Genomic DNA, 72,089 nt, shown 5'->3' with positions numbered 1-72,089 from the left:
ATGATGCTTTAAAATGACTGGGTCAGAACCCTTGCATTAGACAATGAAATGCCAAAATACATTTGATAATATAAATAAAAAATTAACATTAGTGTTTGCCTTGGGGCTCCCTGACCCCCAAAGCCCTTTCCCCTGTAAGTACATTAAAAAAGAGAATTGGACTAGGAGTTCTGACCCAGAAACTTGGGGAAAAACTGTAACCTATTGTATATTTTTTGAAACAGAATAAACAGCCAAAGGATGGCCTCCCTGCCAGAGGGCAGTAGCTGCCACATGTGACTTATTACAAGAAACCAACAAATGTACTCTACGACAACCCATAACTGTGTATGTTCCCCATCAAGTGTTAACCCTATTTAAAAAAAGGAGATAACTGCTGGGCGTATGGGCAAATGTCAGGCCATTTTTCTTGATAATCCTAATACCACCCTCCAAACCACTGCAACCCTAATCCCCACAACACTGCTCCTTGGCAGTTCAGTGCAAGACATAGAGCCTAAGCATAACAGTTTATAAATAAGTCAAGTCGTTTATTCCAGCCACCTAGACTTGTGTGATCAGCTGATAACAACTCCAGACTAGAAATTGTTCACCGATGACAGCAGTTTCATGAAAAATAGACACCATTGAGCAGGGTATACACTGACCACTCTGGAACAGATAATCAAAGCCCCTGCACTTCCCCCTGGTACATCAGCCCAAAAAGTAGAATGAATAACCCTTACCAGAGCCTTAACTTTATCCCAAGGGAAAGAGGAGAGCTGCACAGACTCTAGATATGCCTTCATGGTAATACAAGCACATGGGGCAATATAGAAAAAAAGAGATTTGCTAACCTCTAATAACAAAAATATTAAATATCCTAATAAAATAATGAATGCTAAAGGTGGTGCTGCTACCATCTAACATGGCGGTTACATATTGCTTAAGTTAAACTATCTTAATCTTTGCCAATAATACATAAAAAACTGATTGTTAGATTTGCCATTCCAACCATTACTCAGTATATGACATGTGGGACCATTTAGTATGTCGTGTATACCATAAAAAACCAAGAGTTACATATATTGTCAGAATCACTCATTTCACCTCTGAAAAGACACAATCCCCCATGCCTTTCTAGGTGGGTAAAAACTAATGCCAATTAAACAAGCTACACATTGACTCCAACACCAGGGAAGACTCTCCCCCTCTACAACCAAGAACCTGTAATCATATCCATAACAGATGATTTAATAGATTTCCCTGGAAATACTTGGGGAAAATAATACAGCCATTTAGATTAGTAAAACAAATGAGTATATGTTTTGCCCCCTGGAAGATATATATTAATATAACTTCCTAATTGAGTACCATGGGCATATCATTGCTTGTAAAATGACACACATTCAGGATAATGCCTAATAGACATGTTAATAACTCCTTTCACCCTTCACGCTCCTAAAAAAATAAAAAAACACAATAAAGACGTTGGACAAGCCCTCTCAAGACTTGAAAGACTTTCTTTCTGACCATATACCCATATACCCTCAGAACCCATGTACTTCTTTGGGTACTCTTTTCTGCCTTCATGGGGGAATGGCTTTATATTATCATGAACTGATAAATCTACCCAGGACTTTAATCGTAATTGCTACTGAAGCCACTAAGTCTCTTGCAAACTTACAAAACTTAGTAGATCCATTAATACAAGTAGTGCTAAATAACAGAATAGTCCTAGACTATATTTTAACAGAATGAGATGGTGTTTGTGTTGTTACTAATTCCTCCTGTTGCATATATATCAGTACTTCCTCTCAAGTAGAAACAAACATTTAAAAAGTTAGAGAGCAAGTGATCTGATTACAACAAACTCTAAACCATTATATCTCCTTGTTTGGAGGAGGCTGGGATTTGTTTTTTAGCCTATTCTCTGAACAAAATATCAGCATGATACTATCTGCTGAACTAAAATCAGCATGACAGAAAATTTTTAAATTAAAATGAACAATTCTGCTAATAACTACTGATATATTCTTAAGATTTAAATTGGTAATGTTATGCTTTATCAAAAAGGTCAACAATGCCATTAATGAAAAGTGAACTCTGATTTCTCACCTACCACAGAAAAGAACAAAAACTCTGTATGACACCATGTCAAAACCTTCCAACTAAAATACCCACTATGTCCCAGCTCAGCAGAAGTAGTTACAGAAGATGAGACCTTCGCCCATTTTCCATAGATATGGAAAGATACATTGGCAGTGGGGAGTTTGTAACAACACTGACTCCATTTTGAACGTCCACCATGTTAAAGAAAAAATTTTGCTTATTTGAGTTTTAATTACTGCTTTGCCTAAGTCTGTAGATTATTCACTAAGAACAGAACAATCTCAGAAAAACGGGACCTTTGACAGAGATTAAGAGAAATACGCTGACCAGCAATTTCGGGGGCAGACTGGCCAGCAGTCTAGGCTGCTACTAGGTAAGAAGAGCCTAACGCCAGCAAAAGGTCACAAGACTCTGACCAAGACAGAGAAGATTCACTGCCTGCCTGAGATTGCACACGTAGCTCCTGCCACAAGAAGACTTTAATCACCACTTGCTCTTCCCCTGATTTCCCTGATAAACTCTGATATGGAGCCACCATTTGAAGAGGTAGCCTTTGCATGTGAGTTCACTATCTTCCCAGGTTGCTGGCTTCCCTAATAAAGGTAACTTTTCTTCTTGCCAACACTTGTTTCTTGAGCATTGATTTTCCAAGCAGCAAGAGGCTGAAAATGAAGTTCAGTTACCTTATCAATAATGCAGGCAGATATCATAATTTTCCACATGATTTATTTATTTTTTTAAATACTTCAGTTGATTCTAGTTCTAAACTTTAATCTCGTATGCAATTTAAATATAATCTCTTCTCCACAGCATTGAGAATTGAGATGTGTGCAGAGTGTGGTCTTTTATTTATTCTCTTTTTTCTGCAGCCTTTAGAGGAGGGTACATTGTCTGTACCTGGAACATTCCTTTCCCCTTCATTCTCTAGGTCAATGGAGTTCAGACACAGAAGGGAGGAAAAAAAAAAAAAAGGAGATGCCTTTTGATTACCTAAACTTTTTCTGTCCTTTCTATGTTAATTGTAAACATTTCTGGCTCTATTTCCTTTGTGCAGAAGACAAGAAATGCTGATTATCTTGAGAGAAGGGTGTGAATGATTTTGGAGTCTCCTAATAAGGCCTTCAAAGTCATGTTTTCTTGATTTGCAGATTCTGATGTATTTTATCTCTCCACTTACCTCAACTTCCACCCTCACATCTCATATCCCACCTAGACACTTACTATTCTCTTTGATAGCATACCAGTAAGATATCAAATGGGTACAACATTAGGAAAACTCTGAAGATTAAATAATGTAATTGAGAAAGAAACCCAGAACACAAAAAAACTGTCCCTATAAATTAGTTTATTTCAAAAAGTTTAAAACCAGGTTTTTCAGTAATTGTTGAAGCTAAACACAAATTATTTTAGTGTCTCAAAACTAAAGCAACTTTACTGAATATGAAAAAAATAGTCTCCACAAGAAGAGCTTTGTACTCTTTTAGACTTTTTAATCAAATTGTCATTGAAAATAACTTTTCTTCATAACTTATGTTCACTCATTTAACATGATCATGATCATCATAACAAATTATCTCTCATATTTGTTGAAAGGTTTCATGGAAACTAAATGAACTGGACTTCTTGTGTAAACATAGTCTCTATGTGGCCTGTAGTCTCCACCCATTAAAAGGATAAGGAAAGGAGGGGATGTCCCTGACCACTCAGAACGTATTTCTTTTTCTCTACATTGTGATAGTTAAATGTATTATTACTGTCAAATTTTAGTGACTGGATAGTATATTTCTTCACTTTTCCTCATATCTGAAACAGTATGGAGGAAACTGTGGATCTCTATTAATTATTTGTTAATTTGAAGTTAATCTTGAAATGGAAATCATCTTGTGATTTTACACTGTTTTTTGATCATAGGGAAGAATTATATATGTTATCTATCTATCCATATATATAGATCAAATTGATATTAAAGATAATAGAAATGAGGTAGTTTGGTTTTAAAGAGCAAGGTTATGTCCATCAGAAGATCTAGATAAACTATCTTCAGTTAGTCACTACACACTTATTTTCTAAGTTAACTATCCTTTAGAAAATCTCCTGGCTTTTGTCATATCTATATTATATCAATTTGTATCTATGTATCTAGCTAGTTAGCTATCTTCCTATCTCTATCCCTCTACCTATCTGTGTATCTTTCATTGATATTGTAAAAGTAGATATTCCTCTGGTGGTATGATTGTTTAATTCTAGGGGAAAAAAAATCCCCCAGTATATTCTTTCTTCTTTGCCACAATCAAGATAACCAGTGGAAAATGCCAAACTATGAATTTAGCATTAGATTAAGCGAGGAACTAAGCTGAGGTGTTAGTAATAAAGAAGAAAACCTAAATAACACTGAAGGATGAAGCAGCCAATGTACTATAACAACCAGTGAATGCTAAGTATCTATTCTTTGGCTCTTTCTTGCCAGAGAACCTTAGCTTTTGGATATTTACAAAGCTTCTGAATAAATGCAAACCAATAGTGCACATATGAAATGAGAAAATGATTCACTTCTTTCCATATAAACTATTAATTAACTTGGATAATGAGAACTCAGAGCTGGGATTTTTACCATTTTTTTTTTCAATTTGAATGTCGAAGACACTTTTTTCTCTTCTTAAAATGCTTTAAACTGTATTTATAAAAAAAATGTCGGCCGGGCGCGGTGGCTCACGCCTGTAATCCCAGCACTTTGGGAGGCCGAGGCGGGCGGGTCACAAGGTCAGGAGATCGAGACCATCCTGGCTAACACGGTGAAACCCCGTATCTACTAAAAAAAATAGGAAAAATTAGCCGGGCGTGGTGGCGGGCTCCTGTAGTCCCAGCTACTCGGGAGGCTGAGGCAGGAGAATGGCGTGAACCCGAGTAAAACTCCATCTCAAAAAAAAAAAAAGTCTTATTTTTATTATTTAAAAAAGGAACTTTAGGATTTTTTTCTTAACTCTGTGAATAATGATTTGGTAGTTTGACAGGAATTGTTTTCAATCTGTATATTGCTTTGGGCAGTATGGTCATTTTAATGATATTGATTCTTCCAATCCATAAGCATGTGGTGTTTTTCTATTCGTTTATGACATCTATTTCTTTCTTTCGTGTTTTGTAGTTCTCCTCATAGAGATCCTTCACCTCTTTGATTAGCTGTATTCCTAGGTATTTTATTTTTGTGTGTGTGGCTACTATGAATGGATTGAGTTCTTGATTTTGTTCTCGGCTTGAACATATTATGTTGCATAAGAATAGTAAGTGTGGACATTCTTGTCTTGTTCCAGTTCTTAGGAGGAATGTTTTCAACTTTTCCCTGTTCAGTACGATGTTGACTGAGTTTGTTGTATATGGTGTTATTATTCTGAGGTATATTCCTTCGATACCTAATTTGTTGAGGGTTTTTATCATGAAAGGATGTTCGATTTTGTCGAATACATTTTCTGCATCTATTGAGATAATCGTATGATTTTTGTTTTTAACTCTGTTTATGTGGTGAGTTACATTTATTCATTTGTGAATGTTGAAACATATTGTATCCCTGGAATAAAACCCATTTGATTCTAATAAATTATCCTTCTGATTTGCAACTGGATTTGGTTTGCTACTATTTTGCTGAGGATGGTAAGCATCTATTGCCATCAAAGATACTGGCTTGTAGTTTATTTTGTTGTTGTTGTGTCCTTACCTGATTTTTATATCAGAGTGATACTGGTTTCATAGAATGTGGTATGGAAAACAGTAAGGAAATTTCTCAAATAAGTAAATATAGAACTGTCATTTGATCCAGCAATCCCATTGGTAGGTATTTACCCAAAGGAAAAGAAACCATTATATAAAACAGCACCTGCACTCACATTTATCACAGCACTATTCACAATAGCAAAGTCATGGAATCAACCTAAGTTTCTATCAATGGTTGATTGGATAAAGAAAATGTAGTATATCTACACCATGGAATACTATGCAGCCATAAAAAATTAAATCATATCCTTAGTAGCAACATGGATGGAGCTGGAGGCCATTATATCACATAAGTGAAATAACTCAGAAACAGAAAATCAAATACTTTATGTTCTCACGTATAAGTAGAAGCTAAACAATGGGTACACATAGACATAAAGATGAAAACAGTAGACATGGGATTCCAAAAGCAGGGATGTTGACAGAGGGTGAGGGATGAAGAACTATCTACTGGGTTAAATGGTCACTATTTGGGTGATGGGTACACTAGAATCCCAAACCCCACCATTACACAATATATCCATGTAACACATTTGCACATGTACATGCTGAATCTAAAATAAAATATTTTTAAAGATAATTTCCTTATTTTAAGGATTAAAAAAGTGTTTTTCTATTATCCAAATACATGTAATATGCAAAGTATTCAGAGACCCTGCTAGCAGTACGGATTACCATAAATTAGGCAAATGAGAAAGAAGAAACACACTGATTTGATGCTTGGAAAAATGCAATAGATTTATAAGAGCTGAATAATTTGATACTCATGCTTATAAGTTCTCTGTACCTTGCAATTTTAAACAGATACTCTGTTAGTGTCACCTAGCAAGAATACATAATTATCATTTCTATTGTGATGATTTTTAACATTTCAATAGTGTTAAAATGCTGAATATATATTTCTCCTGATTTTATGGTAATAGCAAAATAACTACCAACACAAATATGAAAGAATATTCTAATTACCTGAGTTGTGTGATGAATCATAAGCCAAACTGGTTTTCTTTTCTCTGATAACTACATGAGAATGTATAAGGCAGGAATGCCTAAAATCAGTGATAGATTGAAAGTTTATGAGCAGGAAAATGTGGAAACTAGAAAAGGTAAATCATGTTTTCTCAAATTCAGTTTATTCAGCTGTAAAATGATACCTTCAGGTTGAATGAAATGAACTTGCATGGTCTTTTTAGAGATAATGTGTAAAAGATAATTATTTCATAAGTATAGATCATAAGTCCTATACTTCTGACACAGAACACAACCAAACCCTTACCTTCACTTCTCTTAATTTTTCCATCCTTCTATATTGTATGTCTATTCTTCCTTTTTCTCCTACTATTATGTATATATAAATGAAAATTTACTTATAAACCCCAAAGAGGAACAATTTGTTCTTATGTTTTCTCAGCTTAAAAGCACTTGTTGAGCAGAATTTTGTTGATTTTTTCTGCATGATAGCTTTAGTTTTAAAGATTCATTGTAAATTTTAATTTCAATGTAAGTGCAGATATTAAAGAATAATATATTAAAACGAAATATTTTTTATTTTTTCCTGGATCTGGTTATGTATTGAAGCTCATTGTTTTCACCTCGGGAATTATTTATATATATTCTATATTCCTACTATTTAAAAAAATAGCAGTGAATGATTTATTGCAAAGCATTTGTATGTTAGCAAGATATCTTGAAGTGTCCAACTCTGCACAGTGGAAGTGCTATTTGGACAAATCTGGAGGATTATGAGACATGAGTGAGAACTACAATCATTAACCATTAAAGACAGTAAGTTATACAGTATAATTAGAATAGGAGTTTTAAAAAAGAGCATATAATTAATTACAGGAATTGTAATGAAATAAGTTTACTGCTTTATTGCCTTTCATAGGTTCTATGTTTACCAGGAACCAAAACACACTTAAAACTTTCATTCCTGTTACAAAACCACTTTAAATACATGACAGTCTTTTTAGACCAGAAATCACTTCACTTATTTGGAAAGAGAAACAAAGTTATGAACAATCTTAGGAAAATAAATGTTTATTTTGTCCAGATTAAAAGAACCTTTATCATTGTGAGCCAACCACTTCCCATTGTCCTTTCTTCTAATACTAAAAACCTAAGTTTCTTCTGGAAAACCATCTCGTGCCCTATTCTCAGTCTGCTGTTAGTGAAGATTGAGGTTGAATCTGTCATCCCAGGAGTAAGCACTTGAATCAAATCTGACCAAGCGGCATCTCACAATTCCTTGGCCTCAACGAGGGGCTCAGATAAAAGAGCAATCTACTTAATTATTCTATATATTGATAATGCTGTACTTCATAAAATTTACCATAAAGGTGAAATTGATCTCTCAGTCAACCAACTATGTGGGTGATCTTACTTCCTTACCCAACCTGTCTAATTCCAGAGGAATCTGAGGAATGCATTATGGATACTCTGCACTCACATTCAAGGCATAATTGCAAGTTTTCTTGGATATCTTTTCTTCTGTCTGGACCATTGACACTACATTTTAAAGTAACAGCTGCGATATGGACATGAAATACTTTTCAAACTGGATATGAATATCTTGATGTTTCACTTCTTCCAGGAAAATGTTTGTCAGATTTATAATATATTGGTAACGCACATTACTTTTTGAAGATATCATGAGGTTTTGCTTTTTAAATTTTTCTTATTTCATGAAGCTATTTCTGGAAATCTAGAAAAAGATGGTCAAATCATACTCTTCCAGATGATCTGGGATTCTTTTTTACTTTTTTAGCTTAGTAGAAATCTGGAGTTTTATCATATTATTTTTAAAAATTAGCATAGTAATTTTATAGAATTGTCATTTCATTGTATCTGTTCTGTATTTATGGTTGTAGTTCCATCCTCAAACCTTTTTTTTTAGTTATTATTATATGACAGAAATATAATTCTACTTATAGGAGTTTTACAGGTTTTAGAGTGATTTTTAATTTTTTTTTCTATTCTATGTTCTGGTATTTCCTACCTTTTATATTATTATTTTGTCTTGCTATTATTTTCTATTTTGCATTATATTCTGCTTTTGAAAGTGTAAGAAATAAAATACATGTATTTGTGGTAAAAATAAAGTTACCAATATCATTTTATACATTTATTTATTATTATTATTATTTTTTTTGAGATGGAGTCTCGCTCTGTCACCCAGGCTGGAGTACAGTGGTGCAATCTCGGCTCACTGCAACCTCTCCCTCCTGGATTCAAGTGATTCTCCTGCCTCGGCCTCCTGAGTAGCTGGGATTACAGGTGCGCGCCACCATGCCCGGCTAATTTTTGTATTTTTAATAGAGATGGGTTTTCACCATGTTGGTCAGGCTGGTCTCAAACTCCTGACCTCGTGATCCACCTGCCTCGGCCTCCCAAAGTGCTGGGATTACAGGCATGAGCCACCGTGCCCAGCCTATACATTTATTTATTAAGTGAAAAAGAGTACAGTGTCCTTTACTCCACCCTTTGTTCATTGGCTGCTGGACACATTCTCTTACAAGATATAACATTGGGAGTCAAGTTTTTTGATGCCTTTTGTTCCTAAGTCAGTTCCCAGTGTCTAATGTAATAGTGTAGATTGGCCCAAGATGGGGTCCATTCATTTTCTGACTACCTGAGTTATGTAAACCCTAAATGTATTATGTAAATGAAAAGCTTCAACATAAAATTTACCCTGTAAATATAACTCCTTCTGTCTCTATAAATGATCTACATAGCAACTATATAGCTTGAAACAGAAATTTGTGCTTTTATCACATGGCAATTTGGAATACGTAGAAAATATAATGGATAATTGGGGAAATATTCGAGATGTATTAGATCAGATAATTCAAACAGAGAAGAAACATAATAACAGTTGTTATTTCACTACTGACTTTAAAGCTCTTAGTTGTTGATGTAATGTGGACTAAGATTTAATATTAGTATTTACTAACTACCCTGCTTATTGTGGCAGAGCAGACAGTATATACCAATCCACATGATTGATTATTGTAAGCAATAAAAATTATTCCAGATATTGGCAATAAGTTGATTATTAGACTTCATTTACAGTGGTGTTATGTGAATTCACCTGTTTTTTGTTTGTTTGTTTGTTTCCTGAATGTGTAGTTCAGTCACAATTTAGAAGAGACTTGTATCAGGAACATGATCCAGGTAATATTTTAAACCTGAAATCTCACTGATTAAAACCACCATGTCACCCGTTTACCTATATAACAAACCTGCACATCCTGCACATGTACCCCACAACTTAAAACAAATAAACAAATAAAATAAGCAAAACAAAACTGCTGGTTCAAAGTAATTCAGTTCAACTAAGTTCATCTTCACCAACAGCAGACTGAAAATAGGGCATGAGATGGTTTTCCAGAAGAGACTTAGGTTTTTCTGACTAGAAGAAAGGACAATGGGAAGTGGTTGGCTCACAATGATAAATGTTCTTTGAATCTGTACAAAATAAACATTTATTTTCCTAAGATTGTTATAACTTTGTTTCTGTTTCCAATTAAGAAATTTGATTATCTGATCTAATTAGACTACTTTATATTTAAAGTGGTATTGTAACAGGAAACTTCTTTGTTGTAATGAAAGTTTTATATGTTTGTTGTAGCAGAGTGCAATTAGCAGAGTATCTTTATTCTTATCTTGTTTGCATAACTGTCCACATTTGGAGCTTACCTCTGAAATGGTCTTGCTTTTCTTAGCATGAATTTCCTGCCATTCGATTTGAAGATAAACATTTGTTTATGTCCAACCCATTTATAAAATAGTGATATATTTTCATTCTCCATTGATAAGTCACCTGGTTATTTTTTAATATCTGTAATGAGGTTTCCTATATAACTGTGGTTAATGTACTTTTAAAAGTTAAGAGTGATAAAATAATTTGAAAATAATATGCCTAATGTAACTGAAATATATTTTGTCTCCAATAATTATCATATTAGCGTTCTCTAGAGGGACAGAATTAATGGAATATGTATATGTATATATGTGTGTGTGTATATATGGAATATGTATATGTATATATGTGTGTGTGTATATATGGAATATGTATATGTATATATGTATGTATAGGTATGTATTCATATATATGGGAGTTTACTAAGTATTAACTCACACTATCACAAGGTCCGACAATAGGCCGTCTTCAGGCTGGGAGCAAGGAGAGCCAGTCTGAGTTCCAAAACTGAAGCACTTGGAGTCCGATGTTCCCAAGCAGGAAGCATCCATCACGGGAGAAAGATGTAAGCTGGGAGGCCAGGCCAGTCTCTCTTTTCACATTTTTCTGCCTCCTTATATTCTAGCCGCACTCTGGCTGCTGGTTAGATTGTCCCCACCCAGATTAAGAGTGGGTGTGCCTTTCCCAGCCCCCGACTCAAATGTTAATTTCCTTTGGCAATATAAGCAAGCAGAAAAATTTGAAAAGAGAGACTGGCCTAGCCTCCCTCACTAAATCTTTCTCCCGTGTTGGATGCTTCCTGCCCTCGAACATCAACTACAACTTCTTCAGTTTTGGAACTCTGACTGACTCTCCTTGCTCCTCAACCTGCAGACAGCCTAATTTGGGACCCTGTGATGGTGTAAGGTGTAATTTAATACTTAATAAACATATATATATGTTTATTATGTATATACTATATATTATAATATATTATATATAATAATATAATATAATATTATATATAATATATATAATATTATATATTATATATAATATTATATATATTATATATAATATATTATATAATATAATATTATATATAATATTATAATATTATATAATATAATATTATAAAATATATAATAATATTATAATATTATGTATGTTATTATTATATATAATAATATATATAATATGTATAATATATATTATACATATAATAAAAATATATATGTATATATTCCATTAGTTCTGTCCCTCTAGAGAACCCTGACTAATACATGAACACACTTTGGTAATATTAAAACTTTCAAACCAAATAGGGTAAACAGGCGCTCACAGAAACTGATGTCCTAGAATGACTGTTTCCCATCTCTAATTTACCTATTCATTTTACTTAGTGGTTTGTAGATGCCAATAACGGAATCTACTCTAGAGGGTTGGTGCAAAAAGCAATCTAATACACGATTTTAGGTTCATACAAGCTCATTGGTAGAGGTGGAGAAACCTCCAACTTGAACTTTCTGGAAAATTCCTGTATTCACAAGCATGTTGCCCCCATAGGTGAAAAATCCTAATCTCACTGCAAAATTGTTACTACAACAAATGTTCACAGAAACACATTACCATTGCTGCTGTAAAGTGCTAGATCAAAGCAGAAGCCCTGCACCTAGCTCCTCTAGCCACACAATTCAGTCTCAAATCAAAGTCTCTTGCAAGTACAATCAATAAGTAAAAAGAAATTATTCCAAACTATAGCTTTAACAGAGTCTAAATTGTAATATTTTAAGCATTCTAATCACTGTATGCAAAAAGGAAATTGAAATGGATGTTGGAAAAGCCACTCCATGTTATCTACTAGATTCCTTATTTTAAATGCATTTGTTTCACTGTCTGATTCATATGTGCTTCCATACTAGAAAAAAGGCTCCCAGAATTCAGGAGCTTTCTGTTTTTGTCATTACCTAATGCAACACCTTTCACATATGTGGTTCTCAAAAAATATGCATAGAAAAATCAAATAGCTTAATGCCAAAAATGTGGTAAAAGTTCTCGTTTTTTCCTGAATTAGTCAAGAATGATAAGAGAGAGATCCCTTATTGAAATACTAAAGAAAATTTTCCTTCCCTGGACAAAATATTTCTAAAGTGAGTTTAGTAGAATAAACATATCCTTAAGCTAAGAATACAGGGTAATGGAGACATAGCTTACCAAATTCAAACTTCGTATTTCAAATTGGATACTTCCCTGTATTGCTATTATACATTAAAATAAAGTCCAAAAAGCTCTCACCTTTCTCCCTGACAAACTCAACTTGCTCCCTTTTTGTACCTTTTTAAAATAACAGACATTTTGATCATTTGTAAATATAAGCTAGATGATAGTAAATGCTACAAATATTTGAAAATCTTTCATTAGTCAAGCAACAATACAAAATCCTTAATTTGGCCAATAAGAATCTCTATCAGGAAGTCTGCACACACTTCCATAAACTCATCCTGTTCCTTTATTCCATACGTTATCCTGTTCCTTTATTCCATTGCATTCAATGATGTCTTAAATTCTTGAATGCAAAATAATTTTTCCTAACTTGCAAGTTTCCTCATAACCTAGGATGAGAACTTGCAAGGACAGATTGCAAGTTCGAATTTCTTGGTCACACCACTCCAACAGTAGTTTATGTTTATTTGTTTTTGTTTAAATTCATGGAGTTTAGCTCTCAATTTGGTTAACCCACTGAAATTAAGAAAGGCTGAAATTATCAGTCTAGTCAATAAGTAATTGTAATATACTATTTGTGATGCTAAATTGATACCCATTTCCAACTAAGATTGAGATAGGAGGAAGATAAATTATTTTCTTCATTTACTATTTATTTTTGACAATGGCTGGATAAAAGTTGATGTTTTATTTAAAATTGTTTATTTGATTCCAAGTTTTTCTGCTTGCAAACAACCTCTTTCTCTGGTCATAAAATTAACATTCTGTTTATAATTCATTCACAAGACTTAAAATATCAAAATAGGATATTTTCTTTAAAGCATTATGACTTACATAATAAGAAAAAGTTAAATATAATTTGTAAAAGTTACATGTTTACAGTACCTGTACCAGTACAGAAAATAGCAAATAGCATTATAATGATAATATATTTAATCTCTTATATTCTACCTCATATAATATTATAACACAAATATTATTTGGTGACTACCAAAGAGAGTACATGGTTTCTTAACATTTTAATCTAAAATAAAATTCCCCAAATTTTATTGCAACAAATGTCTAATTTTCAGAAAAGTTGAAAAAAAATTATATTGACCAACACAATTTGTCACCTTGACTCAAAATTAGTTAAGTTTTGCCACACATGCCAAAAATATAGATATTAAAATTTTGTTGCAGACAGTATGATGCTTTTCCATAGAATAGCTTAGAAAAGATCTCCTTAAAACAAGAACAGTCTCCTACATAAACATAGTAGGATATGATCAATCAGAATATCTCATCTATTTTTATCTAGAAAAATCTCCTGCCCATTTTGTAAAAATGACATTAATATGTTAAATAGATTGGAAAAATTTTGCAATTTTATCTCACATTCTAGTGATTTTCTCATTCTATCATTCTTTTATTAGCTGGAATTGTTTTATAAAGGAGAACTCTTCTTCCTAACTTGGATGACATATATATATATATGAAATATGTATATATATATATATATCTTTTCTTGTAAAGGCTTGTTAAATGCTTAGTTTTTTTTATTTTTAACTATCAATTTTCAGAGCAAGAGGATGGTGTAATAATCAACTTCATTCTCATTCTCTCTTCCTATCTCTTCACTCTTGACTTAAAGGTTTTTATTTTAGATAGTTTTAAAATCATTTACAGTTAGTATATTTTTATGTTCCAATCTGACCATAAGGAAAACCTTCACACTGGTTCCTTGATCTTTCTAACACGGCCATTACCCCTTCCACCACCTTGTTAGTAGAAAGTTTTGTTGCTTTCAAGGATAGTCAGTGTTCTAACACTTGTCGTAAGTTCCCTGCGACATACCCAAAATCAACCCTTTCTTTATTAGTTTATTTTGGTAAGAAATTCTATTCAGACAGGAAAATACAGATCACAGAATCTTTCATTGTTGCTGGGTTTGCATGCTTTCTAGGTCCGTTTTTGTGATGAAGGCCAGAAAATATATGTACTTGAAAAAAAGAAACTTAAATGAGTCCATACTAGCATTTTTCAGTATGAAATTATTATAGGAAATTTACTTAATTTCCACAATTATGTAATTTTAGGGTTTTTTTGTATTTGAAAATCTTTGTTCTTGATACAATAAATAAATATGTACCTGCTGTATTAATCAACTTTTTTTCAAAATAGCATTACAAATACCATAATTGATAATATGTCTTTTAAGACTTTTTCAATCCTGCTAAGGTTTTACCAGAAGAGTTCTGTGATATTCAATTGGTTGAAATTGCTATTTTTTTCTTTGTGAACTTAAGTAGGTTCATGTGTTTCTGTTTATTTTCTACTTAGAGAAATTGCTTTTTCTTTCCAAAATTTGATGTAATTTAGTTCTTTGAATACATAAAATATTTACAAACTTGCAATCTGTCTATTAGTTGGTACAGAGGTAATGGCAAAAACCATGATTACTTTTGCACCAACCTAATGCTACTCTATAACATATGTCCAGAACAGTGAACTATTCTGCTTCCTCTGGTATTTGAGAAAGCAGGGTATAGGGGTTGGCTACAACTGGATATAGAGGAAATACTGCCTCATTGATGAGTCTAAGATTTTGCACTAGTCTCCACTGATCATTCGGTTTTTGTACTCCTAGAATTGGGGTGTTGCAGGGACTGCTGCATTTTCTTACTAAGCCTTGAACATTTAAATGTCTAACAATATCCTGTAATTCTTTATGAGCTTCAGGCCTTAAGGGATGTTGCCTTTGATAAGGAAAAGTGGTGGCGTCTTTTAGCCTGATTTGGACTGGGTGGGCATTTTTTGCCCTTCCAAATTGTTCTTCCAATGCTCAGACTTCAGGGTTGATTTCCTCCTCAAGTAGGGGACAATAAATGGGTAACTTGTTCCCCATATTCATGTAGATAATAGCTCCAGCTTTGGCTAATATGTCCCTCCCTAATAAGGGTGTGGGACTTTCAGGTGTAACAAGAAAGGCATGTGAAAAGAGCAAAGTCTCCCAATTACAACTGAGGAGGTGGGAGAAATACCTGGTTACAGGCTGTCCCAGGATTCCTTGGATGGTAATGGACCTTGAGGACAGCCATCCAGGGCAGGAGATTAACGCTGAGAAGGCTGTGCCAGTGTCCAGGAGGAAGTCAATTTCCTGGCTCTCACTGGTTAAACATACACAGGGCTCAGTGAGGGTGATGACATGAGCTGGCGCTTGCCCCAGACACCCTCAGTTCTCTTGTTGGATCATCTGGTTGGGAGCTTCTGGCCCAGAGACCCTTTGTTCTCTGGGGCAGTGTGCCTTCCAGTGATTGTCTTGGCATAGTGGACATGGGCGAAGGGGCAGCTTGTTTCTCGTTGGACAATCTTTTTTAAAGTGTCCTTGCAAGCCACACTGATAACAAACCTTATCAGGTGATTGGCCTGCTCCATTTTCTGTCCTCTCTGAACCACCAAGGTTTGTTCGTCTGAGGGCCATGACTAAGGCTGCGGCCTTTCTCTTATCTCGCTTTTCCTTTTCGGCCTGTTCTTCTTGGTCCCTATTATAGAACACTGAGGTTGCCAGGCTTAATAATGCCTCCAGATTTTGTTCAAGCCCAGGGCTCACTTTGGGAACTTTCTCCTGATATCTGTGGCTGATTGGGTAATAAACTTATCTTTTAGGATCAAACAAGGGAGTATATTTTCTTAAGGCCTCCTGTAGCTGCTAGAGTAAGGCGGTAGGATTTTCCTTTCCCTGAGTTATGGTGGACATCATTGAATAATTCATGGGGTTTTTTCTAATTCTCCTTAGTCCTTCTAGAACACAGGTCAACAGATGTTTGCGACTCCAGTCCCCATGATCTGAGTCTAGGTCCCACTGGAGATCCATACTGAGGATGGCTTGCTGAACAGTAGGGAATTTGTCCCTTTATTCGGCTGTCATTCTATCATTTGCTTGACTAAGATACCAGGTTATCTCCAAACTCTCAGGCTGTAGCTAAAGCCACATTCTTTTCATTAAAGGCCAGGGTTTGACCTAACAATAGCATGACACCTCTCCAAGTGAGGTCAAAAGTTTGCCATAGACCCTGTAGGACATCTATATACCTATCAGGATCATCTGTAAACTTCCCCAGGTCTACCTTGATCTGCTTTAAATCAGAGAGGGAGAAGGGGACATGTATCTGGGTTGGGCCAAATTCCCCTCCCCCTACAGCTTGAAGGGGACATAAACGATAGCCCGGGGGGTTTTGTGGTCCCTTGGAGATTTCCTTGCTTGCTTCCTTCTGGGTGAGGGAGATTAGAGGAGGCTTATCATTAATAGGAAGGGAAGCTGTAAGGAGGCTAGGATATGGAGGTAAGTTGAGAAGTCCTCCTGTGGGATGTAAAATGCAAGTTTTGCATAGTTGTGGATTATCCTTCAATAAAAAGAAAGCTTGGACATAGGTATTTCACTCCATTTGCCTTCCCTCTTACAGAAAAGGTCAAGTTGCAGGATAGTATTATAATTTATACTTCCTTCAGGTGGCCATTTTTTCCCATCAGAGAGGGAATACTGGGGCCAGGCCATAATGCAGAAAAAAATGAGCCACTTACCTATTTTTCAGGATTTGCAGGTCAAATTGGTCCCAATGGCTTAGGATGCATTTCAAGGGTGAGCCTGTTGATGCCTGAGTGTTTCCCATCTGAAAGAAAAAACTTCCTGCAGTTTTTTTTTTTTCCCCTGCCCGATAATCTGCAACAGTCCCTGGACCCTGCTGTTCAGAATAGTTGGCACTCACCAAAGCAGCAGCAGAAACACTAGTTTTCATCCTAGACTACAAAGAGGACTGAGAAAAATCGGATTTAGTGGCCCTTACTGATGCATTCTCAAAAACCAATTACAGTCCTAAGCATTTTCTCCTTTTAGTATTGGGACCTTACCCTTATCCCATAAAGATGATATGCCTCAAAATGGAGTGGAGGGCCATAACTTGAGGGAGGGAAGGGATCTCCAGGGTTGGAAGAGTGACACCTTTTGTCCTCACTTCTCATCATATGAATAGGAAGGATAGCCCCCCCAATTTTGGAGTCTGTAATTTCTGAGGCTCCCCGTGTCCTAGCTTCAGGAATAGCCTTTGTTAGGCAGGCTAGTCTGAGGAGGGATTCTGAAAGTCTGGATGGTAACCCCCCAATGGGGCTTTGAGAAAAAACTATGTCTTTCTGATTGGTGAGCCTGGGTGCCTAAAGAAGGGAACAGAGCCCTGAAGTTTATACTAAAAATCTTTATAGGAGAAACTAGAAAAGCACCAGAGACAGGGAGTGGTTTTTAGAAGCAGGACTAGCCTCGGAGAAGAGAGGCAAGAGAAAGTTTGTCTGATAGGTGTTAGGACCCAGGAGGCAAGGGTCAGGATAGATAGGATAGATGGGTAAATCTCACTTGGGCAAAGTAACTTTGAGAGTTCCGCTCATGGCTGCAGGGTCAACCAACTTTTTGTTGGGACCCTGGAGCTGAATGGCTTTTCTGTCTGTTGACCCTTGGCTCAGCCCAAAGTACAGGAAAAGTGGAAGCTGGTTCCCAGAAAACCGACGCTCCCAACTCCAAAGTGTCAGGGTTTGTTAGAGAGCCATTTCCCAGAAAGACTGATACCCATGTCTTTAGTGTTGTAGCTGCACTAGTCGCTTTTAACTGGGTGACAGGTGCCTGGTGTTTAGCCCCCAAATTCTAAGGAAAAATAGGACAGAATGGCAAGCAAAAGGGGTCCGATGGTACTCACCACATGACAATATCCCAGAGGAGCTCCCAAGATGTGTCCAGAGTTGGTTCCTGCCAGTGGGTTTGTGGTTTTGCTGATTTCAAGAATGGAGCCACGGACCTTCGCAGTGAGTGTTACAGCTTTTAAAGATGGCACAGACCCAAAGAGTGAGCAGCAGCAAGATTTATTGTGAAGAGTGAAAGAACAAAGCTTCCACAGTGTGTAAGGAGACCCGAGTGAGTTGCTGCTGCTGGCTGGGGTGGCCAGCATTTATTCCCTTATTTGTCCCCTCCCATGTTCTGTTTTTGTCCTATCAGAGTGCTCCTTTATCAATCCTCCCTGTGATTGGCTAGTTTTAGGATCCTGCTGTTTGGTGCATTTTACAGAGTGCTGATTGTTGCATTTTCAGGGTACTGATTGGTGCATTTTACAATCCCCTTGCTAGCTACAGAGTGCTGATTGGTGCGTTTTTACAGAGCACTAATTGGTGCATTTTATAATCCTCTTGTAAGACAGAAAAGTTCTCCAAGTCCCCACTCGACCCAGCAAGTCCAGCTGGCTTCACATCTCAACGTGACTTGGCTGCCGTTAAAGGCATTCAGTTTTATAAAGGAAGCAGGGCATACAAGTTTGGAAAATTTGCAGCCTGATTATGTGATAGAAAAGAAAATCCCATTTTCTGTGGAGAAATTCAAGCTGGCTACAGAAATTTGTATAAGTAGCAAGGAGCCTAATGTTAATCCCCGAGACCATGGGCAAAATGTCTCCAGGCCACGTTAGAGACCTTCATGCCATCCCCTCCCATCATATGCTTGGAGATCCAGGAGGAAAAAGTGGTTTTGTGGTCTCGGCCCAGCGTCCATGTGCTGTATGCAGCCTAGAGACGTAGTGCTCTGTGTGCCAGCTGCTCCAGCCATGGCTCAAAAGGGCCAATATACAGCTTGAGCTTTGGCTTCAGAGGCTGGAAACCCCAAGCCTTGGCAGTTTCCACGTGGTGTTAAGCCTGCAGTTGCCCAGAAGTCAAGAATTGAGGTTTTGGAACCTCTGTCTAGATTTCAGAAGATGTTGGAAATGCCTGGATGCCTAGTAAAAAGTTTGCTACAGGGTCAGGGCCCTCATGGAGAATCTCTGCTAAGGCAGTGCAGAAGGAAAATGTGGAGTCGGAGAACCCCCAAAGAGTCTCTATGGGGCCCTGCTTAGTGGAGCTGTGAGAAGAGGGCCACTGTCCTCCACACCCCAGAAGGGTAGGTCCACCGACAGTTGGACAGATCTACCCACACTTGCACTGTGCACCTGAAAAAGCCACAGACACTCAACTTCAACCCATGAAAACAACCAGGAGGGAGGCTGTACCCTGCAAACCACAGGGTCAGAGCTATCAAAGACCATGGGAACCCACCCCTTGCATCAGCATAACCTGGATGTTAGACCTGGAGTCAAAGGAGATCATTTTGGAATTTTGAAATTTGACTGCCCCGTTGTATTTTGGACTTGCATGGGCCCTGTAACCCCTTTGTTTTGGCCAATTTCTCCCAAGTGGAATGACTGTATTTACTCGATACCCATACCCCCATTGTATCTACAAAATAACTAGCTTGCTTTTGATTTTACAAGCTCATAGGTGGAAGACACTTGCCTCGTCGCAGATGAGACTTTGGACTGTGGACTTTTGGGTTAATGTTGAAATGAGTTAAGACTTTTGGGGACTGTTGGGAAGACATGATTGATTTTGAAATATGAGGACATGATATTTGGAGGGGCCACAGGCAAAATGATATGATTTGGCTGTGTCCCTACCCAAATCTCAACTTGAATTGTGTCTCCCAGAATTCCCACATGTTGTGGGAGGGACCCAGGGAGAGGTAATTGAATCATGGGTGTTAGTGTTTCCTGTGCTATTCTCGTGATAGTGAATAAGTTTCATGAGATGTGATGGGTTTATCAGGGTTTTCCGCTTTTGCTTTTCCCTCATTTTCTCTTGCCGCCATCATGTAAGAAATGTCTTTTGCCTCCTGCTGTGATTCTGAGACCTCCCTGGCCATGCGGAACTGTAAGTCTAATTATACATCTTTTTCTTCCCAGTCTTGGGTATGTTTTTATCAGTAGCATGAAAGCGAACAAATACAAGCATGTTATTGTACTGAATACTGTAGGGAATTGTAACATGATGTTAGTATTTTTGTAGCTACCCATAAAAAAGGTACAGTAAAAATACAATATTGTAATTTTAGAGAATCAACATTGTATATGTGATCTGTCCTTGACCAAAATATCATTATGTGGCATATAACTGTATGTGGTGTGTTTGTATATATACACAACATCCATATACTGTATATATAAACCATATATATATAATCATATATAAAACCATACGAACACACACATACTCCCCCTACACACAGAGAATATATGATTCCATGCTTCCAAATGTTAAAATTTGGTGAATGTCTTTGATAAGTATGTGGAAAATCCTTATACTATGCTTACAATTTTTCTGTAACTTTAAAATTGTTTAAAATAAAAAATGTTAAAAGCAATCCTCTTATGTTTACAATTACCTGTTTATCTGAATGAAATTCTCTATCACTATTTTTTAAGGAAACAATTTTCAAGGAAGAGTTCTATGAAATAGGATAGTGTTTTGTGGGCCAAAGAATGCAGGATAATTTGGAGTTTCTGTCAGTCCAGTGGGAGAGACCAAATGCAAGACAGGATTCTTACCAACAAGGCCTTTGGACACTGCCAGTCTGTCAGCATTGTTTTGCTCTGGCGCAGCTCTCCAGGACTTATGCAAAGGTTGGGTAACAGCAGGTCCTGACCTGTAGGACTGGCTGGCAGAAACTGAAGCATGCAATCTCAGACTGTGTGATCCACATGGAAACTCCTGTGAAACAGCACAAGCCAGCTGAACAGGATGGTGAATGACAGTCTGAGAGTGGGTGACTGGGTTTGAGCAAGACAAAGACATCAGGAAACCTCAACGTTACAAGAGAACAACAGAAATTTTTATACTTTCTACATTGACCTATGGATGAACAAATGACAGAATACAAATTAAACAACGTAGTCTACCTATTTTAATAACCTAAGTGCATCATCACCAGAATATTGTTGAACCAGAGACAGAAAATATGAATGTATAGCTGTAAACATATAATTTAGTAGATAAATCTTACATTGCATTGAAGCCAGATTCTTTGAGACTAAATATAATATATTGAACATCAGAATGAAAAACTATACATAATAATCTAAGCAAAGCTAATATAAAAATATGTTCTTATATACAAGGTACACATTTAACATATATTTGCTCATATAGTGATAAAATGAACACCACTATATTTGGTTTCAGTGTTTTTTAACAATGAAAGGAAAATTAGGAAATAAGTTTCTTTTGAGACATTTTTGTGCTATATAGAGTACATGATGTATCATGAAGATAGGAATGGTTAAAAGCAGATATAGTCATAATTACAAATTAAATTCAATTCAGTTTGTACATTTCCTTGAATATGGTACTCCAAAAGTACTTAGAAAAGTATGAGCAATGGACCAGCTTTGAGAAACAGTGTTTTTATAATATTTTTATGTAAAAAGAAATATGGAAGATGTATATATGCCAAAAAATATCAAAGGCATATGGAGGATGGTAGTAAGTAAAATACAGAAAGCCTCAGAAGTAATTACTAAAATCTTATGAGCATATTGATTCCAAGAACAAATTTGCTTGATTTTTTTTTTCTGATGAGTGAGAGAATTTTTCTGTCTTCATTTACGATATAGCATATTGGTGGGATTTGTGTAAAATCAATCATCAAGTATGTATCACTTATCCTAAGAAAAATGCCCAACTGCGTACACTATCACTCTTCATGCTGATTATATAATAATAATGAGATATTAGTTGAAATGACTCTTTCAAGCTTACAAATTTATTACTTCTTTCCTAATGAAGGACCAGAATATATATATATATACACACACACACACACACACACACAAACCTATGTGTATATATATATGTAATGTAAATATTCTGATTTTAAAGAGATAACAGTCAGGTTGAGAGGATAAACATGATATAAATAATTACTAAGAGCATTTGGTAATATTATTGGATGAGGATTATAAAAGAGTTGCCACATTTTGTGATGAAAACATAGGCAAATGTAAGTTTATTTCTGGTTATGGAAGAAAACAATGAAGATATCACAGAAAAGGTGTTAGTAATTAGATTCTAAAATATTCATGGGCAATCTCATTAGTCACTAAAATAAGAAAGTGCATTCTAGGAAGAGAATAAGGTGTGTTTAGGAAATTACAGTCATGACAGATCAAGGTGAAACTATACAGTATCTCCTAGTTCAGTGAGCTTGTGACAAAAAAACAAAAACAAACAAAAAAACTAACAAGACTGAAGGGGAGTGATAGGAATCACTTCCATAAAGATCATGGAAGGCTTCTATACTAAAAAATAAAATGTCAGATTGTGGCAAGTGATATACTATAGACGGATAGAAGAAAAATAAGAAGGTTTTGAAGATAATTTGAGGCAGCATGGAGACTATCATAAAATAATATCTATCATAAGAATATCTAATACTAGAAAGAGTTCAGTTCCTTTCAGTGACTCATCTGATTGGTTTAGGGTTAGTCCAGACAATAGCCCTTTTGAAATTTGGCTGATTTAGGACCTTAACTGCATCTGCAAAATCCCTTCACAGCAGCATCTATGTTAGTGTTTCATTGAGTAACTGGGAGAACATGTGTGCACATTAAAGAATGGGATCTTGGGGCCATTATGTGTTGAATTGTGTTCCCCTAACATTGATATGTTGAAGTCTTAATCTCCAGTATCTCAGAACGTGATCTTATGTGAAAATGTGGTCTTTGCCTGTGTAATGAGTAATGATGAAGTCATACTATAGTAGAATGGATCGCTAATTCACTATGAGAGATGGTTTTATGAAACGGAGAAATTTGGAAACAACCATGTCTTTAGGGATCATGCCATTGCAGACAAATTCTCTGAGTTAGCAATTCAATTATTTCCCTCTATCATCTGTAGTTCTCAGGAATAAAAAAAAAATAGGATGTACTGAGGATGCAACATTCTGAGATAAAGAATAACTGGCTGAAAGAGCATAAGCTATGTTCTTGTTCTTCCTAGAAACAAAATGTCCTATAATGCTTTTACCCAGTAAAGTATGAAGCTCTGGAGTATAAAACCCAGGCTGGGCTGCCTTCGGGGGTCCCACAGGTGTGTTGCAAGTGAAGATACACAGACAAGACTCTCTCTGCCCCAGGCAGCTTCCCTAGTCTCAAGGGATCTGCTCACTATGAAAGCTGGGTTTCAGTCTTCCCTTGGTGGCTATCTGTAAGTAATAAACCTGATTTATGTAACTTATTTTGTATGTGACTGTTTTGTTTTACCAGACTCAGACAAGTAGTAAAAGTAAAGCCCAGTATGCAGTGGGCTGAAGTGTTAACCAGTGCACAGTCAACCTGCTCCACAGGCATATAAATAAGAAAATAGCTACCTACAAGACAAGGAGAAAGACCTGGAATACATCCCTTCCTCAGACCCCTCAGAAGGAATCAATGCTGCCAACACCTTGATTTCACACTCTTAACCTCCAGAACTGCTGAGAAAATAAACCTCTGCTGTTTAAGTCACCAAGTCTGTGGCACTTTGTTATAGCAACCTTAGCAAACTAGTACAGGAGCCCTTTTGAATTCTGCCTATTTAAAATGTTTTTCTGGTAGTCAGAATTCAATATTATCATCTTGTATCCACCGCAGCATATTGGTGTGTTTCCTATGCCTGCACTACTCTTCCCACAACCATGGTCCACTTGACCTCATGAAATTAATTTATCAGAAAAGCTTTTCTTGATCTGCTTCAGGCTGGGTCAAGTCTCCTTATTACATATGCTCATAAATTCAAGTACCTTTACTTCATGGTAATAAACAGGGTTGAAATTTTACATGTACTTGTATGAATATTTTAATAGCTTTCTACTTCAGTACAATATATTTTTCATGAAGGTAATGTCAGCATTTGTTTTATTAGACTACACACACACACACACACACATTCAGATTCTAATAGGGCCTGCTACTCAGAAATGCTTAATAAATATTTGGTAATTCCTTAATTTATCAGCAATTAACCTAGTAAATAAAGGAAATAATATGGATTGACCAGATAGACCATCGAGGAGGAAGAAGGTTTAGATTAATCAGACGTTTACTCTCATTTTTCACATCTTAATTTAAAGTACTTATGAGACATGTATCTATAGTTATAAATTAAGGAGTTAAAAAGACACAGCCTGTCTAAAAATTAGGATGGAATTCAGATCAATAATTTGAAGATAAAGTGTATTTCTTTCTTTTAAACACAATAATGTGTAAATTTTTCAGAAAGACAAAATGTGAAAGTACTATTATTATTATTTTTAAGTTCCGTGGTTTACATGTAGGATGTGCAGTTTTGTTACGTAAAGATGTGCCATGGTGGTTCGCTGCACCTATCAGCCCATCACCTAGGTATTTAACGCAGCAGGCATTAGCTTTTTTCCTAATGTTCTCCCTCCCCACCACCACCCCTATTAGGACCCAATGTGTCGTGTTCCTTTCCCTGTGACTATGTGTTCTCATTGTTTAGCTCCCACTTATAAGTGAGAACATGCTGTGTTTGGTTTCCTGTTCCTGCATTAGTTTGCTGAGGATAATGGCTTCCAGCTCCTTCCAGGTTCCTGCAAGGGACATGATCTCATTTTTCATGGCTGCATAGTATTCCATGGTCTGTAAGTACATTTTCTTTATCTAGTCTATCACTGATGGGCATTTGGGTTGATTCCATGGCTTTGCTATTGTGAATGGTGCTGCAATGAACATACATGTGCATGTTATAATAGAACGATTTATTTTCTTTGGGAATATACCCAGTAATAGTATTCTTGGGTCATATGGTATTTCTGGTTCTAGATCTTTGAGGAATCCCCACATTGTCTTCCACGATGGTCGAACTAATTTACATTCCCACCAACAGTGTAAAAGTGTTCCTATTTCTCTGCAACCTTGCCAGCATGTTGTTTCTTGACTTTTTAATAATTGTCATTCAGACTGGTGTGAGATGGTATCTCACTGTGGTTTTGATTTGCATTTCTCTAATGATCAGTGATGTTGAGCTTTTTTTCATGTTTGTTAGTCACACGAATGTCTTTTATTGAGAAGTGTCTATGTCCTTTGCCTACTTTTTAGTGGGGTTTTTTTTTCTTGTAAATTTGTTTCAGTTCCTTGTAGATTCTGGATATTAGACCTTTGTCACATGGACAGATTGCAAACTTTTCTCCCACTTTGAACGTTGCCTGTTTGCTCTGATGATAGTTTCTGTTGCTGTGAAGAAGCTCTTTAGTTTAATTATATCCCATTTGTCAATGTTTGCTTTTGTTGTAATTGCTTTAGGCCATTTCATCATGAACTCTTTTCCTGTACCTATGTCCTGAATGGTATTGTCTAGATTTTCTTTTAGGGTATGTATAGTTTTGGGTTTTGCAAAAAAAAAAAAAAAAGAAAAAAAAGAAAAGAAAAAGAAAAGAAAAAAGAAAAAATTGAAAAAAAGTGTGCTGAGTATTTCTCTTACATTTGACAATTAGCAGATTGTTGAGAATTTAATAAATAATTTACAGGAGTAGTAGGGAGAGAGGAAAAAGTCAATCTGAAATTTTAAAAAAATCCAAATCTGTCCATTAATTTTTCAATGCAAACAAACAACTATGGCTCTGTGGTCTATGTGAATTTTTTCAATGGTTACATACTACATCCAGGAGAAAAACAGCTCACTGAATATCCTGCTGTCTAATAAATCAGTTTAGTTTACTCCCCATGCAAGCTAAGAAGACTGAGGGAAGGCCTGTTATAATTATTGTGGCGCCATTATCTCCATATGTTAAACATTCTACTTCCTTAAAGAGGAAGACATTTTTATAGTTGTCGTCCACTGGAAGTAGCACAACCTCTGGGAGGAGGAGAAGGGATAAATAAGAGGGAATATTATGTTAAACACAGAAAGTTTTAACGTAATTTATTTAGTTACCAAGTTTTTGTTGTTCTCTTCTATAGAATGATCTGCCTGAAACATTCCATAGTCTGCTCCTCTCTTTCATTTCATCATTCAATTTTTTTTTTTTTTTTTTGAGACGGAGTCTCGCTCTGTCGCCCAGGCTGGAGTGCAGTGGCGCGATCTCGGCTCACTGCAAGCTCCGCCTCCCGGGTTCACGCCATTCTCCTGCCTCAGCCTCCCGAGTAGCTGGGACTACAGGCGCCCGCTACCACGCCCGGCTAATTTTTTGTATTTTTTTAGTAGAGACGGGGTTTCACCGTGTTAGCCAGGATGGTCTCGATCTCCTGACCTCGTGATCCGCCTGCCTCGGCCTCCCAAAGTGCTGGGATTACAGGCGTGAGCCACCGCGCCCGGCCTCATCATTCAATTTTTTTAAACCAACAAACCTGCCTATGTACCCCTGAACTTAGAATAAAAGTTGAAAAAAGAAATGTGTATATCTCAACCTCTCCAATCTCACTATGGTGTTATGTCCTCGTGTTGGAGTTAAGATGACACTGACTAAAAATTGTTTGTTTTGCATGGCAAATATTTTATATATTTACTTTAAAAATGAATGAATACTCAACTTGCCATTCTAGCATACAATTTGAAAATAATTAAAAAATAGAATGGAATTGCTAAAACAATGCCCATCTCTCCTTATGTAAAAACATTTTCTCAAAAGTTAATCCATAAGATTAAAATAATATATGTTGGAATTCTCTTTTAAAAGTGCCTCTAAAACCTCAATGTACACATGTATCATTGCAGACGCTGATTCAGCCAGTCTAGGGTGGAGCTTGAGATTCTTCAGGTCTTACATGCACTCAGGTAGTGCCAGTACCAAAATTCAAGATTTCAGGATCTAGAAAAATGATTAATAAATTTGCTTAAAAAAGTCTCTCTCTCTCCCTCTCTCTCTCTCTATATATATATATATGTACACACACACACACACATATTTTGGTGTTAATGTTAAACTGTTTCTTCTAAACTAGAAAACAGTATTTCTTTCAGAGAAATTATTTTCTCTTTTTGAAACTGTTACCAGCTATATCTACTCTATTCTCATTTGGTACCATAGTATGCAAAGCCCTATCTCATAAAACTCATGAATTTATATATATATATGTTGAAGGAGATATAGAACCACAAAGCAACTGCATTTCAATTGTAAACACTTTTAGGATCTATGTGCTGTTAGTATTTAAGTACTGTACATGTTAACATTTCAAACCAATTCTCCTGTAGGTAGTTCAATTTGTAATGATAGTCTTTTAATAGAAAACCCAATACCTTCTTCACTACAAAAACATTAATTTCATTGCATTTTCCTTGCAATTTAGCTATTTTCATGCCTACAATGTTTAGCTTCCATTGTCTTATACGTAATTATAACTCTTTCACTGAAAGCGATAAATTTTTATTACATATTATCTTTGTCTGAGTCAAGGTAAATGTTCAGATGGGTCTGTTTTATTTTATTGACATGTTTCCCTTGGTTCATTGTAAATAAATGTAACTGTTATTCATCAATGTTGCCTATATGAACCATGAAAAAAGAAATAAAAACTTTCACTGATATTTTTCCTCTTAATCTAAGGTCATAGAGATTAACTGTTTATTGACTCAAACTAAAAATTAACCCTGTAAATGTTAAAAATGAAAATAGACTTCACATGTAGTAAAACTCTATGAACTGTATATCAAAGTATATTACGATTAGCTTAAATCATTTTCTATTAAATAATACATGCTAAAATCATGTATCTGTTTATAAAAAGTTACAGTGTATTGTTCCTAAAAAGGAATTTAACCTGTCAACAAGTTTACAAGTTTATGCAGTATCTTAAATGTAGTCTCTAAGACTCCTTAGGAAAAAGGACCATTATTTTCTTTTTCATTTATATATGACATTTCATATTTAACAGATGAAGTTTTAATTTATTAAACATACTTGGAGTTTGAGAAGGAGTACATGGAAAGTGATATCAGTGAGGACTCAAAGACTCAAAACGAGAATGTTTATGAGGAAAGAGAAAAGGAAGAAAAGGAGTAAAATATATCACGATTCGTATTAATGAGATTCTTTCATTATTGCATTTTATTAGCTAAGCATTTTAGTAAATGTTGAAGCAAAACTCTAAAAGATCAGCTAGGAAAACATCTGCCTCTTATTTACTTTACCTTTATTTATAAATTAAATTTACTGTAGTTTGTGACTTTCTAAACTATCATTGCAAATCCAGAAAGTGTTTTTAAAATAGATAAAGATAATTGAGCAAATAGAGAAGTTTTAAATTTTTTGGAGACTATGTTTGCACAAAAACTTATTTCCGCTTTTTGAAACTACTGTTTATATTTAGATATTTGAAGATTGTCAGGTATATATTCACCGTGCAGTAAAACATCTAGCCCTTTATTAGCTCCATATTTATAATATAATATGATCTGGGAGAAACTCACTCAAATTAGGCAGAATTCTCACCACATCTTAGTGTTAAAACATTTTTGTGGCAGCTGTCTTACTGTTGAGTTGAGATATATTCATATTTAGTGATAAAAATATTTATGCCCCATTTACATCATCATGAAATTTGGCCTGAGTTTGAGTTTTGGCCACACACGGATAAAAATATGACTACTTTTAAATTTTGTATTTAATATTAATAAATGATACTAATTATTAATAAGCCAAATGTTTATGTATATTTTATGAGGCTATGTTATTATTTTATATATTATATATACAAATATTAAAATACTAGTGCAATGATAAAATTAATATTAATAACTAATAAAAATATTTTAAAATAAATATTTAAAAAGTTAAGGTTGAGTTGTTATAGACATACTCTATCTTACCTGTTGGCAGTGGTATTGTTATTTCTTTTGTATTTTTTAAAAACAGATGGAACAGACAGATAAGAAGCCATCACCAAGTTCTATTAAACTCTGTATGGTTTTTAAAAAATCTTTTTATAATGTATTATTTTTCATTGAGTTTACATTAATAGTATCTTGATTTTTAAGTTGGGTATGGTGTTTTTCATAATATTTCAATGGCACATTATTCCAGAGCATATTTAGTGCTTCCTTTTGCTGCGGGAACCCTTCCAGACCAAGTAGAGTATAGGCCAGTGTTACAGAGAAATTAATATCCCCAGATACAGCCCTTAATTTATGATTGACAAACATTTGGTGTTCACATGGACCAGCTTCTGAGGAATTTGCCGCAACCTTATGAGCATCCAACAAATATAGGTGCTGCTTCATTTTTGCCATCTCAATCTCATATGAGAATCTTTATTGTGGCTCACCTACTGAAACATACAGGGAAGGTAATTTTGTAAAATCTCGTTTAGACTAAGCAAATTTAAAATTTATCAAGCAAATACATTAACTTTCCTCTACCATTTTGCCAGTGACTAGTCCCAGAGTCATTATGATTTGAAATGGTAAGAATTGCTGATGAACTGTAACGCACAGAGGCTTTTATTTGGGATCTTGGAAGTGGACTGAGATGTCAAGTTTCACTAGAGTTAGACTGATCGCATGCAAACTAACATCCCCCATAAGAAGTTGAGATCCCACAAAGTTTTAAGAAAACTAGCTGTGGCCAAGTGCATGCATCTGTGAAACACAGATCACTGCTAAGTTTGGAATCTGACACCCCAAAACAAGGAAGGGGTTGATGTTTCATCAATCATGAATGCTGATGTGCAAATCTTGCTTTTTCTTGCCGCATCATCCAGCTGTAATGACAATATTCAGGATAAGCCCCCAATCATACTAATTGCCGTCTACCCTTATCTATAGTCACAGTGAGCTGGAAGATTTGGGGTACTGTGAAACTTTGCCTCTTTCTTTTGCTGTTGTTTCCCAGTCTGTTCAGCCTCTCTGAACATAACACCACAGAGGCTCCTGTTTCCTAATCATGTAGTTCCAAAAGTATATAGCCAGAAGTCTGACTCTTAGCTCTGCTAGATTGCTGTGGCCTGCTCAAAGTGTGACAAAATGAGGAGGGACCACACACATGCTACTGCTTCAGTTAGCTATCAAGGCCCTGATCAATCCTCCTACAGTTGGTCTCCTCTTTGGCGTTTGCACAACTCAACAATAAAAAAAAAATTGGTAGTTTTTTTGAATTTTAACTCAAATCTATAAAGATGAGAAGAGACTCCTTAAATATAAAAGCGCTATTTTTAAAAAGGATTATAACATGTATAAAAGTTCAAATAAATGTATGAAAAAACTAAAGTTAATATTTTTGCTGTTAAAAATATCTTATGGCTTCCCGCTTCATCCATGTTCCTGAAAGGACACGAACTCATTCTTTTTTATGGTTGCATAGTATTCCATGGTGTATATGTGCCACGTTTTCTTTATTCAGTCTATCATCGATGGGCATTTGGGTTGGTTCCAAGTCTTTGCTATTGTAAATAGTGCTGCAATCAACATACGTGTGCATGTGTCTTTATAGTATCAGCAACTAAACTAACACAGGAACAGAAAACCAAACACTGCGTGTTCTCACTCACAAGTGGGAGTTGAAAAATGACAACACATGGACACAGGGAGGGGAACATCACACACTGGGACCTATCCGGGGGTGGGGGGTAAGGGAAAGGAGAGCATTAGGTCAAATACCTAACGTATGCAGGGCTTAAAATCTGGATGACAGGTTGATAGGTGCAGCAAACCACTATGGCACATACATACCTATGTAACAAACCTGCATGCTCTGGTCATGTATCCCAGAACTTAAAGTAAAATTTAAAAAAAGAAAAAAAAATCAATTTTAAAAGACAAAATTCAAAAAAGTATGCAAAGGTCATGAAAAGATAATTCATGAAAAAAAAGTATTAATCATGAGTTGAAAAGTTCAAACTCATTAATAAGTGAAGGAGAAAAACTTAAAAAATAATTTCCGTATTTATTTTCTCAAAAAGCCTCCCAACTTGACAGATTATTAATAATATTTTTCTAGCCATTTGATTTTATATTTTACATTGTACTTATTAATATATATTAATTAGAGGGAGGAATGAGGTAAGTTAAAATATCAAAATTAATAATTTGTTACTTTTATAAAGTTACCCAAACATCATAATTGGCTGTTATTAATAACAGTTACACATTTTTTGTTATGATTATAATTTATTTATGAACTAATTTTGGGAAAAATTAATTACAAACAGTTTTAATATTCCAACAAGAATTATATCACACTAATTTATATATCGCTTATTCCTACAGATCCTGTGCATTTAAAAGATAAGTTCATGATTAGGTGTTCTACATTTTATTAATATTTAAATGATCGAAAGCAGCTAATGTATTTCAACCATGTAAATATTAGTTATATATTTGCATGTGTTCACGAGTCTCTAGTCATATATTCATTCATTGTCATACACCTTGACTTCTATGAGATTTTTGGTTTTTCTCTTGTGTTTTCAAGGAAAAAAATAATTTGATAACAATAGTAGTAATATTAACTTATTTTTAAACTTTTTCATCTATGCCTATTCTTATGCTGTTTCATTACCTGGAATTTTCTCTCTCTGTCTCTGTGTGTGTGTGTGTGTGTGTGTGTGTGTGTGTGTGTGTGTATGTTTTATATACATAAAAATTGGAGATCAGGGCAGGTATATCTCATTGCTGACTTTGATAACACTATGTCTATTGTTTCACAGTTAAATACTATGGTAAATGTTGGAGAATCCCTTTATCTTTAGCTCTTCTTCATTAATTTTCAATAATGACAATAAACTGTTGCATTTATTTAACTCAAAGCCCATCTTCACATTATCTTTCCTGTCATTAAATGTTTCTTCCTTCATTATTGTTTTCCCCAGTTTCTCCCTCTGGGAATAATTTAGAAAACTTGGTTTTAGTTTCTTTTAGTAATTTAATCGAAAAAGATATATTTTCTTTGCTAATTCAGTATCATTCCTTATTTAACATTTCTAATATAGTTCTAACAGCAAGTTCTAATATAAATCTTGCTAGTTGTTGCTGTTGTTTTGATAACTTATTCGTAAGGAATTCCCGCAACATTGACTTTCAACTTGTGACTACTCTTCTAAGAGGAAAGGGCCCATCTCATTATGAAGAATCTCTCCTTTTTCTATTTACCTGTACCCCATCTACCCTCATGCCAAGTTTGGCAATATTAATGATACTTTGATCGGATGGCTTCCACATTTCCACTGTGCTATTTAATGAGAGTCAGAATGCTAAGATGCCCCATTTGTTCTTTCTAACATATCAAGTTCAGTATATATATCTAGCATTCTTAGTGGGCTGTTTCTTGTTAGGATGCCATCCTTCCTTCTTTCCAACACTAATTAATTTTTGCCTGTGTATTGTGTTTGTCAATTCTCAAAGAATATGCAGGTGGGAGTGTAAACTACCCAGCTTACATTGCCTTTATACTCTACTTTATACGTGTCTTTTAATCAAAATAAACTATGCCGAATCAACAGTTTTGTGCTTGGTATTTAAACTAATATATTCCCATGAAAGATATAATTAATGTGTTTGTCTTAGGAAAACAATCGCTAAATATCAATGTTTTTATTTAGCATTTTCCACAAAGTCATTTGAGGCATCCTGTGGTTTTGAAAGTTTTGTCAAAGTGACACATCAGCAGAACAAATGACAGTAACGTCTTCCAAGAAATCCTGGACAAAGTAAGCAAGACTATTTTAAAACATGTAAGTGATTCCAAAAACAGGAGCTCCCAATTTATTACTGGTCATTGATTTTGAATAACATTATCTTACATAAAAAGATTAAATTATTATAAAAACAGAATGGTAATTGTACTTGCCAGAAAATTTTCTTTAAAAGCCTGTAAGAAGTCACTGAATAGATTCTTGATTTTCCTGTGAGAGAAAAACAACGCTTCTTGTTAGAGTGTTTTTTCTTATGCTAACACCTGACTGATGGGTGGATTCTAGATATATCCTCTGTAAAATAATATGATGTATCTACAATTCAATGTCAACTCTCATATCTTTCATGAGCACAAAGAAAAAAAATTGTTCCCTTTGCATCTTTTAATGAGGAGAAAACTTTCATTTATAAATTCAATCTACACGTATTTAACACGATACTACTTTTATTTCATATATATTTAACACCTAAAGTTTATGAATCAGTTTAAAGAAAAAGAATAAAGTTATTTACAACAGTTATAATATGTTTGAATTTGTTATAAACCTATTGCACTTTTTTCCTAAGAGAATGATAGTAAAATTAACTAAGTTTTTTCAAAATTAACTGCCTTGTGTCAGCATCAGCTGTGTAAATAGGAGATATGAAGAATGCTTAGTGAATTAAACTATAGAAAACAATTGGATGTGTGAAAATCAAAACCTATATGTTTTCAAAGATTTTATTTTATATTATTCACTAATTTTATTATGTAATGAGGATTTTTTGCAATCTTCATTCATATTTAATGTATTACTGATATTTTTAATTTATTGTACTCATTTTTGTGCTTCTGATGTATACAGAATCTTATTAATTTTCTAAGATTTCTTGCCAATTTCTTATAAATTTGCATTTTCAAAACATTCTTCCCTTTTTAGTAACACCCTAATTTTCTAAAATTGTGGTAATACTCCTAAAATTTGTAAGACTTATGCTTAACTTGTCTATATCTAAAAATAATAAAAGAAAAAATAAATAAATTCATTATCAATCAATAAAAATAATAATAATAATCATTATCATTACTCTTCTTCCAAACAGGAATGGAACCATGGAAAACATTTATTCCAATCAATGCTTTATATAAGATCATTTTACTTAGAATAGCTGATTAATATTTTAACTTACAAACTTTAATGCCATTGCATGACTACTCTTTTCTCTAGTCAGTTTGCTTGCATTTGCCCACATGCCAACACAATTTTACAAGTAATTTTTCCCAGAATCTGATATCCCATCTGGCATGGCTTTAGCTAAAGTAGATACATCATATTGTTTTACAGAGGATATATCTAGAATCCACCCATCAGTCAGGTGTTAGCATAAGAAAAAGCACTCTAACCAGAAGCACTGTTTATCTCTCACAGGAAAATCAAGAATCCATTCAGTGACTTCTCGCAGTCTTTTAAATAATGTTTTCCTGCAAGTACAATTACCGTTCTGTTTTTATAAGAAGTTTATCTTTTTTAATGTGAGATAATGTTCTTCAAAATCAGTGACCAGTAATAAATTTTGAGCTCATGTTTTGGGAATCTGCTTACACGTTTTAAAATAGTCTTGCTTACTTTGTATAGATACAGAGGTAAATAGGTAGATAGATAAAGTCACACATCACTTAACAAAGGGGATAGGACACATTCTGAGAAATGCATCATTAGGCAATTTCCACATTGTGTGAACATCGTGGAATGTACTTACATGAATTTAGATGTCACAGCCTACTACACACCTAGGCTATATGGTATAGTCTACTGCTCCTAGGCTACAAACCTTTACAGCATGTGACTATACTGAATACTGTAGGCAATTGTAACACAGTGGTAAGTATGTGTGTATCTACATATATCTGAACATAGAAACACACAGTAAAAATATAATAGAAATATTTTAAAATGGTATACCTGTATAAGGCACTTACCATGAATGGCACTTTTAGGGCTGGAAGTTTTTCTGGCTGAGTATGTGAATAAATAGTGAGTGAATGAGAAGGCCTAGGACATTACTGTACATTATTACAAACTTGAAAAATATCGTACACCTAGTATAAACTAAATGTATACCTATATATATATAAATTTTTCTTCAATAATAAGTTAACTTGACCTTACCATAGCTTTTTTCTGCATTGTCAACTGTTTCCAAACTTTTTGACTCTTGTGTAGTGAAATTTAGCTTAAAAACAAATACATTTTACCGCTGAACAAAAACTGTATTTATTTCTATTTTTATTCTTTAAGCTTCTTTCCAATTTTAATTTACTTTTTAGTTTTAAAATTTTTGTGAAAAACTAAGGCATAAATACACACATTAACCTAATCCTACACAGGGTCAGGATCATCAATATCACTATCTTTCACCTCCACATCTTGTCCCACCAGGAGGTCTTCAGGGGCAATATCAAACATGGAGCTGTCATCTCCTATAACAATACCTTTTTCTGGAATACCTCCTGAAGTATCTGCCTGAGCTTCAGTTTACTTTTTTAAAAATATAAGTAGAAGGAATACACTCTAATATAAAAGTTAAAAGTATAGTGTTATAAATACATAAGCCAGTAACAGTCATTTAATATCATTAAGAAGTGTTATGTACTGTACATAATTATATGTGCTATACTTTCATATGACTGTCAGTGCAGTAGGTTTGTTTACACCAGCAACACCACAAACATGTGAGTAATGTGTTGTGGTACAAAGTTACAATGTCCACAATACCACTAGCTGATAAAAAATGTTCATCTCTATTATAATCCTATGGGATCATCATATACAAAGTCGGCTGTTGACCAAAATGTCATTAGGCAGTGCAAGACTATAATGTATATTTACCTATAAAATAAAATCTATTATGAGGAAATGGCTATGGAGTATAATGAGTCTCAAGATAGGTAGTCAGCAAGCGAGAGACACAGGTGAGCTGACATTTTAGGTCTAGTTTGAAGGCTATTGTTTACATACCCAGAAAGAGCCAATGTTTCAGTTTAAGTTCCAAAGCAGGAAAACTTATCAATGACATAGCACAAAATAAGTCAGGCATAAGAAATTCTCCTGTATTCAGAAGAAGGTCAGCAATCTACTTTTCTGACACTACCAATTTAAATGTTAATCTCATCCAAAAATATCTTCACAGAAACAGCATTAATAATGTTCAATCAAATATCTGGACACTCTTGTGTTCTAATCGAGCTGACATATAAAATTAACAATCACGAGTTTACCCCTTATTGACCTGGCACCCATATGTATTTCCTTTAACCACACCAGATCTTCAAATGAAACAGTACAAGGTCATAATTCTGCCTAAACTGTGACTAAAACTGAAAACATACTGTTCCCTTTTCCAAAAAAGGAGGCACAATTTTTGCAGATATTTACTCCTTTCCATGATATACTGTAAGTTAAATATCATTAAATGAAGTCAGTACATCTTATGTTGCATGATGAGGGAACAAAAGAGAAAAATATATATTTGCTACACACAAACATTCATAACAAAAGAAGTCATTATAGTCCTCATTTTGATAACTGGTCATATAGTCAGACTTGTGCTTATAACTAACTTCTGCCACTTCCAATTTTGTATTTCCTTTCCCAACAGCAAGCAGCTGAGCTGGTAATGGTTCTTTACCTAATGGGGCAACCGAAATCTTCATTGATAAAGGGCCTGGACCATTAGTACTTCTGCCTAAATTGGGTTATGTAGTTTTTCCATTGACCTTAACTACAGGGCAAGCCCAAAGGGAGGCTCTGTATTTCATATGTATTCTTTCTTACCTCCATTGTGGAGCAGTTGTCTATTTTCCACTAGATGGTAAGGATCAATAACAATGGCCAGCACAGTAACTCCCATCTTTGTTGATTCAGAGGCATGAGGAGCCACATGCTAGGTAACAGTCTGAACTTTCATTTCAATGGAATAACTGTGTCTCCTGGTGAAAACATTGCTCCTCTTGGAGCTAAGCCCTCTAGGCCAGCAGAGAATAAGGTTCTGTGTACAGAAAGCAACAGTTTTGCTATTGGATTACTCCTTGATTCATTGGTCTGAGAATCCTTGGAATGGGGAAAATATCACCATACATTGGATGCTGTTTATGAAAAGCCCAGCTTTCTGGAAAATCTCATCTCCATCCTGGAAACTATTACCACCTAGCTGCAATGGTAGCTGAGACTTCAAAACGACATTCCACTCTTTTATCAAGCCAGCTGCTTCAGGATGGTGGGGAATATGGTAAGACCAATGAATTCCATGAGTGTACGTCCATTGGCATATTTTATCTGTTGTAATGTAAGTTCTTCATATAAGGAACAATGCTATTTAAATTATCATAATGGTGGATAAGACCATAAAAAGAAGCAATGACTACTGGCATTTGGGGCACTTTTAATGTAACTTAATCATGCCTTCCTGGCCTACTTGGGCCTAGTCACATAAATACCACCTCCATTTGGTAATGGAGTGCTGCTATGCACAACAAACTTTATGGCTTATTAGATCAGATAACACCAGCTCATGATGGGTAATTTAGGTTGCATGGTAAATTGCTGGCAAATCATTAATCATTCAGTTTTTACTAAGGCCCAGTAGCAGGCTGCACTAGGCCCTTCTTGCATTGCTATAAAGAAATACCTGAGACTGAGTCATTTATAAAGAAAAGATATTTTATTGATTCATGGTTCTACAGGCTGTACAGGAAGCACAGTGACATGTGCTTCTGGAGAGGCCTCAGGAAGCTTCCAATTATTGCAGAAGGCAAAGGGGAAGCAGGCACATGTCATGATGAGAATGGAAGCGCCGGGCGCGGTGGCTCACGCCTGTAATCCCAGCACTTTGGGAGGCCGAGGCAGGCGGATCACGAGGTCAGGAGATCGAGACCATCCTGGCTAACACGGTGAAACCCCGTCTCTACTAAAAATACAAAAAATTAGCCGGGCGTGGTAGCGGGCGCCTGTAGTCCCAGCTACTCGGGAGGCTGAGGCAGGAGAATGGCGTGAACCCGGGAGGCGGAGCTTGCAGTGAGCCGAGATCGCGCCACTGCACTCCAGCCTGGGCGACTGAGCGAGACTCCATCTCAAAAAAAAAAAAAAAAAAAAAAAAGAGAATGGAAGCAAGAGCAAATGAGGTGGGGGATGCCACACACTTTTCAATGACCAAATCTCATGAAACCTCACTATTCTAAAGACAGCAACAAGTCATGAGGGATCAGCCCCCCATGACACAAACCCCTCACACCATACCCCACCTTCAGCACTGAGCATTACAATTCAACATGAGATTTGGGTGGGGACAAATATTCTAACTATATCATAAGAGTTGTTTCTTAAAAGGCGTGTAGTTATTCACAGAGTATTGCAGAACATTGCTCAAAATTTCTAAGGGCCTGCACTACAATTCATTTATAGGAGAGTGCCACAGGCTCCAAACAACAACCTTGATATGGTTTGGTTCTGTATCTCCACCCAACTCTCATCTCAAATTGTAATCTCAATAATCCATACATGTTGAGGGCAGACCTTGTGGTAAGTGATTGGATCATGGAGATGGCTACCTTCATGCTTTTCTCCAGTTAGGGATAGAGATTTGTCTCAAGATCTGATGATTTTATAAGGGGCTCTTCTCCCTTCATTCATTTGCACTCTCTCACCTGCCACCATGTAAGATTTGCCTTTGCTTCTGTCCCATCTTCTGCCGTGATTGTAAATTTCCTGAGGCCTCTTCAGCCATGCAGAACTGCAAGTCAATTAAACCTCTTTCCTTTGTAAATTACCCAGTCTTGGGTATGTCTTTATAGCAGTGTGAGAATGTACTAATACATCCCCTATCTGCCACTGACTCTTTAAGCATCATTGGATCTGTTAGATCATATGGCCCAAGTGTCATAGGAGCTTGCACAGCATCCTGGACCTTTTGCAGAGCCTCTTTGTTTTCTGGGATACTCTTAAAACTAGAAGCACTTTGGGTCATTCAGTAAATGTGCCACAATAACACACCCAAATGAGAAATATGTTGCCTCCAAAAATCCAAAGACTTCCACTAGGCATTGTGCCTTTTTTCTGTTGTTGTTGTGGGAGAGGATGGGTGCAATAAATAGCCTTTCAACTTAGAAGGGATATCTTTACACAACTCATACCACTGACCTCCTAGAAGTTTCACTGTGGAAGAAATTTTGTCACATATCTTTTCTATCCTCTGACAGAAAATGTCTTATCAATGAGTCTACAGTAATTGCTATTTTTTGCTCACTAGGTCTAATTAGCATAATATCATGAGTGTATGGACCAGTGTGATATCTTGTGATAGGAAAAGATGAGGAAGATTCCAGGGAACAAAATAATAACAAAGAAATGGAGAGTTGATATGCCCCTGAGATAGAAGAGGGAAGGTTTATTGCTGGCCATGCAAGCTGAAATCAAACTACTTATGATGGTCTTATTGACAGGGAAGGAGAAAAGAGCATTTGCTAGATCAATAGCTGCATATCAGGTACCAAGGGATGTGCTAATTTGCTAAAGCAGTGAAACCACATCTGGTACAGCAGCTTCCATTGGAATAACCACCTGGTTAAATTTATAATAATCCACTATCATTCTTCAAGATCCCGCTGTCTTCTGCACAAGCCAAATAAATTAGTTGAATGGAAATGTCATGGGAATTAACACCTTTGCATTTTTGAAGTCCTAAACAGGGGCAATGAACTCTGAGATCTCTCCAGGTGATCATGATTGCTTTCGGTTTACTATTTTATAGGTAGAGGCAGTTCTAGCGCTCCTTCTTGGCCCTTTTCTCCGTAATAGCCCTGACAACACAGGTCAAGGAATCATGTGATGATTCTGCCATCTGCTGAGTATATTTATTCCTATTATGCACTTTAGAACTGAGAAAATAACAACCAAATGGGATTGAAGACACACTAGGCCCAGCTTGAGATGGAATTGACCTAAAGCTCCACTGATCACCTGAATTTTGTAAGCCTGTACTCTTACTGATGGGCCACAGTGACATAGATGTCTCCTCAAATTTGAGTCAGCTCAAAGAGAATGTCTAGTAGTCCCTGAAAAGTCTGATTATTTCTTTTTTGTTTGTTTGTTTCATGCACACTCACCCAGGTTAAAGCCATATATCTCTTTGGAGAAGGCTAGGGGAAAAATAACAGTGTAAATTTTTGGCAACATACGGGGTCCTTGCACAAGAAGAAAGGGTCTCGGTATGTAAACTGCATTAGCCATGGAAATTGATTGAGGGACAATTACTGTCTGTTTTTATGTTTCATACTAGTATTTTGTTCACTTGACCTAGAACTTTCTGCTTATACAGATCAAGTACTAATTTAGTATGCTTCCTTTGACTTTCACTATCACTTCTGGGACATCTTTCACTTCTAGGAGTAGCATGATCAACTAGTCAACACCATAGTTATACATGAGTCAGACTAATCTGTTTTCTGCTTTGACACTGGAGACCACTGCAGTAACCACACCCATCTTGCTTTTAGTGCTTAATTCCCACCACTTGGCCCCTGTTCCCCAGGATTAAATTAACCCCTTTGAGTTTGGTTTTCCCAGTTCAGTAACTGCAGTTTCCACTGTATGATATGGCCTACAGGAAAGACCCATCAGAGAGCGCTTCAAGAATCCTGAGTTCCCAATCACAACTTTCTCACAGTTTTGGAAAAAGGCATGTATTTTGGACCCTTCCAGAGTGGTTGAGTAGGTCTTAAATAATAAATTCACTCTAATATTCCAATCTCTCTAAGTCTTTGACTCCCTTCCTATGCATTGAACCAAAGCAGATGTGGCATTTCCAGCTTACTCGTTGTATGCCATTTTTTGGTCATAGTTTTATACAATGAGCCAAACAATCTATTAGAGTTCTTTCCAAGTCTATGAGTTGCAACACTAAATTCAGATTATCTGCCTTGTGAGTCCAGGTTAATACACTCAGCCTGATCCAGTTTATGTTCCTTCCACCAACATCCTACATCATTAATATTCATTCTTACACGTCTCCCATACTTCTACCTGTAAACATTAGAAACTCAAATAGTTCTTTGGGATTGTAGTGCACCTTGCCATGAATCACACTTGACATCTCCCCTCTAGGAGTCTGCTGAGATTTGAGCCTGATTATAGGTCTAGAAACAAAGAGGGATTTGCTTCTTGAGAGTGAGCACTGAAGGCAATCAGCATTGTCTTGCATAGCAAATGCCTCATAGAAGTATCTATATAGATAGAAAGTGAGAGAAATATTATAAGACATTGGCTTACATGATTATGGGTGATGGCAAGGTGACAAATCCTAAGATCTGTAGTGGCAATCTGTAGACCCAGATAAGCTGATGTTTCAGTTACAGTCCAAAGGGAGGGAAAAAATGATGTTCCAACTGTAAAGCAGTCAGAAGTAATTCTCTACTACTCTTGGGATATTTAGCCTTTTTGTTCTATTCAAGTTTTCAACTGTTTGGAGGAGGGCCACACACACGAGGGAAGAAAATCTGCTTTACTCGGTCTACAGATTTAAATGTTAATCTCATCAAAATAACCTCACAGTTACACTCGGAATAATGTTGGACCAAATTTCTGGGCATTCTATGGCCCAGTCAAGTAGGCACATAAAATTAACCATTTTAATGTTTACAGATTTTATTGTGTGTTACACACACACACACACACACACACACACCAAGTCCTCCTCAAGTTCGCTGGGTAATATGTCAGATAGTTTAGTAGATGGAGATTACAATGCCATGTATAGATTTCAGATAATATAAACACCCTCTAGTATATAGTGTAGTAAAATTACATTGAAAATTATTATGCTGTTCCCTGGAATCATTCAGTTGAGAGAGAAAACAAGTTTTAGTTTCTTTTTTTTTTTCTTTCTTTTTTTTTTTTTTGAGACGGAGTCTTGTTTTGTTGCCCAGGCTAAAGTGCAGTGACACAATCTCGGCTCACTGCAACCTCTGCCTCCCAGGTTCAAGTGATTCTCCCAGGTTCAAGTGATTCTCCTGCCTCAGCCTCCCAAGTAGGTGGGATTACAGGCATCCCTCCACCACACCCAGCTGATTTTTGTATTTTTAGTAGAGACAGGGTTTCACCATCTTGACCAGTCTGGTTTCAAACTCCCGACCTCGTGATCCACCCATCTCGGCCTCTCAAAGTGCTGGGATTACAGGTGTGAGCCATTGCGCCTGGCCAGTTTCTTTTATTAAAAAAAAATTTATTGTGTGTTACACAAACACACACACACACCATTTAATTATGAGTATATATAAAAGTACTATATATAGTACATGATATATAAATACTATATACATACTACATGTTGTATAGTATATATAATATATATACTAGAATGAGATGATATTTAAATTTCAAATATAATAATTTCTAATAGATTTGGGTATACCATTATGTTAATTCAGGTAGCGACATTTATGGTATTCTTTTTATATTTGAAATTTGCTTTGATATGCTTTGTTTTGTTATTTTGGCCAGAATTGTAACTCACTAGCATACAAATATTTTGAAACTTGTATTTGTTATTTATTTTTTTTGAGACTAGGGTCTATACAAATCTATTTATATAAAATCACATAAATAAGTTCACTATAACATAAATGTTTTATGTGAGTAGATCCCAGGTAAAGTTGGGTGCATGTTCCAGGCTTGGAAATAAATCAGCTCCACAATAACAATAAAAGATATATCTTAGGATGATAGTGATAATGCTCATGTGTGGCGAGCCTATAACTTGAGGCACTTAAATATTTTGCTTTTAATTCTAGCAACTGTATTTTAAATGCATTAAAAGAAAGCTGGAAAACTTTAATCCTATGTAGCCAGTTCAAGATTATCCATTATTACCCCACAGCCACCCTCCTTGCCTACAGACTATTATTCCTAGACTAGGAGACCTCTGAGATTGGAATAGACAAGATAATGGAGATAGTTTTGAAATAATAAAGCATGATAATAAATACCTTACTTTTGACTCAACTATGGTGACACTGGATGGCAAACAGGATACATCAAGTCCTCCTCCTAGTTCACTGGGTAATACATCAGATAGTTTGGTAGATAGAGATTGTAATGCCATGTATAGATTTCAGATAATATAAACACCCCATAGTATCTAGTGTAGTAAAGTTACATTGAGAATTATTATATTGCTCTCTGGAAGCATTAAGTTAATGGGAAAAAAATAAGATTTTAGTTTTCTTCTTTGTTTAATTTTATATTAGTTTCAGGAGTACATGTGCAAGTATGTTATATACGTAAATTGTGTCTCATGGGAGTTTGGTATACAGATTATTTTGTCACCAAGATAGTAAGTAGAGTACTTTATATATAGTTTATGAACCTCTCTCTACTGCCAACTTCCACCATCAAGTAGGCCCCAGCATTCATTGCTCCCATCTTTGGTTCCATATGTACTCAATGTCTAGCTCCCACTTATAAGTGAGACCATTCCGTGTTTGGATTTTTGCTTCTGTGCTAGTTTGCTTACGATAATGACTTCTGATACCATCCATATTGCTATAAAATACATAATATTATTTTATTATGACTACATAGTATTCCATAGTGTTTGTGAACCACATCTTTATTTAGCCAGTCTACCGTCAATGGGGATTTAAGATGATTCCATTTATTTGCTATTGTTAATAATGTGGTGATGAACACACAAATGCCTGTGTTTTTATGGTGGCATGAGGATATCTTCTCTCACTACTCCTATTCAACGTAGTACTAGAAGTCCTAGCCAGAAGAGTCAGGCAAGAGAAAAAAAATAAAAGACATCAGAATAGGAAGAGAGGAAGTAAAACCCTCCCTGTTTGCAAACAATATGATTCTTTTTTTTCTTTCTTTTTTTTTTTTTTTTTCTGAGACAGAGTCTCACCCTGTAGCCCAGGCTGGAGTGCAGTGGTACGATCTTGGCTCACTGCTACCTCTGCCTCCCAGGTCCCGGTTGTTCAAGCAATTCTTCTGCCTCAGCCTCTCAAGTAGCTGGGATTACAGGCAAGCGCCACCATGCCCAGCTAATTTTTGTATTTTTAGTAGAGATGGGGTTTCACCATGTTGGCCAGGCTGGTCTTGAACTCCTGACCTCATGATCCACCTGCCTCAGCCTCCCAAAGTGCTGGGATTACAGGTGTGAGCCACCATGCCTGGTAACAATATGATTCTTTTTTTTTTTTTTTGTCTAATTTTTGCCTAGAATAATTTATTAGGGCCATCCAGATATAGCAGAAAAAAATGGTTTTCTAATGGTATGCTATTAAAATAATAAAGTATATTAAAATGGCTAATTTGTCATTTTTTTATTATACTTCAAGTTTTAGGGTACACGTGCACAATGTGCAGGTTGGTTACATATGTATACATGTGCCATGTTGGTGTGCTTCACCCATTAACTGGTCATTTAGCATTAGCTATATCTCCTAATGCTATCCCTCCCCCCACCTCCCACCCCACAACAGGCCCCAGTCTGTGATGTTCCCCTTCCTGTGTCCATGTGTTCTCATTGTTCAATTCCCACCTATGAGTGAGAACATGTGGTGTTTGGTTTTTTGTCCTTGCGATAGCTTGCTGAGAATGATGGTTTCCAGCTTCATCCATGTCCCTACAAATGACATGAACTCATCATTTGTGATGGCTGCATAGTATTCCATGGTGTATATGTGCCACATTTTCTTAATTCAGTCTATCATTGATGGACATTTGGGTTGGTTCCAAGTCTTTGCTATTGTGAATAGTGCTGCAATAAATTTATGTGTGCATGTGTCTTTATAGCAGCATGATTTATAATCCTTTGGGTATACACCCAGTAATGGGATTGCTGGGTCAAATGGTATTTCTCGTCCTAGATCCATTTATGCAGCCAAAAGACACGTGAAAAAATGCTCATCATCACTGGCCATCAGAGAAATGCAAATCAAAACCACAATGAGATACCATCTCACACCAGTTAGAATGACGATCATTAAAAAGTCAGGAAACAATAGGTGCTGGAGAGGATGTGGAGAAATAGGAACACTTTTACACTGTTGGTGGGACTGTAAACTAGTTCAACCATTGTGGAAGTCAGTGTGGCGATTCCTCAGGGATCTAGAACTAGAAATACCATTTGACCCAACAATATGATTCTATACCAAGAAAACCTCACAGTTTCAGCCCAAAAGATCGTTGGTCTGATACACAACTTCAGCAAAATCTCAAGATACAAAATCATTGTACATAAATTCATAATATTTCTATACACCAATGACATCCGAGCTCCAGAGCCAAATCAAGAATGTAATCCCATTTACAATAGACACAGAAAGAATAAAATACCCAGAAAAAATGGCTAGCTAAAAAGGTGAAAGGCCTCTACAGCTAGATTTACAAAACACTGCTCAAATAAATCAGAGACGATGCTAACAAATGAAAACCATTCCATGCTCATGGATAGGAAGAATAAATATTGTTAAAATGGCCACACTAAGAAAAACAATTTACAGATTCAATGCCATTTCTATCAAACTATAAAAAACTATTTTAAAATTCATATGGTACTAAAAAAGAGCCCAAATAGCCAAGGCAATTCTAAGCACAAAGAACAAAGCTGGAGGCATCACACTACCCAACTTCAAACTATAACTAAAGGGCTACTACAGTAACCAAAACAGCATGATACTGGTACAAAAGCAGACACATAGACCAACGGAGTAGAATAGAGAGCCCAGAAATAATGCCGCACACCTATAAGCATCTGATCTTCAACAAAGTCAACAAAAACAACCAACGGGGGAAGGACTCCCCATTCAATCAGTGGTTTGGGGATAATTGGCTAGCCATATGCAGAAGATTGAAACTGGAAACCTTTCTTACACCATATACAAATATCAAATCAAGTTAGATTAAATACTTACATGTAAAACCTGAAACTATAGAAACCCTTTAAGGTAACCTAGGAAATACCATTCTGAATATAGGACCTGGCAAAGATTTCATGATGAAGTTGCCAAAAGCAAATTCAACAGAAACAAAAATTGACAAGTGGGGCCTAATTAAACTAAAGAGCTTTTACATAGCAATAGAAATTATCAACAGATTTTATAGACAACCTACAGAATGGGAGAAAATATTTGCAAACTATGCATCTGACAAAGGTCTAATATCAAGCATCTGTATGAAATAAAAAAATTTACAAGCAAAAAATAAACGACCCCATTAAAAAGTGAGAAAAGACATGAAAATACAGTTTTCAAAAGAAGACGCACACAGTGAATAAGCATATAAAAGATTCTTAATATCACTAGTCATTAGAGATGTGCAAATCAAAACCACAATGAGATACCATCTCACACCAGTCAGAGTGGTGATTATTAAAAAGTCACAAAATAACAGATGCTGGTGAAGTTGTGGAGAAAAAGGAAAACTTGTACATAGCTGGTGGGAATGTAAGTTACTTCAGCCATTATGAAAAGCAGTTTGTCAATTTCTCAAAGCACATAAATCAGAATTACCATTTGTATTAATCTGTTATCATGCTACTAATAAAGACATACCTGAGAGTGGGTAATTTATAAAGGAAGAAGGTTTAATTGACTCACAGTTTCATATGGCTGAAGAGGGTTTACAATCATGGAGGAAGACATAGGAGGAGCAAAGTCATGTCTGACATGGCAGCAGGCAAGAAAGCATACAGGGGAACTCCCCTTTATAAAACCATTAGATCTCATGAGACTTATTCACTATTATGAGAAGAAGACAGGAAACAGCCACCCTCATCATTCAATTACCTCCCTCCAGATACCTCCCATGACACATGGAGATTATGGGAGCTACAATTCAGGATGAGCTTTGGGTGGGGAAACAGCCAAACTGTATCACCATTTGACCCAGGAATCCCATTATTGCGTATATACCCAAAGGAAGAGTTTAGTTTTGAACATCAGTAATGAAATCTCTAACAGATTCCTAATGGGTATGTGTATTTGTCAGTGTTCTCCAGAGAAACTGTGCCAATAGGAGATACACACACACACACACACACACACAGAGAGAGAGAACGAGACAGAGAGAGAGAGAGAGTTTAAGAAATTGGCTCTTGTGGGGCCGGGCCCAGTGGCTCACGTCTGTAATCCTAGCACTTTGAGAGGCTGAGGCAGACGGATCACGAGGTCAGGAGATCAAGACCATCCTGGCTAACACAGTGAAACCCTGTCTCTATTAAAAATACAAAAAATTAGCTGAGCATGGTGGCGGGCACCTGTAGTCCCAGCTACTCGGGAGGCTGAGGCAGGAGAATGGCGTGAACCCGGGAGGCGGAGCTAGCAGTGAGCCTAGATCACACCACCGCACTCCAGCTTGGGCGACAGAGTGAGACTCGGTCTCAAAAAATAAAAATTAAAATTAAAAAAAGAAAAGAAATTGGCTCTTGTGAATGATTGTGTGGACTGGCAAGTCCAAATCTGTAGAACAGACTGGTGGGATGGAGATTCAATGAGTTGATGTTACGGTCTTGAGTTTGAAATCTGCAGGCTGGAAATTCAGGCACAGTCACTATGTTGCAGTCTTCAGACAGAATTGTTTCTTTGGAAAATTTGTTTTTGCCCCAAATGCTTTCACCTGATTAGATGAGACCTGTCCACATGGTGAAGAGTAATATCCTTTACTCAAATTCTGTTTCTTTAAAAGTTAATCAAAACTACCAACATTGTTACAGCATCTAGACTGGTGTTTGACCAAATAAACTGGATACCATAGCCTAGCCAAGTTGTCATGTAGAATTAACCATCACAATATTTTAATCTAGGAGGTTTTATGTTAGCTGGGGGATCAGGGCAGGAGATATAAATGTACGCATGTAGATTAAAGCGTAAGATTTGGTGAGATTTTTCTAAGTGAACATGCAGATTAAGAAGTGCCCCAGGAGCAAGTTAACACCATGTTACATGGCTGCAGGAATTACTGTAAGACAGAGATATATAAGTAAGAATGACTGCTCTATTAATAGTAGGAAAATCAGGAACTGCATATAGCCATAGACATAATAGATATATATTCATTTTTCTGTGGTTTCTTAGATGGCAATGAATTTGTAAGTTCTCAGAGGGAACATCATTGTTTAGCTTCCAAAATAAAATTATTGTTTTAGAATTACTTTTTTGTTGTTGTTCATTATTTTTGAATAGCTCTAGTTTCCTGTTCATTCAACTATGATTACTTTATTTCCAGCAGTTCAAAATGCTTCATTTTTTTCATTAATTATTTTAAGTTTTTCTATAAATATTGCCATTTATGTTTTACTGTAATGGGTATTATTGTCATGTTAGGCACAGATATTTTATAAGCTGCTTTATTCATTTGCTATTTATTATTATTGTAATTAAAACTAAATATCCTTTTCATGTAGATTTCACATAATTTATAATAAAAGAACATTTTGTTTGGAAGTCTAGCCACCTCCTGCTATTAGATAAAATTATTCTGGAACATTAAAGCCACACTCACAAAAAGCCCTTCAATCATTCAAGCACAATAAATGCATTGAGACAGTTTTGCACTTGTTTATTTGTTCTGGAAGTCATCCAAATTAACTTGTAATTCTAAATAACCACAGATGCCAATGCAAAGTAATTTGAAGTGACAACATATCAGTTTAAAGTGCATCCATAGCACTAGGTGTTACATTCTGCGTACATCAGGTTCAACCAGTGCATTCCATTATGAGAGTAACTGATTTTCAGCATGAACAGAAACAGTGATAAACCAAATTATTCCACCAACTAATAGACTTAACAGGGATGGCACCTTTTGTTCAGAAATAAGGCAAATGACCTTTATTTAATTATTTTAACATCAACTATCTGCTAATTATATCAGCTAGGTTTCCCAGGTGTATTCATCTCTAAGAAATTGCTCATGTTGAAGGAAATATTATTTCTTCAAAAGATTTACCTAGAAATGACTGGTTTCTCAATTATCACAGAATCTTTAAGAATTTACAATCAAATTTTTGAATACTTATTCTCATGTACCTGACATTTCCAGAGACACAATTAATACGTTGCTTACAAAATATGTACAAAACAAGTTTTTTAAATCCAATGTTTTTTAAAAACATCCATTGTAACATGGGAGAAGTTTGATTCAAATGCAATCTAGGGTGTAAGCACTAAAACTTTTTGATTCATAATTGAAGAACATTCAACCATGAGATAAATATATTTTTTGTTTACTTTTATTCCAATCTGGACCCATAAGAAACATCAAATTTGTTATAAATATCTGTTTGTGTTCCTTTTGTATGTGAATGTACATTTTTGGCTACTATTTTCTTAAGACAGTTTTTTTTCTTGAACTTTTATAATAGTACTTGTATTTTGACAGGAAAATTAACTATCTGAATTCCTTTTTAAATTAAAAATAACTTTTAAAATACAATTTTATTTATTTTGAGACAGGGGCTTGCTCTGTCATCCATGCTGAAGTGCAGTGGCACAATCACTGCTCACTGCAGCCTCGACCAACCAGGCTCAGGCGATTCTCCCACCTCAGCCTCCTGGGTATCTGGGACCACAGGTGCATGCCACCAAAACCAGCTACTTTTTTTCTTTTTAAATTTTTTTGTAGAGACAGAGTCCCCCTTTGTTTTCTAGCCTGTATGATTGTATGATTCTAGCCTGGTTTCATACTCCTGAGCTCAAGTGATTCTCTTGACTTGGCCTCCCAAAGTGCTGTGATTATAGGATTGAGCCACTGTGCCCAGCCAAAAATAACTTTTTTTAAGAGCACCTTTAAGTTTAGAGAAAATTAGGTAGAGAGAACAGATAGTTTCCACGTACCTGCTGTCTCCCACATTCAGTTTTCTTATTAACAGCTGGCATTAATTTGGTTCATTTATTACAACTGAAGAACCAACATTTATACATTATTATTAACTAAAGTCCATAGTTAACTTTCAAGTTCACTCTGTATTGTACACTTTGGGCTTTGGCAAATATAAAATGACATGTATCCACCATTACAGTATTATACAGAGAAGTTCCATTGCCCTAAAAATCACTGTGTTCCTCCCAGCCATTATTTCCCCCACCCACCCCTGGAAACAACTATCTTTTTTTTTCTTATTATTATTATTATACTTTAAGTTTTAGGGTACATGTGCACAATGTGCGGGTTAGTTACATATGTATACATGTGCCATGCTGGTGTGCTGCACCCATTAACTGGTCATTTAGCATTAGGTATATCTCCTAATGCTATCCCTCCCCACTCCCCCAACCCCTGGAAACAACTATCTTTATACAGTGTGTGTGTTTTACCTTTTCTAGAATGCCCTATAGTTGGAATCATACAATATATAGCTTCTTGAGACTGACTCCTTTCACAAAGCAATATACATGAAAGGTTCCTCCATGTCTCTTGGTGGCTTGATAGCTAATTTATTTTTATGTTTGAAAAATATTCTATTGTGGATTTACCACAGTCTATTCATCCATTTCCCAATTGAAGAAAATGTTGAATAATTCAAAATTTTTAAGCAATTATGTATAAAGCTTTTATAAATATTTGTGTGTAGGCTTTTGTGTGAACATAAATTTTCATTTTGGTAACTACCTAGAAGTGTGAATTCTGTATTGTGTAGTAAGACTATGTTAAGTTTTGTAATATACTGACATTTTTTTCCAGTGTGATGCAACCATTTTGCACTCTCACAAGAAAGAGATGAGATCTCCTGTTGCTCTGCATCCTGACCGTCATATAGGTATGTAATCATATCTCCCTATTATTTTAATATGAAATTCCCTTTGATCTTGTGTATTTTGTGCTAACTTGCTACCTATGTATCTTCTTTGGTGCAGATCTTTTGCTTAATTTTTACCTGGCAAAAGTTGTCTTCTTATTGTTGTGTTTTACATGTTTTTGTATATTTTAAATACAAGTTCTTTATCACATATATGTTTAGCAAATGTTTTCTTCCAGTCTGTGTCTTGTCTGTTCATTCTCTGAGTGGTGGGTTCACTTATAATTTTCATGAAGTCAACTTATTGATATTTTCTTTAATAGATTTTGCTTTCGGTGTTGTATCTAAACTTATTGTCAAACTTTAGGTTTCCTACTGTGTTGCCTTCTAGAAGTTTTACAGTATTTTGTTTTATATTAAGTCTATGATCCATTAGAGTTAATTTTTGTGAAATTTGTAAGGTCAGTGTGTAGGTTCAATTTTTGGCTAGAAATGGTCCAGTTTTACCAGCACTATTTGTAGAAAAGGCTATCCTTTCTTCCATGATTTGCTTTTGCTCCCTAGTGAAAGATAAGTTGACTATAACTGTGTGGTTATGCTTCTGGGCTCTGTTTCACTGGCTGTTTATGTTTTTGCTAATCAATAGCATTCTGCCTTTATTGCACAAGTTCTACATAAGTCTTGAAGTCGGGGAGTGTCAGTCCTATGACTTCGTTCAATTTCTTTATTGTCATGTTGGCTATTTTGAGTCTTTTGGATTTCCATATGTGATAGTTATCTTTATTTGTCAACTTGGCTGGGCCATGGGGTGCCCAGACATTTGCTCAAGCATTATTTTTGGTGTTTCTGTGAGGGTGTTCCTGGATGAGATTAACATTTACAACATTGTTAAAAGTAAAACAGATTGCCCTTTTACATTGGTAAAAGTAAAACAGATTACCCTTCCTTATTAAGGGCAATCTCACTGAATTCAGTGAGGGTAGCCCTCACCAAATCAACGGAAGACCTATAAAAACACAGATACTGAGCAAGATAGAATTTCTCTTGCATGATTGTTGAGCTTGGATATTATTTGTTTTTTGTTTGTTTGTTTGTTTTATTCACCTTTGGTCTTGGACTTAAACACTGCTTCCTCTTGGGTTTTTCGCCTGCTAGCCTTCAGACTTATATTGGAAGTGTACATTGGCTGCTCAGGGTCACTAGCTTGCTTCCTGTAGATCCCTAATGGGTACAAATACTCTACTGCTATCTGAGGTAATTAACCTACAATGACTAAGGAAACTGTAGTGGCCTCACTTGAGAAAGTGGCTTTGCAATACAATGCTGAATATCCTCAAGATGCAACTCCAACATCCCCATTTTCTTCTAAGTGTATAACTAGACCCACTTCTTAGCAGATCCCTAAGGGTGATGTAAAGTGTAACCCATGAGAAGATACACTACACTGCAAAGAACTATTCGAGTTTTCTAATGTATAAAAATCAGAACCTCAAGCAATATGTGTAGGAGTGGATACTAACTCTGTGAAATAGTAATCTCATAATCATTTGGGATGATGATAGAAGAAACATGAAATTGAACCAGGCTAAATTCATTGATATTTGCTCTCTCAGTAGGGGTTCTGCATTTAATGTTGCAGCTCATGGAGTTAAACAGGATGTAATAATTTGTTCGGTTGATTGGTTGAAATGTAGACCAAAAGATGGCATAGAGTAACCAAGTTGAAGATACTGAGCTCACCTTGATTTAGTGCAGATGAAGAGATTCAAAGGCTTAAGAAAATTGGAATGTTAGGTTGGACTCGACATTTGGTACATACACAACCACACAGGAAGTGTAAATAAGACATCCTTTTCAACATGGCTGTGCAAAATGAATTCGTGAGAGTAGCTGTGACATCTTTGAAGGGCTCTATGATTATTTTCCTCTGTAGGCCAGAACTTACTTTGGAAACTGCAGTCACTGAATTAGAAAACATAAAATCAAAGGGATTAATTAGATCTTGGAGTGACATGGGCCAAGTGAAGGCACACAACTTCCAAAGTCCAAGTGGAAAAAATTACTGTAATGGTCAGCAGACCAAAAATATCAGTCAGAATAGTCTGTGTCACACAGGTTTGTGACATAGGCTAGCTGCTCATGGTGTTCCTGAAAGTGAAGTAGTTAGAAAGCCCACTAAATTCTTACTCTATTGGTGTAAGCAGAAAAGATCTGGGTGAAAGGAAAAAAAGTCTAACCTGAATTTTAAACAGATAATCATGACCAGTCAATTGATTTCTACACTTGAGGCAATTTACTGAAACAAAATACCTTGAATAAAGGAGAGGTGTTGTCTTCATTATAAAGGAACTCAGTATACTCTCCAAAATTTATACCGTTAATCTTTCTCCCAGCCTTCTTCAACAGGACATTTGGTCTTTTATCAGGGTAACTGTGCATTGTATAAAAGAAAATGATCAGATCTTTCAGAGACTACTAGATACTGGCTCTGAACTGGAACTGATCTCAGGAGACCCAAAATGTCACTGTGGTCCACAATTCAGAGTAGGGGCTTATGAAGAGCAAGTGGTCAATTTAGTTTTAGCTCAGGTCCATCTCAAATTGGGCCTTCTGTGTTCTGGAAGCCATCCTATGGTTATTTCCCCGGTCTTTTTAAAATTTTATTTTGGATTCAGGGAGTGCATGTGCAAGTTTATTTTCCCAGTCTTGAAAATATGGTAGGAATAGATATACACAATAGCTGGCAGAGTTCTCACATTGGTTCTCTGACCTAGAGATTGAGGGTTGTTTGGGTAGGAAAGGGCAGGCGAAACTACTAGAACTCCTTCTACCTAGGAAAATAGCAGAAACAATCACTCATCCCTGAAGGGATGATAGGGATTTGTGCCACCATCAATAATTTAAAAGATGTTGAGTTGATAATTCTTACCACATCCCCATTCACCGCCCTTATTTGAACTGTGCAAGAAAGACAGAATGACAGTGGATTAACATAAATGTAACCAGGTGTTTATTTCAGTTAAAACTGCTGTATAAGATGTAGCTTCACTGTTTCAGTAAATTAATAGATCATCTTGTATCTGGTATGCAGCTACTGATATGACAAATGCCTTTATTTCCATTCCTGTCAATAAGAACCATCATAAGGATGTTGCTTTCAACTGACATGACCAGAAAAATGCCTTCACTGTGAGGTATATCATCTCTCCAGCCCAGTGCCATCAAGTTAGTTCATAAGGATGTCAATTGCCTTTTTTCCCCGTAAGATATCACACTGGTCTGTTACATTGATGGCTTCATGCTGGTTAGACCTAGTGAACAAGAAGTTACAACTATACTAGAATTATTGGTAAGACATTTGAAATTGAATTGAAATTTGAAATTATTGGTAAGACATAAGAAATTCGTATTTCAGAGGGTGAGAAATGATTCCACAAAAAGTTTAGGGACTTTCTCCCTGAGGGAAATATCTAGGAATTCAGTGGATTGAGGCATGTCCAGTTATTCTTTCTAAGATGAAGAACAATATGTTGCATCTGGCCTATCTTACATCCCAAAAAAAAGTGCAATGCCTAGTGGGCATCTTTAGATTTTGGAGGCCATATATTCCTTATTTGAACAGTTTGTCATACATCTTCAAACTCACTGATTCTTTCCTCTGTTCTGTCTAATCTATTGGAAAGCATATGCAATGCATTCTTCAATTTCTTTACAGTCTTTTTGATTTCTAGCATTTTCTTTTGATTCTTTTGTAGAGTTTCCATTTCTGCTTGCCTTACCCATTTGTTATTTTATGGTTTTCATTTGTCTCATGTCAAAGGTAGTTAAATTTGGCCTAAAGCTGCCTCCATACTTTGAATTCTTATGTACCAAACTGTAAGCTCAGTATGTAAACAAGCTTCAATGTATCTTAAGAGTATATTCTTGTAACAAGTGTCTGGGTCTCAACCAATCATGGCAGTCAAGATACATCTGTCTCTTCAGTTTTCAGGGCATTCCTGTGGTCTGTGATCTCATTGGTCTGAGAGATCTAAGAAGAGGTACTGACATTCAAGTTGTTCAACACTTATCTTGTTTAGAGAATGGCAGTGAAAAGTTCCAGTTTATCTTAACATTTTGCCTCAGAAATCAGAAGTGTCTGAATTTCTTTTTTTTATTTACACATACATAAGATTATGATGGGCCTTTACAATAATCATTTTTAATGTTTTTTGCTATTTCTTAGATACTGTACTTAGTATGATTAAATTGGAGAATAATGTATATAATTATATGTTGTTTATATAACTATATATAATAACATAGAGAATGATTTATATAATTATAAAACAGATATATAATTTCCAATGAAGAAAAGGCAACTAGTGAACAGATGTATAAAGTCAAAACGAATTTCAAAACAGCAATAACATGAATAGCAAATAAATAGTATAAATTATGCTTTTACCTAATATCCATATTTTAAAGTGATATTATCCAGTGCTGACATGGATGTGCTGAAACTATTCTTCTTATACAATATTTTAACAAGATAATTCTCTATATGTGACAATAGGCTTTCCTTTCAGTTCTCTTGGGGTGGCAATGAGGGATTGATCTAATTTCTGATACATACTTGTATGTATTAATAAATAAAATTTACCAATCAGGGATGATTTGTATCAAAAACAAGATTACAATTAACATAGTTGATGAACTTGTTTAGCATGTTGCCGTGGATTATGGTTTTGTTAAATTTTTATCCAGATTATCCTATCTACTATTTCTTTTCTTAGTACACCTTCCTCTTCAACTTAAACACCAGTGCTTATGATTTAAAATCATCCTCTCCTCCTGCTTAAATGCCTTATCCCATCTATTTATTTTACATATATCAACTGAGTAAATACTAAAGCCAACATATTTCCAGATGCTTGATATGCCTATAACATTAATAACCATGTAAAGCCTATGATCCAGTGAGACAGACAATAAATCATGGATCATAACAAATTAGTAAAATATAAATTATGTTATAAAAGACTATATCTATGGTAATTATGCTTATGTTACAAATGATGAGAGCAGAGTAAGGGATTAGGAGTCACAGAGTATTTTCGTCAGTAATAAGACAATTTTAGAGATTGAGATTTGAGCAAGGATTTAAAGTGGTTAAGACAGATAAACAAATTTTCTTCTGAGGGAAGATATACCTATGCAGAGGAAATTGCAGAACACATTTCTTAAATGGTGGAATGTACTTCTACAAAGTAATGAAGTCATTTGTGTAGATCGAAAAAAGTGAGCAAGGACAAATTCATAGGAGATGAGTCCTATGAGATAACAGGAAACTCAATTAGGAAGGGATTGGCTTTGGATTTGAGTAAAAATGGGAGCAAGTGGAGGGTTATAAGCAGAATAATTACTAATTTAACATATGTTGAAAGAAACACTGTGGCTGATGTCAAGAATATAAAAAGGCTGTACTCAGGATGTTATTAGGTTTATCAGACACCATCGCTCAGGGAAGAAGAACCACTATGAACCATGAAATGGAGGTTTGTTTTAGATACTAGGCTTTACATAATTATTGGAGAAAATTTAGAAATAAAAATTTAAAGAAAGTTTTAGAAACTAGGAGGAGCCACAGACAAGTTAATTTGACAAGAAAAACATATCTAGAGGTTCTAGTGGGGCCTTAAAGTAGCAACAGTATAGTAATCCATGGCAGATATTTGGGAGTCAAAAATGCAGTATTTGGTGATGACCTGAGATACACAGCTTCAAAAATTAGGAAGCAGACACAGTGATGGGAAGAGCAAGCTAAAACACAGCTTACCAGTCCATATGCTTTTGTCTGAATTAATTAACATGTCCTCAGAGAACACTGGCTGCTGCTTCCATTTTTCCCCCCCAAATCTCACAAAAGAAATCCTTTAAGCCTATTGTTACCCTGCATCTTTGAGAAAGAAAAATCTATGAAAAGTATTTTTTGCATAATCTAGTTGACAATGAAATGATCCACAGCAGGCAGTGATAGATATAACTTAAAAATAGAAGTATTAAAAATTCTTGATATTTTAAAGGGGGGAGAGACAGGGGAAAAGTAAAGTAAAGGATAATTCTAAAACTTTTGAATGAACAGTTCAATAACTGGCTGCTATCAAATATACTGGCAAATTTTGTGGGAGATAGGAATGAGGAACTCAATTTGGACATGTTGTGTTGGAGAAATCTATTAAGTATTCAATTGTAGAAGTCACATAAATATTTAGATAAATGAGTCTAGAATTTAAGACAGAATTCTGAGCTTTTGAGTTTTAAATGTGGTATCCATCAGCATTCTGGAAATATATGAATCCAAGAAAAACGATAAGGTGACCAATGTTATGAGTGTAACATGATGATCAGCTCTGGTGTAGGCCAACATTACCAGTTTTGGGAGAATGAGAAACTCTAGCAAAGTAATTGAAAGTAATCAAACAATGAATGCACACAAATATCCACAGAATGTGTAGTCCTGGAAATTAAGTGATAAATGGAAGGAGTAAAGTTGACTGATGAAAAGCAGATATAAGATAATTTGGGGAAAAGAGCAAATTAGACGATTTAAATGTGAATTTTATATTAGATGATATTTTGAATTTTTGTGTGTTAATAATCTGGTTGATATGTGGGATAATGATCTTATTTATAATAGATATATATAACTGGAGATACATTTTCAGTGTCATAATAACTACAACTTTTGTTCCAGTGGTCTGGCAAAATTAAGCCACATTTTACTTGTGGTGAATCTAGGATAAAGAACATGAGTGTAAAACTTTAGGGTAGAAAGTAGATTCATGTCAACTACATTATATACTTCAGATTAGTGAGAAAATGAAAACTGTTAACCATTAGGTTAGCAATATCAAGGTAATTTGTGGCCTTTATCAAACCAGTTGCTATGGAATGATTAGACAATATTTTATTTGAAATGGGGTTAGGAGAGAATGGGAGAAAAGGAATTTGAGGCAGTAAGCATAGAATCATTTTTGGGAGGAGTTAAAGCAAATTGCTGGGCAGTATATTGCACAGATGTGTGGTCAAGAAAATATGTGAAACTTTAAGACATGAGAAATAACTTGTTTCTATATTGATGGAAATGATTTATTTGAGAAAGAAAAAAATCATCATTTCCCCATTGCTTATTTTGGTTGACTTTGTTGAAGATCAGATGGGTGTGGGTGCACAGCATTATTTCTACGTTCTCTATTCTGTTCCATTGGTCTAAATGTCAGGTTTTGTACTGGTACCATGCTATTTTGATTACTGTAGTCTTATAATATAGTTTAAAGTCCAGTAATGTGATACCTTCAGCTTTGTTTTTTTTTGCTTAGGATTGTTTTGACTACTCAGGCTCTTTTTTGACTCCCTGTGAATTTTAGAATAGTTTAGTCCCAATTATGTGAAAAATGACACTTGTAGTTTGACAAGAATAGCATTGAAACTTTAGACTGCTTTAGACCATATGAAAATTTTAGTGGTATTAATTATCCCAACCCATGAGCATGGAAAGTTTTTTCATTTGTTTATGTCATCTATGATTCCTTTCAGCAGTGTTTTGTGTGATAATAATCTGGTTGATATGTGGGAGAATGATCTTATTTATAATATATATATATGTATATATATATATATATATATATAACTGGAGATACATTTTCAGTGTCATAATGACTGCTAGAATCTATAAAGAATTAACAATTGAGCAACAAATAACAAATAGTCCCATTAGAAATTGGGCAAAATACATGAAGACACTTCTCAAAAGAAGACATATAAGTGGCCCTCAAACATATGAAAAAAATGTTTAACATCACTAATGATCTGAGAAATGCATCAAAACCAAAATGAGATAGCATTTAACACCAGTCATTTTGGCTGTTATAAAATAGTCAAAAAACAGTAGACATTGGCAGCGCTGTGGAGAAAAAAATAACACATATACACCATAGGTGGGAAGGTAAATTAGTCCAGCCACAGCAGAAAGCAGTTTGGTGATTTCTCAAAGAACTTAAAGCGGGCTACCACGTGATCCACCACTCCCAATACTAAGTATACATCTAAAAGAAAACAAATCATTCTACCAAAAAGACACATGTACTCTCATTTTCATCAAGCACTATTTACAATAGCAAAGACATGGACTCAACCTAGATGCCCCACAATGGTGGACTGGATAAAAACATGTGGTATTTATACACCATGGAATACCATGCCTCCATAAAAATGTATGAGATTATGACTTTTGCAGCAACATGGATGCAGCTAGAGACCACTACCCTAAGCAAATCAACACAGGAACAAAAAACAAAATACCACATATTCTCATTTAAAAATGAGAGTTAAACCTGGAGTACTCATGGACATAAAGATGGTAACAACAGACACCAGGAACTACTAGGGGAGGTGGAGAGGGAAACAAGTGTTGACAAAGTAATTATCGGACGCTATGATCAGTACCTGGATAATGGTATCATTTGTACTTCAAACTTCAGCATCATGCAATATACACATACAACAAACATGCACATGTACTGCCTGAACCTAAAATAGAAGTTGAAAAAATATGTATTTTAGTTTTGATAAATAGTGTCAAGGAGTATACTTTTAATCACCGTTTGTGCACATAAATTGTTTGTACCCAAATACTCACTGCAACATTACTTTGTTAAACAAAATAATAATATTATGAATAATTAACCAATACATTTGGGAACATACACATAATACAAACAAAAAAGAACCTATAGAAGATAATAGGGAGATCTGCTGAACTGATTGCCTTGAGTTAGTTAGAGGGTTGAATGTGGTTAAAAGCAGTGGCTTGGTATTCAATAAGATAATCAATATTTCACTTATGTTAAGTGGGAAAGGCAGAGTATATTGGGGCAGACTCCTGCATGTAGGCAGTAGTCTTCTTTCTTTGAAGTTATTTTTTTCCTTGCTTCACTTTCCTCAGTGAAGAAAAAACAAGGTACTCACTTAGTAGTCAGAATGTTACTCTGTGTGTGTGTGTGTGTGTGTGTGTGTGTGTGTGTTGTGTTCTGAGGGTGGGTGTCCAAAGGATTGAAGAGAGTGATGAAAGATCAAATAGTCCTCTATGAGAGAAGGAAGACATGTGATTTAATTTTCTTGCAGCTTTAAGGCTGCATTTTGAACAATTTGAAATTGTTGGTCTTGTAACTGTTTTTCCAATACAGACATTTCAACTGGACATGAAAAACACAAAGTAGTAAAATAATTGGATTTAAACAGCACTGTGCTTTAGCAGGTAAGCAGAAGAAAGAAGGAGATAGGCACCCGAGTTCGGAGAAGTTTAAACATACGTGAGAGGTTAGAAAATGGAAAAAAAAAAAAAGATAAAAATACAAGATTAAGAACATGGAGGAAAAAAAATATTGTTCTATCTAAATTCTTCTCATAAAGCACACCAAAACTTAATGGTTTGAAACTTAGTGACTTGAATAACTTACGTTATTCACATAGTTTTACAGCTCAACAATTTGGGCAGGGCTCAAGGAGTTAATTCTTCTGCTTCACATGGTGTCATCTGGGACAGTCATTGAGTAATATTCAGCTGGCTACTGAGCTCAAGTTTACAAGATGGTTTCTGTTATCCGAAAGGTGCCTTGGTGAAGATGACTGGCAGCCTGGTCTAAGCTGGGCTCTTATCTCTACCCAGGTAATCTCAAGGCCTTTCTACCTGGTCTTTCAGCTGAGTATTCAATTTCTTAAACAGTAGCTAAGGGCTCAAAGACTGGAAGTTCTGAGAAAGTCTATGCTATTAAGCTGCAAAACTATTTTTACACCTTGATCTTGGTAGCTATTACATGTTACTTTTGACATACTCCAGTGGTCAAGCAATCAGTAAGACCAGCCCAAAATCAATGGAAGAGAAAGTAGAAAAATTTATTTTTTCCAGTTTCTCTACTTTTCAATAGGAAAGAGAGACTCTAAAAATAACTTACTAGAACCCTATGGCTAAAATATGTTTATATTTTTCTCACATGAAAATACATTTACTTCTCTCATTGTCTCCAAATGTCTCATCCAATTCTGCTTTCAGATAAAAGTATAGGATCTGTTCACCTGTATCAAATCCAGCTGGGGTTGAGTTTCTTCAGCCATGGTTTCTATGTCAGAAGTTTCTTGAGTAATGTCAAGTGTTGCTTCCTGGTCTTGGCTCCGTGTTCTGATTCTACTTTCCGTTTTCCTAGTTAATGGGTGGTCTTTGCAACTGAATAGATATTTCATCCAAGCCAACATCCTACTTGTAGAAGTTTAGAAGTACAAACTCCTCTTTTTAACTTTGTAAATTTTTTTTATTTTATTTTATTTTTGAGACAGAGTCTCACTCTGTTGCCCGGGCCAGGCTGGAGTGCAGTGGCATGGTCTCAGCTCACTGCAACTACTGCCTCGCAGGTTCAAGCAATTCTCCTGCCACAGCCTCCTGAGTAGCTGGCATTACAGGCATGCACCACCACATCCAGCTAATTTTTGTATTTTCAGTAGAGACAGGGTTTCACCATGTTGGCCAGGCTAGTCTCGAACTCCTGACCTCAAGTGACCCACCCGCTTCAGCCTCCCAAAGTGCAGAGATTACAAGCATTAGCCACCGCACCTGGCCCACCATTTTTTTCTTTTCCAATTCAAGCTTATAAAATACCTTCTTATGTTTCAAGTTTACATCCACTGATTTAGAAAAAGACCTGCTCTCAGTCTCCTTTCTTTGCAAGACAGAATTTCCTCTACCTCCACTTCAGAGTCAGTGCTATGGTCAATTGATTAAGAATCTTAGATGTGCTTTGTCTAGTTGAAAGGATGTATGAGCCTTAGTATACTTAATGTCATTCCTACCTTAAATTATTCTGAGATTTAAACAAAAAAGATCTTACAGTCCAATTTCCTGATACTTTTACTCTTTATCTTTTTGTAGTGCATTGATTATTGAACATTTGCACTACATCCACTTCTTAAGTGTTAATGTGTTTTTTGGGAGAAACTAGGGATGATAAATCATTTATTGTTGAACAGAGAACATCCTAGCTCCTTTATATTTCCTCTAAATTCTACTTGAACATTGATTTTGTTGTTGTTGCTGTTGCTTTTTATTTGTTTGTTTCAGCTTATCTTTCTCCATCTATACCTTAATGTAAGCAAGTAAAAGAAATCCATGGTCATATGTAGCATCCAACCTTGGAGTCCCCATAGCTACATCCACCTATTAATGAGCCATATTTTCTATTTTCCATGTGACCATATGCGACACTTTTACTAAAGCTTCTGCCACTTGGCTAGTCTAGGCTAACATAATTTCTTCTATGTACTGCTGTAATTTTCTTTTAATTATTTTCTTATAACTAGGTCTTAATTCCATCTAATCTATTTTCCAAACTACATATACAAAGAATCATTTAAAATGCAAATCAGATCAAGTTTTAATTTGCATAAAGAAATTCTTCAGGAAATCCCATCTTGCTTTTTTAAATTAAGTCTCAAATTTTTAACAGAGCTTACCTGGCCCTGAATAATTTGACATTTGCTTCTCTCTCCAACCTTATTTCCTGCCTTCTACAAAGCATCCCGCAAGTAATCTATTATATAGCAAAATTAAATGTTTTTCATTTCCTGAATGACTCCATTATTTCCTTTTATGCTATGTTTTGTACAAAATGTTCTTTTTTACTACTACTTCTACTTCCATTCATGATTCATTCACCTTACCAAATTTTTCTCATTGTGGAGGGATAATTTCCTTTCACTAGCCTTATATGATGCCCTTAGGTGAAGATTACATACACTTTATTCAAACACTTTATCACAGAGTATTTTAAATGAGTTTTCTACTAAATTGTATGTTCTATGAAGGAAGGCATGTTTTCTGTTATTTTTCCTGTGTTTTCTCCAACTATTAATGCTGAGTCATTTACTTAGTAGCCTCTCATATTTGATAAAGAAGTAAGTTAATGCATACATGAATTGTGGACTATATTTCTGAGTGAGGCATGATATTTGTCCAGGTTATCCTGGCTTCCATCCTAGCTCTTTCCATTATTAACTATACGAATAGTGTATATAATGTTCAAATTTCCCATTGTTAACATAGAGATGATACCATCTCACAGGACTGAGTTTCTTAGGGCATAACATACTTCTCCCTCCAAAGGTTACCTTTAAGGGAGAGAACATCTCTTCCTCTCCCCAGAAGAGAAATAGTAGATACAATATTACAGGGTTTCCTTGTCCCTTCTTTTACTTCTCATATTTTTCTCTTATTCTTTTGGACCTCATTCATGTAGCAACCATTCCTTTTGGTCATGTAAAAAAATAAATGTTTTATGTAGTTTCTATGTAGTTGCCCAGCAGTGTTCTTTCTAGGAGCACAGGGTCATTATGTCTCACAAGAAATCTAAATTTTTGATCACTTATTAGTACTCAAATTGTTTGATTTTTCTTCCAGCATATATATATTCTAATGCAAAATGACAAGGACAGAGTTTTTTTTAATGTTCTACAACTTCCATGGAAATATATGTTGCAGGAAAATATTAATGGTGAGAAATCTGGTGTAACTATATTACTATCAGATGAAGTAGATGTCTGGAGAATAAATGCTGCAAGGAAACAGAAATACACTTTATAAAACCAACAATTTCCCCGGATATTTTTGGTTAAAAATGTTGTATAATCATCAGAAATATTTAAATTAAAGCAATATGTAGAAAACGTGTTTCTTATACTCAGCTGAAAGGATTTGGACTTTAATTAAAATCATTATGAGGAAATAAGAGATTTGCAAAATGGCAAAAAAAACCCTATTCAATTTTCTTTTTCAAAATGTGAGTATCAGTTAAAGAATGACAGATAACAACAAATGGAAAAGGAATTTAAAATCACTCTGGATTTCATGTCTTCTGAGACTGTACCTCTCTTCTTCAGAGACTTTAAATTCCTCTCTCTGATCTGTCATAAGATGTAGGCATTTTCTTTCTCTCAAAATAATATCGTTGTTTTTCATATTGATTGTTGCAACTTACACTCCCACCATTAATGCATGAATTTTAATTTGTGCTTCCCATACTGATGAGACTTCGAAGATTTTACCTGAACATGCTGCATTGTTTAATACTTTCACTGACTTTGAACAGATTTTCATAGCTTGATTTCTATACCAAATTTTTCTTTTGTGACCATAAGCTTAGTTTTTTCCTTAGCCCTTATTTTTTGTGGTTGTCATTGTTTTTCTGCTGTCTTGCTGTATTTTCATTATTTTTTTGCACACAGTTTAAATGTCTAGGACACTATTTCTTGGCTGACGTATGTATTACAGTATTTTTTTTTCTGCTGGTTTTTCATTTGTGTTTGAACTTTAATATATTTCCTGTCATAGTTTGTCTTTTTTGACTAGACTTTCATTGTATGCCTCGATTAGATTTTATTTTTGACATTTTTAGGTAATCTATGTAAGCAGCTTTAAAAATTTATAAGTTATAATTTTAAAATATACTCTTTCTAAGTAACTTATTTTTTCTTGCTAATATGAATGAAATTATTTTTAAATTATGTATTATATTTTCTAAATGATTACTATTGGTGTGATGGATCTTTTTGATTGGTGTGTATTGGTGCCATGGCCAGAAACAATGTAATAATTCCCATTCCCATCCTTTCTTCTTTCTGTTTTGGTAGATTCTCCACTTTAACGTAAATATTACTAAATTTATTTTGATAAAGTATTAATTACTAATAGCATTCTTAATTATGTCAAACTGATACATATTTATTTTTATATACTTTTTTAAAGTTTAAAATGCCATTATGCTTTTGATAAAATAAAAAATAGGTTAGGCCATCTTCTTTTTATTCTAGTCACAAAAGCAATTTTTATAAGCTATAAATATTTTGGTAAAATTTGTTATACGTGTGTGTGTATATATATGTGTCTTGTGTGTATATATATATACACATATATATATACACATACATACATATACTAAGAAGGTATCTGAGACAGGTGTCAATCAATTTAGAAAGTTTATTTTGCCAAGGATAAGAATGTGTCTGTGACACAGCCTTAGTAGGTCCTGATGTCATGTGCCGAAGGTAGTCAGGGTACAGCTTGGTTTTATCCATTTTAGGGACACATGAGACATCAATCATATGTGTAAGGGAGGACTACTGAGGCAGTGGTGGGGGTAATCGAGGAGTTAGAGGTGGGGGCTTCCAGGTCATAAGTCGACAAGAGACAAAAGGTTGCATTATTTTGAGTCCTTGATCAGCCTTCTACTGAATACACAATTGAGTCTGGCTCACTGAATCTGCATTTTTACATAAACAGTAGAGCAGAGGAAGCAATCAGATATGCATTTGTCTCCAGTGAGCCTCTGAGGGAACACTTTGAGTTCTGTCTGTCCTCTTTGCACAAGGAATTTTCTTGTGGACAAATTGTGAGGGAGGTATGTAGTTTCTATCCTTGTAGCGATCTTATTTAGGACTAGAATGGGAAGCAGGTTTGTCTGACATAGTTCCTAGCTTGACTCTTCTCTTGGCTTAGTGATTTTGGGGTCCTGAGAGACTTATTTTTCTTTTCATATGTAGATACATATGAAAATTCATATACACACAGATATACATATATATATATAATTTTCTTTCAAAAGACATTGACTTCATGACAGCAGAGGGAGGAGGTATTAACTATAGTTTAATTTTAAGGATTCTTAATCTTTATTTTTTTTCTTCTTGAGTCATTTAAAAATTTTCTAATCCTTTCATATTTTTATAGGCTTTCAAACTTATTTATTAAACATGCCACTGCAAATAGAAATAGTGACCATATCTGTGTTTATCTCACATTTTATTTTATTTTGAAACAGGGTCTCGCTCTGTTGCCCAGGCTTGAGTGCAGTGGCAATAATCTCAGCTCACTGAAACCTCTGCCTCCTAGGTTCAAAGGGTTCTCCTGCCTCAGCTTCCTGTGTAGCTAGGACTACAGGTATGTGCTATCACGCCAGGGTAATTTTTGTACTTTTAGTGGAGACAGGGTTTCACCATGTTGGCCAGGCTGATCTGAAACTCTTGACCTCAAGTGATCCGCCCACCTCAGCCTCTCAAAGTGCTGGGATTACAGGCGTGAGGCACCATGTCCAGCTCACATTTTAATATTTAATGTCCTTAGTCTGTTCTTTTTCCTTTCTTCCTTCCTTCTTCTCTTTATTTTCTTCTTGCTTATCTCTCTAGAGGTGTGTATAAAAATCAAAGTCACAAGTCTCTGCTCTCAATTTCTGGAAACTGCCTGTCCAGAGAATGGGATCAGTGACTAGGTCAGGGTTGTTCTGTAATTGACCATTGTTAAGGAAACTAGATGAAAATTACCTCTTTGCTGTTCTGGAAAGATCAAGAAAAAGTGCAGAAGGGTAGGTATTGAACCAGAGAAATAAACGTTGCTAAATGACATATCTATCTGTGTGTGGCTGACTTATCCATGAGTTATTTCTGAGCTCATACATTCTGTTCTTCCAAGCTGTCAGCCTAGGGTAGGTATTGAACCAGAGAAATAAGCGTTTTTAAATGACATATGTATCTGTGTGTGGCTAACTTATCCATGAGTTAGTTCTGAGCTCATACATTCTGTTCTTGCAAGCTGTCAGCCTATATGAAAAGATCTGAATTTGTCTTGTAAACATCCCATGGGTGATAAAGCCCACCATTGAGGATAGACTGTGTAAACTCAAAGATTGACATAAATTTTAAAATGGCATTGTCAAAAATAAGAACTTATCAAAAAGAAGATCTTTAAAAAAACAACTTTAGAAAGGTCATTTATAACACTCTTCTCCAACTTTGTAGTCTGTACTTTTGTTTGTGAAAGCATTTTCACCTGCAGATGAGCCAAAAATAGGTATCTATATGAAGTAAAAGACTGCTTGCTCAGTGCTATTGCTTCCAAAGAATACTTTTTGGATGAGCATCAAGACCTTTTAGGGATTGCAAATATTTATCGGAGAAAGTATAACTTGGTGTATTAGCTGTAGCAGAACTAAAACTCAAATAATCAATACCGACTTAAGTGTTTTTTAATGCTCTGAACTCTGAAAAAATAGAGAAATTCTATATACACAATGTGGAGGATTTTAGTCTATCTAAAATAGAATCATAATAAATTCATAAACTGGCAATTTTCATATTTGAAGCCCATTTTGAGGAATTTATCACTGTAGACCCTTGAAGATTGTGCTTCTCCTCACTTACCTTTTACATTTTTATGTGATATTTTGTCTCAGTACGTTATAAACAAACAGTGTCTGTAAGGAAGGCCTAAGACTAATGCTCATGCCTTCAGAAGCTAATATTTATGGAAATGAAGATGAAATAGGTAATGCAAAAGAAAGAACACAAAATTTTGCAGAGAATTTTGGGACATGATAACCCTTTATCTAGAATATCATGATGTGGGGAGAAAAAAAAACAAAATTCTTTTGAGCATGTATGTGGAAGGTATTATACATAGACATATACAAGATCCTGAAGATGAATAAACATTTTACTTCCTGAGTGGGTGGGTATGGTCATGGGTTTGCAGATATTTTCACTAGAGAGCATGACACTATTTTGAAAGACTGATATGGTACAGGAAACAGAGACTATAACACAATTGTGTGAGCCTTTGGGATGTTAAATATCTTATACTTCCCTTCTCTTGGCTCATAAGCAGTAGAGTTCATGGAATCAGCTGGTGGGTCTGAACTAAGTACTAATGACTCCATCAGCTTTTATTACTCTAACTTGTATCTCTAAGATGAGGTGGCCTATGAAAACACTGCTTTTTTTAAGTTTAAAAAATTCTTTTTTTATTATTATTATACTTTAAGTTTTAGGGTACATGTGCACAATGTGCAGGTTTGTTACATATGTATACATGTGCCATGTTGTACTTTAGAGTTGATCTCCATGTTCATCTAGACCTTTCTTCTTGAAAAATAGTATTAAAATAATGAAATGTACTTGAATATAAATGCTTTCAATAAATATTATATCATATGTTATCTGAAATCCAGCCTATGTTAGCTCAAAATTTTATAACTTTATTTCCACTTTTGCCAAATCCAGCTCTCTGAAATCAATTTTACACAATACTTGCAAAAAAATAAAGCTCATTTATTCTTGCAAACTCCTCAGATTGCCTCACAGTTCTCTGCTTTATTTTTATTTTTATTTTTAGAATAAACAGTTCCAAGTCTCTATCTTCTGAAATGCTTAACTCTGTTTCTTCAAAAGATCATATCGAGAGAGTAATGCCTCAAGAAAAGGCTGGAAATTTCCTGAGAAGTATCCTAAGCCTACCTCGGTTGCTTTTTTGTTTTGTTTTTTTCCTTTGTTTAAGGGGTCGAGCTGAGAATGGAACACTATTTTGTTGTTGTTGTTGCTCATGGGTAAGTTGGGATTGGAAGTTATCAAAACAAAATCAGTGATTCTGGAAGCAAGATATAAACAGCATGAACTAGCTTTCCTCCTTTTCTAAATGTTAGAGAAAAAGGCTGAGTGAGCATCAGTCGCAAACTTCTGTAAAGAGGAAAGAAAGTATGATAGCTTGTGAGAAGTTCAAGTGTCACTTGCTAGTCTCGGCTCTCTTAGTAAAAATACAAGTAAAAGGAAAAACACCTTTGTACGTGGATTACGATGTCAAACAATCAGAATTAGTAGTCTATTCGAGAGAAGAATTAAAGATTTTAATCTAATTTCTGCCTATATTTTTCAATGCATATATATAAGCTAGTTATAATGTGATCTTATTGTACTCAGCTAATAAAAACCAAAAAGACCAAGGAGATGAATTCTTAGAGATGTAGATTAAATCAATAACTAAATTATAAAAGTAAATATTTGGGAGGCCATCTTTTGCTCAGTGTGTCTTTGCCTTCAATGAACAATATCTGAGTGAGCATCCAGAGCTTTTGGAGACTGTCCGTATTGTATCGGCAAGAGAATGTAACTAAGTATTTTTCCTGGACCCTCTTAAACTCTAATTGTTTTGAGTATGGAAATAGAGAACATCCTCTCTGAAATATTATAAACTCTATCCTTTTAGGAAAGGTTAAAAAGCAAGGACAAATATGCAGTAGGTCCTTGCTGTCACACAGCAAAACCATTAACCTCACAGCACTTAAAAAATTTTTTTTTTAATCTAGAGATTATCTTTTCAAAAATAGCCAAAAATTTAATAACAACAATCTAAATGTTTTATTTCTAATATTAAGACTGTTTATAGGCACAACATATGGTATGAAAATATTGGCTAATTTTTTATGGACAATGTTTTGAATGAACAGCCTGTCTCTCTACTAGCTACTACTTCCATTTGTATGAAAATTTGTTGAAACTATTATCTATTACAGAATATCACCAGCTTTATTTAATGAGAGGAGTTGCTACTCAGCTGCAACATAAAATGTTTTGCTTCATGAAGCAAGTTCAGATTTAGATTCAAACTCATTAAATATTTCAAGAGTGTATTATGATAACAAACTAGAGGAGAAATTGCCAGGTTTTACTGTTCAGAAAATTAGGGAGCAGGAATGATTGATGTAAGTTCCTACGGCCTTTAAAGATAAAAGTAAGTTTGCATAAAACTAGGCTTATGCTAGCGGGTAGAGAAATACTGAATGCTATTACAAAGACAGGTGAATAGACAAAGATATACAGCTCAATATCCCAATGCCATAACAGGAATTCTGGAAGAAGTTAGCTCTTGTGGCTAAGATAACTCATTGTTCAAGAGCAATGTTAGATATGTTTGGGCCTTTCAAACTGATAGAATAAATTAAATTAAAGTAGATTCCTGAGTGTTGTACTTCAGGTTATGCCTTGTACTTCCAAGAAATGTATACAGTAGAAAAAAAGGTGATGATTTATTATTTCAGTATATATTCATGGTATGCAGAATCAGTCCTAGGTTCTATGGTAGACATAAAGGATACACAAAGTTTAGAAAAATAGGCTTGAGGAATCACAAATGCAGGGCACAACATTCCATTCTGACAATCCAACTGGGAATGTTCCAGAATTTAAATTTTTAAACAGGAAGTTGTTAATTAAAGCTACAGAAAAACTAACATTCTTCTAGTCTCTTATGTACTTCTCTTTCGTGAATTAGCCAGAGGCACAGCGGAATTGAAGAGTGGGGATTGCTATCCTTCCACATAAGCAGTTCAAATGCAATGTTTAATTGCCAGGTGTTCAGAGAAAAGGATGTGGTGACATCAGTCAAATCTTTCTTGACCCTCTCTCTCTCTCTTTGTCCTACAAGATAGAAGTGACTATTTAGAAGAATCAGAAGGATACCTCTTGGATGGTGGCTCAACTGCTGCTGGACGTAATACTTCCATTGTTTATTTAAAAGTTAAGTTTGTTAACGACTCAGTTCCTGTAATATTGACCTCTAGTGGTCATGGCCTATGGTCGATTATTCCAGTGGTACTTTTCCATAATGTTTGCTATAAATAGGAACATGTTCACTATAATTTCACTTTCTTCAAGGCCCCCTTGTACTCCTAAAAATTATTGAAGAACACAAAGAGCTTCTTTAAGTATAGGTTTTATCTACTGATATTGATCATAGTCAAAGTGGTGTCCCATCACTGTTGTACACTAAGACACACGTCACCCTCATTTGGAAGCAATGAAAAGCAAGCTTTTTTTTTTTTTTTTAAATTATCAGATAGCAGCAGCAGCTACTGAAAAAATCTTTTTTCCAAGCATTAGTAAATTATGGGATAACAAGGGTTGATGTGAGAACAAAGAAGAAATTGGCAAAAAATCAGAAGTTCATCCAGTAGTAAGTGAATATTTAAAAACAAAACAAATGGACTATTCTTATGATAAATTATAATTATTTGAGAAGAATTTGAGGATGTTAGGAATATTAGTAGAGTAGGTAATATTGGAGCTAGACAAAATGCTATTTAAAAAAGACTTTTTATAATAATTTTTCATACATTTTATACTTTCAGGAGTAGCCTTGTTGACATGAATTTATAGATTCCTTTAAGACTCTCAAAATATTTTAAAGTCATATCCAAAGATAAACATTACTTATACTGTATCTGCTGCTATTACTACTACTATTACTACCACTACTACTATTACTACCACTACTACTATTAACAACTAGCACTAATTGTCCTCCCACTACAGTTTTGAGCCTTTGTTTTCTTACTCAAATGCTTCTTCACTCCTTTAACTAAAGAAGAAACTGAGCAATGTGACCAAGAACACAAAATAACAAGTGCAAAGATGAAGCGAGTGCCACATGTCATGATTGTTGTTTTCATCTCTCAGTGGCCTTTGTTCATAGAATAAGTATTAATGTTCAAATATTTTATATAGGTCTCAAGTGTCTCATTTCTATGCTTCAAATAGTATACTTGGAAAACAGTGACTGCTCCACCAGAATAAAAGGGTTTCTGATTGGTTTAAATAGTACAATTTATGGAAATCCTTCATGAAATTTAAAAATATACATGGAGTCCTTGTAAATCAATATGAAGTTGAGCTTATACAGAAGAAAAACGAAAATAAGTACATTTATGTTTGGCAATTTACTTCAGGGTTCTTAACAAATCCTGAAATTTCTCATCACTCAAAGGCAGCCAGGTGCAGTGGTTCATGTCTGTAATTCCAGTCACTTGGGAGATGGAGGCAGGAGGGGTTGCTTGAGTACAGGTGCTCCAGGCTGTATTGCGCTATGATTGTGCCTATGAGCAACCAGTGCTCTCCAGCCTGGGCAATAAGGCAAGACCCCATCTCTTTAAAAAAATGTTTTTTAAAGGCATTATCAAATTGTTGTTGTTGTTTTGGTTTTGTGTGTGTGTGTGTGTGAATGAGTGTGTGTGTGTATGTGAGACGGAGTTTCCCTCTTGTTGCCCAGGCTGGAGTGCAATGGCGCAATCTCAGCTCACCGCAACCTCCGCCTCCTGGGTTCAAGCAATTCTCCTTCCTCAGCCTCCCGAGTAGCTGGGATTACAAG

The sequence above is a fragment of the Pan paniscus genome, chromosome 14 (assembly GCF_029289425.2).
Source record: "Pan paniscus chromosome 14, NHGRI_mPanPan1-v2.0_pri, whole genome shotgun sequence".
In the NCBI taxonomy this organism is placed as follows: Eukaryota; Metazoa; Chordata; class Mammalia; order Primates; family Hominidae; genus Pan; species Pan paniscus.
This window is presented reverse-complemented; position numbering follows the sequence as displayed.